Genomic DNA, 60,948 nt, shown 5'->3' on the forward strand with positions numbered 1-60,948 from the left:
ATATCAGGATCTGAAGATTACTACAGAACATAACTAAAATGTAAACAGCACAAGAGTGTCAGTGATGAGCTGTGCCAGGGTGCAAGTTTGACATGACAAGGGTAGAACCAACTTGTTCTGTTCTCCTTCATGATGTGGGGGTGAATAAAACAAATTTAATCTCTTGCAGTTATGAGAAGGATGAAAAGCAGCTGCAGAGTCACTCAGACAGGCACAGATCAGAAATCCCTGGGGATGCCACAACCCTTACCTCCAGGACCAGCAGGCTCTGCCCTGCCTCTGCTGCAGCCCCACTGGCTCCTGCAGCTCTCAGAAGGCAGGGCTGAGCTGATCGACATTACAGGATCCCAAAAGTTCCTGGTAGGAAGCTCACAACCCCCCACTAAAGTATCTCTTTTATTGCAGGCACTCAACCAGCACAGGCACAGCCTGGGAGCTGCTCAATTCCGCAGGACACAGCAAACCCACACAGAGATCATTCCTCACTGAAGTCACTGGGTTGGTTTGTTTTTCTGTAAGGTGAATCATTCTGCCCTTTGGGTTTAATACCTACATCCTTTTCTAGAAAAGATTCCTACCACCTCAGCTCTGTAAATTGCCTCATAACCTCATATCCCACTGATGTCAATAGAAACAAGTGTTGGTCACGTCTTCACCGTGCTCCAGAACACCACAAATCTGTCCCTTTGCAGCCACCTCCAGGTCTCACAGTTCAATGTTTGCTGCTCCCCAGTACATCTCTGCCATTAGCTCCCTCTCAAACACAACTCACATGAATTCTCTTCGGTATTCAATTAACCACAACAGATTTCCTGCAGGTGGGAGTTGTGATAGATCCTGTCTCATCAGAAATCTCAGTGTAGGAAAGCTTAGATCATCACTAAAACACAAAGTTGCCTTTTTAGGTTTTTTGGTGTTTGGCTCTTGTCTTTTTATCCCACTTCCCATTACTAGTTTCAGGGTCTGATGAAACTCAGAAAGGAAAGAAAAGAAAATTAAACACAGACATTAATGTGGGTGCCCAGTCCTCAGACACTTTCAATAAATTGCCCTATGCCTTGCTGTAATTTAGCTCAGGAAAGCAGCCATTTTGCAAAATTAAAGATATTAGAAGCCTTATGAGTAAAGTGATCCTAGGCTTTCCCCCCTAATTTATTAGCATTTTCATTTAATTTCTCTTATTTTACTCAGCCCTTCATTTCAGAACTGGTCAAGTTACAACCACATTGGTTCATTATCACATGGAAAAATCCACGTGCCAGGCCAGTGCCACAGACTGCAGCACACCTTGAGAGCAGTGACTCCAGCGGGAGGGAGCTGCACATCCCCAGCCCGGCCCTCCCCGCAGCCCGAATTGCCATGGCTACGAGCGATGCTCAGGGAGATGAGATTGCCATGGCACCGCGGCAAGAGAGGCCACCCGGGGCAGGCGACACACCCCCGATTCCAGATGCCATCGTTTTAATTAATAGGGGAATGTAATGTAGCCAATTACACACGGGTAATGCAGATTTCTGGGGCCATTCCTGTTGGACTAAATTTAGGAGAGGTTCTAATCCAGCTTTAAAAACAAGTGGCAAAACCGCACGAGTTTGTTAACAAAATAAATCACAAAGCATATTGGATTTCTATTGTTATAACAATAAAGTGGGGGTGATTAATATGGACTAAACATAAGTAAAAATTGAGGATGTGAGGATCCCTCACATCTACATGAACTCCATACTACTTTCTAAAGATGAAAGGTGGAGTCTTCCCTCCCAGGAGGCAGACACAGTGCAAGGAAAACCGAGCAGGCAGAATCTCCTCTGTACCAGGATTTTAATACCGGAAATTTGTCCACGACTGGGGGGGGTGTTCAAAACTCAGTCTGTGTGACTCACAGGCACTCCTAAGCAGGACCGTGTTATGGACTGCCCCCCTTGAATCAGATACCTTGCAGCACTGAGACACTCAGCTCACACATCTGAGCTGTGCCAAGGCACCATTCACACTCTGACTCGCCATTAACATCAGCTAATGATCTTCCGCCGTCGGCTTTCAAAGCGCTCCGAAGGATCCAAGGCTGCTGTAAGAAAACAGGGCAAGAGAAAAAAGGCTTCTAACTCTTGCAAGCAGTCAAATTAAGTTTAGCCTATGGCTTTTGCATGCCTCAGATAACCAGGAAACCAGAAAAATCAAATCCTAAATCCATTATTTTAATCATTTGGGGATCTGAGTTGTGAATTTTGAATTACAACTTGCTAGGAGTTGGTAGGAGCAATTAAACTTTAAAAAGCGGACATGACCACGGGTTCCCCTGTCTCCACCCGTTTCTCCCTCGAGTGTTAACAAGCCCTCTCTCTCTCTGCTTACATCCATAGCTGGGTCTCTCCTCCTTCCCTGGAAGCCCACAGCACAACCCCTGCACTTCTCAGCTGCTTTCTCATTTCGATCAGAACACAGAGATTTGAGCAGAGGTTCAGACAGGGGCACAGAAACTTCTTCCTGAACAAAGCTTTTGGGATCAGCATCCCAGGGCTGGGGCTGGGGCAAGCTCTGCTGCAGAGGCTGGCCAGCACTGCTGCTCTTCAGCATGGACAAGGTCAGGGAGACACAAAAATTCCAGCCAGTCTCTTCTCACCCCATTATTTTGCTCTGACTGAAACTGTTATCTTTGACCCTACTCTCCTCCTGGGATGCAATCACAGCACTTGTGAAATGCTGCTGCTTCTGCAACACTAAATCCTCAGTGGGGAAATCAGCCCTGTAGATCTGAGTCTGAGCAAGAGCTACAGACACTCAGGACCCAGCACGTTTGCAGGGCTGTGTGTCCCAGGCTCTGCACTGGTAACACTCAGTCCCTGTCCTTACCCTCGCAGGAAGGGAATGGGGGCACAGGGAGAGGAATGCCAAGGCTGCTGCAGGAAGCCAACAGAGCGATAAATGTCCAACCTCCACTGCAGCAACCAGATTGTTCTTACCCTCGGGTAGGTTTGTGTCAGATCTTATTTCAGCTGAACTTGATATTAGCCTTCAGAACAGGTAAAATAAAGAAATCCTTACATCTACGAAAAAACATATTGCAGGGAAATAAAAAAGGGATAAGAACCCCAAACCAACACATTTTGTTGAGGTTGGTGTGACATACCTGGGTGTGAGAAGTGGAGATTTCTGACTTGCACCCTTCATTCTGTCTCTGGACACGTCACTGGCTCCAGGACTGAGAGGAAAACACGACTGGGTCACTGCCCGGCAGGAAGACGACCTCCAGGGAGGTCAGGGGCTCTCCCCTACAGCAGGAAAGCTACAAAGGATGGATTCAGAGGAGATAAAGATTTTTTTATTTTGCTCTACTATTGTGAAATAGACAGTCAAAGTCTTTTCAAAATAAATAAAGTAGGACTGGGAAGATAATTCTTTACAATAATGAAAGGTATTGCTTTTTTCTTGATCCAAAATGTGAGGGAATCAGGTCAGAACCACGGGTCTTTGCTCTTGTGGGAGATTCCCAAATTCACAGGAAAACAAATGTCACTGCTGCTCACCAAGTCATCTTGCAGTCACCAAGTCATGCACGCAGCTGCTGTCATAACTGAGTCATTGAGAAGCTACAAACATTTCCCACAATTTTCCTGAACGGTTGTGGAGTTTTTTGGTCTAGTGACTGAAAAGAAATAACCAAGTCAGCTCCAGCACAAAAATTTAAAATTACATTTTAAATATTACTTAGATTATATTTAAATAGTATAAATGTCTATTGGCATCCTTCACACCTTCTGTCAGCTGAGTTTTCTTACACTGCAGTTTCAGGGAATAGCACACTCAGACTGTGCCCCAAGATGTTCATACAGCTGTCTTTTAAGGCTATCACATGGACCAGCAGAGAAACACCAGTAGAGATTTTTTTCTTTGAAACTACCAATACCAACATTTCAGTTCATTAGCCAAGGCAATAAAATAAATTCAAGTAAATGATCCAACCTCACACAGTGTGAGTTACTGATTCCCTCAGTGCTGCAGGAGCATTCACCCCCAGAGTGGCTGCAGTGACAAAGGGCTCTGTGACACTTGTTTGCTGATGCCCCCAGCACCCCACACTGGTTGGGGACCCCATGGCTAAGGTGGGTGACCTGTGCAGCTGCAGGGGAGCCAGGCTGCTCCAGCCCCCACCTCTGTAAACACCTCCAGAAGTGATGCCTGGTCACACCAAAAAACTGCAGACAGCTTGAGGTATAAACTCCAGAATAAAACAGATGTAGAGGAGGGATAATGAAGAGGATTAAAGTTTCAATATACTTCAGAAAAAAATTGACAAGACTTCTGTCAACTCAGTTAATACAGAAAGTCTTTTGCTGCAGCTAACACGTGCTTCTGATTTTAAAAATGATTTATAAATTAGGAGTAAGATACCAGATGTGGAGATGATGCAAGCATTTGAGATGCATCAATCTTTAAAGCTATTACTCTCTGAAAACTATGAGAAAGGTCTTGGCAGCAAAATCAAAAAGTATAAAAAAAGGGCGAAAGGATACTAATTGTTTATTAAGGGGAGCTGGGAAAAAAACCAAAGCAGGACTGTGGACCAGTGGAAGCTGGGTATTGTTTTCTGCAGCCTCTGCTGAAGGTTACCACAGTGTCCTTCACCGTATAAAGTCAGTGTTTAGGAGGAACGAGCTCAATTCATGGGCTGCCGTCAGGAGGAAAGGCTCCGTTCGCCCGGCGGGGTTTGTACGAGCCCTGCAGGGAAAGCGCGGCCGAACTGCGGGAGAGCGCTGGGGCAGGAGCACAGCCATGGCCAGCGCTCCTCGTGGCACTGCCAGCACTCCCACGGCACTGTCATCACTTCCCATGGCACTGCCAGCGCTCCTTGTGGTACCGCCAGCGCTCCCCATGGCACTGATGGCACTCCCATGGCACTGCCAGCGCTCCCCACGGCACTGCCAGCACTCCTCGTGGTAACGCCAGGGCTCCTCGTGGTACTGCCAGCACTCCCATGGCACTGCCAGCATTTCCATGGCACTGTCATCGCTTCCCGTGGCACTGCCAGCGCTCCCCATGGCACTGCCAATGCTCCTGTGGCACTGCCAACTCTCCCCGTGGTACTGCCAGTGTTCCCACAGCACTACCAGTGCTTCCCATGGCACTGCCAATGCACCCCATGGCACTGCCAATGCTTCTCATGGCGCTGCCAGTGCTCCCATGGCACTGCCAGTGATTCCCATGGCACTGCCAATGCTCCCATGACACCACCAACGCCCCCCTTGGCACTGCCAGCACTACCATGGCACTGCCAGTGCTCCCATGGCACTGTCAATGCTCCTGTGGCACTGCCAACTCTCCCCGTGGTACTGCCAGCACTCCCATGGCACTGCCAGCGCTTCCCATGGTACCCCCAGCGCTCCCCATGGCACTGATAGCACTCCCATGGCACTGCCATCGCTACCATGGCACTGCCAGCACTCCCATGGCACTGTCATCACTCCCATGGCACTGCCAGCACTCCCATGGCACTGTCATCACTCCCATGGCACCCCCAGCACTCCCTGTGGCACTGCCAATGCACCCATGACACCACCAATGCCCCCCTTGGCACTGCCAGTGCTCCCATGGCACTGCCAATGCTCCCCATGGTACTGCCAGTGCTCCTGTGGCACTGCCAGAGCTCCCATGGCACTGCCAGTGCTCCTGTGGCACTGCCAGAGCTCCCATGGCACTGCCAATGCTCCTGTGGCACTGCCAGAGCTCCCATGGCACTGCCAGTGCTCCTGTGGCACTGCCAGCACTCCGGCAGACAAGGGAATACCCAGAGGCTCACACAGATACAGGCAGAAGGGAGCGTGGAAGAGAAGGAACCAAACAATTCTCAAAAGAGGTCTTAAACAAAAATCTGCAAGAAGCCAGGGAGGTGGCTGTATTCTCAGCCCTAAGAGGGAAAGAAAATGTGAAATGGTGTCAGCATGTGCTCCTAAAGAGACTTTCTAAGGCTTTGTCACACTGAATCAGCACAGGATTCTTCAAACCACAATGGGCTAGAAATTTCTATCACAATAAAGCTGTTCTGAGTACTACTGGAGCTTTCTTGAAAAAGTAAATAAACAAAGACAAGCAGATGGAAATAATTAAAATTCAAATACTTGGAATTGTTGGAGTGCAGCTTTCAACTATTCCAAATTGGTCTGAGCCCTAAAAACCCATCCAAACTTTTTCTAGCTAAAGCTAGAAAAGAGAGAGAAAAAAAAAAAAAAAAAAAAAAAAAAAAAAAAAAAAAAAAAAAAAAAAAAAAAAAGAAAGAAATCACTTTGGCATAAACAGGTGGGAGGTTCCTTTCCTGGGCTCTGGCCCACTGCAGCACACAGTCCATGGAGCCCTGAGGGACAGCCTGGCACCCCGGGCACACCCCACCTTCAAGCAGGGACAAGCCCTGGGAACAGGACAGCCAGGGAATGGCCCAGCAGCTCAGGGGATTCACCAGGTATTTCTGTGCACACAAGGGCCAGGACCACGGTTCAGCTGCTGTCAGCAAAGGAGAGGGGCAGCCAGTGCTCCCAGCACAGAGGGGGAGGGAGAAGGGGTGAAGGGGCAGCATCCTGGCACCAGGAGTGCATCCTGTGGCATCACATGGCAATTCAAAACCCTGTTTAATATTAACTATGGGACATTTTATACTAATGGAAAAAGAAAGGTGTCAGGATAATGTAAATTTGTTTTTCTTTTCCTTTTCTTTTTTTTAATCAGGTTTTACATTTCCTCTTGAATTGGGGCTGCTACAGACCAGCAACACTGACTATTCACAAATCCTCAAGCCAAAGGCTGAGGACAGCAAATCTTTGCTTTCATGGCAGGCATTTCTCAAATGGAGTTCTTTCTCTCCACCAAATTGGCACACCCTTCCACCAGGACCACAAAGACAGGGTGGGCACTCACCTGCACAGTGCCCTGAGCACAGGCTGCTGCACGTGACACTTCACTGTTCCAGCATTTCAGAAAAAATCCTGTCTAGAAATCTCTGCCAGTCAAGACTTACAGAGAGCATCATGTCTCCTATGGAACCAATCAATTTTATCTACATCTTTTTGTAAATTCTGTCAAATAATAAAAAAAGACAAAACATCAGTTATGGAAAAAAAGCATACCAGAAAGATCTGGTCAGCCCATGGTATAATGAAAAGTTACTGGTAGAAAATAAAACTGATAGAAGGAAATGGAAAAATGGTTTAAAATCAAGTATCCCTTAGTAGCACTGGGAAAAATTCTGGGGAAAGTCCCAAATCTCATCTATTTATGAAAACATTAGGAACATTACTGCAAAATACACATTCCCATCAGCAACACACTGCCCTCAACCAGATCTGTCACCTGCCAGTCCTGGAAAACCTCAGACAATCCATTGCTAAGCACATGCAGGAATAACTACATTGGGGATACTTTCAAAAAAATATTTCAGAAGTTTATCAAGACTTCAAATAAAAATGAAAGAAATTTCTGAGAGTAGCTTTAGCACATTTTCCTTACAACATCCTTGGAGAGACATCAAACAGTTCAGCAGGAACCACCTCCCCCTAAAGCTCCATGGTGGTCTGCACCAGGAAGGGACAACCCAAAGCCTTTGGGCCCTAAATCTGCCCTGTTGTGGGTCAGCCACACGATGTTTGCCCGTGCCTGTCAGCCCGTGGGAGTGCAGAGGCACAGGCACATAGCCCACTGCAGCTGCACTCAACCAACAACTTATCAACCCCTTTTGATACAGAAATTACTCTTAGAAGTCTCCCTTTTTTGATTCTCCTATTGTTTTACAGCTCTTCTGCAACTTTGGCAAGAAAGGGAGGGAAGAGGATGTGATGCTGAACAGGCCAGATTGCTCATTGGCATTCTCAGCCTTCCTGCTAATTATGTTACACTGCTTTAGCTGGAACAGACCAAGTCCTGAATTGCAACAAAATGGAGCAAATTCACTTCATTTCCAAGAAACCTGGCAGAAATACCTAGTAAACGTGTGTGACATCCAGAGAACTGATGAAACATAAAATGCTTAATGAATTTCAGTAAATAGCTTCCTTACAGCTTGTTAAACACCCACAGCTTATCTTCCAACTACACTACATAACAGGAACGACACTTTCCAAATAATTTTCCAGCCTTGTAAGCTATATGCTTAAGATTTACAAATGTACCAAAAATAGAGTTTGCTGAAAAATTCTCGATACAAATCTGATTTCAAAAAAACTGAACTGCATCTGACCAGCATTATTAAGATAAATACAATGAATTTTATGGGAATTTGATAGTTTCTTTTGCTGTTAATAATTTCATATTTCAAAATTATGCTTCTTTCTCCCTTAACCTCTCTAGGAGCCTGAAGTAGCAGAAACTCAATGTAAATTTACTTTATGTAAGAAAACTCACTCAATATAAGAGTCTACATCAAAATCTCACCATTTCAGAGGAATAAAGGTCACCAGTCACCAGGCTCATTGCCAAATACTACTGCAATTGCACACCAATGGGAAGCTGTATAAACTTTTCCATTGAAGTTTAACTCTTAAATTCATAAAGTTGCCTCTCAATTATCTGCAAATAGTTACCAAAACAAAACCAAACAACCTATCCAACCTTGCTACCAATAGAAAGCATTATAGTTCCAGAGAAAGAAATAAACACACACTTGTAATAAAGTGGGAAAGGCTACAGTGGAATTCATGGAAATTCAGGGGCTAGGGATTCAAATATGGTAAGTGGTTTTTCCTGCTGTTGCACTTGGCAATGCTGAGTACCCCTGAAGTCTGATATAAAACATCTTTTCGAGATTTCATACATGACAGGCTGCCCTATCCTTTTGGGTATGTGTGCTCCCAGGAAACCTTCACACACAGAAATTCTACACACACATAAATAACAGGGTTTTAAAAATATTATTCCCAAGTATTACAATTGTTTTTTTAAAAATTACTCACTTTTTCAACTGTTCGGGTACCCCCTTAACCTGCTGTCACCCCTGGATTTTTGTAGACAGTAACAGCAACTCAGATTTACAATGTTTTTATTCGTATTTTTATTGTATCTATTTTGGACCCCCCCATGCCTCTCTAATGGCTACATTAACATATTTTCTGATATGGCTACATCTATCCTTCCTGAAATTAGCAGCTATAATAAATACCTATTATAATAGGTCTGAACTTGTTTATTTCTCTTTGCTAAAGAGGCCCCTAACAGCATTTTATTAGCTATAAATGTCTAACAAAAAAAACCAAAAAATTAAAGTGCATAATATTATCCTAAATGTTTTGAAATAAGTTTTCAGTCTTAACCCTCCCCCCCCCCCCCAGTATTTTTGAAAGAAAATAATAAACAACTACTTTGGATATAACTGCATCTAGAGGAAGCTGGAGCCTTCTCATAGCTGGTTAAGGGGATAAACAAAAATATCAGCTATACAGCAAGGAGGGTTTGACATTTTGTCAGCACTATGACCCTGGGCATTTGGGGAACCTGTAAATAGAGACACAAACAAGGGAAAAAGAGGCTTCTGTTGAGATGCCTCCAGGCTGGACTGTTACCAGCAATGATTTGTGAACTTGTAATCAAAACTTGAAATTGAAGTGCTAAATATCTCTTCAGAAGTCCACTTGCAAGCATCTAGTATCTGACCCTTCAACACACAAACTTAAGGAAAATTACACACTAAATACAAGTCCTAGCACACTTGGATAGGAAAAAAAAAAGTTATAAGCCTACAGCTTTACATCAGGTATTACCCACAGCCAGTGCTGTTAAAAGCAGGTAAATGGCAGATCATATGCAAATAAAAATTGACCAAACACTACTAATTTTCCTGCAGTGAAAATCCAGGCTAACCTGGTAATTCCTGCTCCTGCATTCAGTCCAAAATGGTCACACTTATCTGAAACATTTGACAATAATGAACACATTTCTATATTATCAACTCTGTACCACTGAAAAAACTGGATGTACAAGGCCCAATTTGTGAAATTAATTTTATTTTTGAAACATGATATCCAATTACAAATAAATAATTCATACAATATAACTCAATTAGGGTATACAATGTTCAGGCAGTTCATAGTAACAACCAAGATCACATTGAAAATGAGTTTACATTAAATAACCCATTACAACAATACACAATTGGTCATTCAATTAACGTTTCAGCCTGGTCCAAGGTGTAGGCAAGTTAAAAATTGTTCTTCTTACCAGTAAAGAAACAGATGTACATGATTTTATACCAAGTCCAAAGTAGTTGATACACCACAGTAATAAAAATTTAAAATGCTGCATTGCATCACCCAAATGTAGTTTTAGTACAGAATAAAAAGTTTGTGAATTTTAGCAGGACAAAGGTTATTGCAAAGGAGTTTTATGTCCTATAGCCATTTCTGCATAAACTTACCAGCTTTACAGGGTGTTCCTAATGTGTGGTTTGGATTCCATACCCTTCTCTGCATCCTGTCTGTAGAGCAGTGGGATGTAGGGACCTGTTATGTTCTTAGCCCCAGTCACACATTGCTTTTCACTGCCATTTCAGCAGAATCTTTCCCTGCTCAGCCACAGCTCCCCTTTGAGGTGCGCTCCTGCCTCTGTGAGATGTGCAGCAGCAAACTCAACACTGTCTTTTCTGACACGTAACTTCTGAATTTTTCACCTACCCCAGAAACCCTATGCTCTGCAAAGAACACTTACATCTAGATTGAATGATAGCCTACAGTCCTGAAAATTTTTTAAAGAATTGTGAAATTTAAAGGATATTCACAGCATCCCTGGAATTTCATGGTCAACCATTTTAATAATGAAATACATAGATTTTCACAAGTGAGTAAGTAGTTACAATTTTCAGTGATTCAGAGACCTGGTAAACTTTTATTTACAAAAGTTTTGTTAAAAATCCCCCTTTTTTGGGGGCCCTTCAGGTGAGGTATATGCCCCTTGCTCTTAGTTTGCACTCAGATTGTTTAAAATTGCAGCTCTTTCCATTACAAAATCCCCCATGTGACAGAGACCACACCTCTCAAACACACACTTCTCAGCTCCTGCACAGCTGCCCACAGCCCCTGGGACAGAGCAGTGCATTCCAGCAGGTACTTTTGTTCTTGTTACACAGGGCATGGGAAGACACAAAAAACCCGAAATCCAAGAAACAAAACAAACAAACAAACAAAAAACCACACCCAAACAAAACAAAAAAATAAAAAGGGCACTCCCAGCTGGCAAGCAGTGCATCTCTGTAGGGCTGGGATAAATCCCTGCAAAGCTGTTGTTGTGCTCAGCAATGCAGGAGCACGGGGTGGAGGCAGGAGGACCTGGCAGCCCAGAGGAGCAGGGGAGCCCCACACCTGAAGTGCAGCCTGACTGAACACCCCATCACAGCCCCCAGCACCTCCAGCACAGGTGGCCTCAATGGGACATGGAAGTACTCACAATCCAGCAGGAGTGGAGTCTGTCTTTTGCTATAAATTAAAAGAAAAAAACCCCACACGCATCACAAAGATTTTTAAGTCTTTCTATCTCCAGCACTGAGACTAAACTTGATGAACTGCTTTGTTTTCACATTCTGTAGAAGAAATAAATGTCCACAATGAATCTGATGCCTAATGAAAGAGGAACTATATATATCACATCCATTTTAAACATTAAAAAACCCCTGAACTGTAAAATCAAATGCAGAGTTAGACTGCAACCCCATCTTGTGACTGGATTAGAAAAAAGAAAATAAAACTACTATTTCCAAACCATTTTAAAAGTTTCCTTTATGCAATTTTTCAAAAGGGGATTTAAACCCTTAGCAGAACAAAATACTAACTTCAAATTTGTTTAACCAAAAGCAGATTTATTTTCTTAAATCTGCTGCACAATGCCCCAAGTGATATACATAGTACTTCAGCAATTTATTATTTTTCACTAAAAATCACAAAAATATTTGAACAATGTACAGTCTGTGCTGAATTCTATTTAAGAACCTGTTGATGGAGCACAGATACAAATTTAAGTGTTAGTAATGTCTAATACATGGGGTGACATTTCCCTACGGCCTTGGCAATTTTTCCATATTTGGATTCTTCGGTCATTTTTCAACATTTGTCTTATCTCTATTTGCCACAAGGTTTTCATTTATGATCTGGATATCTAAAGGCAGTAATCTCAAAAATATGGTTCTGATTTCTTTTTGTTGCTTCTATTTCCATTTGATTACTTACACCAGAATTTACCAGATGTTAACAGTTTGTCATGGACAGCAGCAGGGGAAATCCATAATTATCCCAAAGCACCTCATCATTTCATCAGGGAACCTGCTTGATAACCTTCAAACCCTATGAATCTGCTTTCTATAGTCAACAGAGAGCATTAATTTAAAAATATTTCAGAGGTTTATAAAATGAGAATTTGCACATCAAATACCTCCCAAAGTCTCATGTCACAAAGACAATCACCAGGAACTGCCTGTTCCAAACTAAGCTTCTGGCCTCCAGCATTGCTATGTGCTACCATAGCAGGGCACTAAGTAAGCATCAGGACCTTGAGTTTTAGTACTACAAGTAAATGATACACAGGAGAGTAATCTCCAAATTAAAGCCATTTTAGTATTTGCTTCATCACAAAGTTGACTGATGTATGCCTTTTCACATTCTCATGTAACCCTGAATATTCTTTCCAGAAGTATTTTGAAAATAAAATTCACATCTGAAACAAATCTGAATGCTCTCATTCAAGATGAAAGAGCCTCCATATTTTTTTCAAACAATATCCATGAATCTCTATGGAAACAGAAATTGAGACTCCTTCTCAAAGTAAGAGTTAGGTGTAACAAACCAAGCAACATAAATAACTCTGGCTGATAAATGCTTCAAATATCTATTTTTAAAGCAAAAAGTACTACACAAAAGAACAGACAATCAAAGGGAGATTTTTAATGGCACAAAGGGCAGCTAGGCACTGTGTGAGCTGAGAACATAACTGTCATTATGACTTTAAAAATCCCCCCCAGGAAGATCTGGGTTGCAGCTAGAGCAGAGCAGGAGTCTTGCCAAACCTTAATAAACAACGAAAGAAGAAATCCACTGTAATGTCCAAACCTAATGAGAAAAGACAAAGGTTGCTACAGTCCCTCTGTTAAAAGGACACAGTCAAGCTTGTAAAGTATAAGGTGAAATTAATGATGAGAGTTCATATTAGCACTACACAATTCAGCTCTGGATGAAATGGTCACGAGCTATTTCAAAAAAGAGTTTCTGTATCTGAGAGATTATTCTTAGGTTTAACTTCTGCTGTGTTAATAGCATCTTCTGTATTAAAGGAGCTTTAACTAACACCTGCAAGAGTACCTGCCTTGAGGCAGAGCTGTGCCATGACCATCCTTCCATTTTCAGATAAAAATAAAAGTAACCATTAGGCACATATTGAAGGTGCATTACACAAGCTGGAATGTCAAACATTTTCTCCCTCAGATTTACACAGAAAAATAGCACAGCAGCAAATAACCTGGTCCTCTGTTCAACAATTACCTTGTTACAAGCATTTTCAATGTACATAATGTCACAACATCAATACCTTCTTATCTTTAAATAATTAGGTAAAAAAAGGCCCCCAGTATAACCATTTCTTATATAGCCAAGTTCTCTCTATATACATCCAAATTTTAAAGATACAAATAAAACATTATACAGGATTTATAAATGTTTAAAAACTTGAGGCTTCAGAATCATGGTTTCCCAAAAAGACCCGGGAAAATCCACAGACTGACAAGGTAGCAGAGAAAACTGGAAAAAAGGAGACAGACACAAGTTTGCTGCCATAACATTTTACTAAACTTGCCAGTCATCATGGAGACGTCATTAGAAAGAACAGCTTAAGCTGGAAATGAGGAATGGTGGTTTTGAGTGTTGATCTCAAGTGTTGAGTTGAGACAGGCAATTCAAGTATTTTCTATTTGATCCAAGCTCACTGCAGCAGTGGTGCAGAGGAGGATTATTTGACATTTTTGCCGTACATTCGATCAATGTCCGTTTGATAGAACGCCGTCAGCTCCTTGCGCTTCAGTTTGAACGCGTCCGTCACCAGACCAGTCTCTGGGGTCCAAGGATCAGGGCTCAAACGGATCTTCACTGGGATTTCAAACTTCTCCAGGTTTGCTGTGAAAAGGGATTTTTAATACAGAACCTAAATGGAAGCATTTTCCTGAAGTTAAGCACAAAAAGAGAAATCATTCTCACGCACGTGACCCAAATGAAGAAGTGCTCCTCCAACCCCCATGGTTGGTTTCACAAGCCTTGGGGTCACAAGCAGAGTGACAGGATCTGCTAGTACCCGTTGTCCAGTTTCCACAGAAACACTGGAATGAAGCCCAGCTGTTCAGGTACCTCTGCAGCTCCCTAACTTCAAAAAAAGCCTCAGTGCATGGAAATTATATCCTCAAAGCAGACTCTGCTCTGTCAGCATCATGATACCCATCATCTGAAGAGAAAATCTTCAAATCCATACTACTTAGGTTAGAAAAAATGGGGGAGTTTGTTTTTTCCCCATAGTTCTAAATTCATCAAGGGAATTAAGTTCATATGGGAGCTCTTCCCTGTACTGAAAGAGAGCAGTGCTCTCCATGTTATACCTTCAGCACAAAACACTATCATTTGCAACAATTTCTGTTGTGGTTTCAGATATGAGAAAAAAATAACTAAGAAAGTAGCCAACAGATAGCAGTAATAAAATCCTCTCCTTTCAAGATGAATTTCAGTAATATACACAAATGTATATTTATCATGTGCAACCTGCCATTTTTAGATTTTTCTGCCCCTTTTTCTTCCTTTGGCATTAGATTACTAGGTTTGGGTTTTCAGGTTTTTTTTGCAATTTATCACTAAAACCCATAGTATTTAAAAGTAAAGCCTGTGATACCAAAGTGAAAACCAAAACTAAATATAAAATAACACCAAAATCATTGAATCAAATACTACTTTTCATCAATTTTTAAAAAGTATTTAATTCTCTTTAGAATAATGTAATTATTCTAATATTAATTAGAATAATTAATTCTCTTTAGAATTAATAATTTAATTCTCTTTAGAATAATTTTTGAAAATTTTTTCATTTTCAAAAAATGAAAGCAACTTTGTACATGCTCCCCATTACAGCAGCTTCTGAGAATGACTTTGGCCATGTGCTCCATATAGTGAAGAAAACCAGACTAGAGAGATGGGGAAAGAAAAGAGCAGCTGCAGTGTTGAGTTGCAGTCTACAAGATTGATACCACCTACCCAGCCACTCACCTGCCATGGCAGCCTCAGCCAGCACCTTCAGAACCTCTTTTTCCATCTCAGGACTGTTACAGATCTCTTCCCAAGTTCCTTTAAATCCTTTTTTTCGGGCTAGTTCTGCAAGCTCCTTTTGATTTGGCACAACAAATCCAATGACATAAGAATGGAAGCTGAGAAGCACAATACACTTGAGTATGAATCTGGCAAATTAAGCAACTCTTCAAAAATAGCATTTCAAGTTGGGGGGGTTTACACTTCCAACAGAGATATTGCTCTTAACAGCTGGCTTTTGTTCACCTGATAATCCTCCTGAAATAGTTCACAAGTTACCTCTGCCTGCTTAAAAGTAAGTAGAAAGAGAAGCTACTTACCTTACAGTAACTGGATTGCTTCAAGGTGTGCTGTCCATATGCATATTCCACTGTGTCTCATGCCCAAAGCTTTGGGAAGCAGCACCCACACGATGTCACTGCGCCCTGCCTCTGCTCATGCTCTGCAGCCCGGAATGGAGACTGGTGTGCGGCTTCCCTACCTCAGTTTCCTCTCAACTGCAGAGTCCAGTTACTGTAGAGGAGTAGAGGACTGCAGTGAAGAGGGGTTGGACAGCAGGTTGTGGAATGAGCATATGCACAACACATCTCAAAGGATGCCTGCTTCTGTAAGGGAAGTGACTTCTCTTTCTCTTTCAAGTGATTGTCCATACACTCACTCTACTGTTGGCACTTTTTTTGTCTGCTCCTGACATGCCCAGAACATAGGAAGCTGTGATCTCAAAGTCTTTGGGCCCTAAAGCACAATTCACTCTGAAACAGGTATTCAAAGCTTTTCAGATGGTGTAAAGTTTAGGTAAAATTTGCACAGAACCTCATGCAGCAGCTTGACATGTTCTAACAAAGCAGATCACAGAGCCAGAGTTGAAAGTGAGCTTTCAACTCTGAAGAGCTCCTAATCAATTCATCTGCCCTGAAGCAGGGTCAGATACATCTAACAGATGTTTGTCTACATCTTTCTTCAACATCAGCAAGCACTAATGCCAACGCTTCATCACTTGTAGCATGGATAAGCGGCTGCTGATGGCAACTCCTGACTCTTCCTCTTTGAAATTTACCTCACAATTGTCAGATGTCACTCTCTTTTCCACAGAAGCTATTTATGCATTCACAGATTTTCCTTGTCACCTTTTTAGTCTTGCTTCCTTTCTTAGGTTTATTTAGACATATCAGCAGTGCCCTTTCCTCCTAATTCATGCCATCACAGGTCTCTGCCCAGACATTGCCATTTTTTTCCTGGACTCTTTTCATGAGGTCCATCTCTTCAGATGTGCTACATGTGGAACTCAGACCCTTCAATAATTGTTAGAGCAAAGAGATCATTGTGCATTTGGTAGGCAATACATCTGATTATGCCCTTTACCGTCTTATAACAGCATGGCACTTGTGGACTCATGTCAGCTCCTACAGAATTGCTACCAACTGGTGGCTCTCACCCTTAATTTCTGCAGTTTGTTTAGCTGTAAGTATAATTTACAACTCCACTCTTTAAACTTACTGCCATTTTCAAGCAAATCTCCATCTAGCCAAGCTTGCTCTGAATTCTCATCCTGTCCTCCACACGGCTTTTGTTCCCTACCATCTTAACTATCTACAGATTTAGTAAATCTTTTCAACTCTCACCAGACAGACCATTAATACAAAATATGGAAACTTAGCCCTAGCATGCAGATTACTGTACTATATCCTTTAAGTTCTTCAAGATAATTTCAAGATACTACCTCTAAATATGCTATTGGTTACTGCACATTGCAATTTTCTCCTTTGTTACTGGCAGGAATCATAATGGGCATCTGACAGGAGTTGAGAAGACTGCACCAGAGTCCATTATAAACACAGACGTCCCTGGCAGCATCATCATAAGCTTCGCCTGCCAGCTCAAAATCATTCTCATTTTCCTCTTCCTGAAAATGTATTACAGGATGATTTCAGATTAGCTTCACTATCACTACACTGCTTGCATCTCACCTTCTGCCTTTGCCTCTGTCCCATTTTCCCCCATGCCCACTCATGCTGTACTCTGTACTGAACCCTTGTAACTTTGCTCCCTACTGTGCACATATTCTGTGTGAAGGCACCCGGGACACAAAGGACTCTGGAACTTCCATCTCTGGTTCCTGTAGTCTTTTGAATGCTCAAGATCATGTCCAGCAATATCACCAGTGCCTCCAGGGATAAACAGCACATAGAAGTAATCAGTTGGCTGGGTAAGCATCAAACTTTCTGTTCATCTAAAATTCAGCTCCTTCAGTAGAAGTGTACTTGTTCTGGACAATCAGGTTCATCCAAATGTTTTCTCTTCTTGGAAAGAACACCTTGCAGCTCTCAGTTCCTGGTACATGTAGTTTTTCATTCTGTGCTACAAAGTTAAATCTCCACTTGTTGCACTTCAAATGCTAAAGCACTGTTTTGTCTTGAGAGGTATCCCAAAGGTACATCTTCCCTCTCGAGCAGTTACTTCCCTGTCGCTGCTCCTTATGCCGATCCTTTGTATTTGGTACCTTTGTCTTGGAAGTGATTTTCAGTCGACATTTTCAGACTCTGGTCCTCAAGACCTCCTTAGTCATCTCTTCCACTATGAAAGATTTTGCCAAAATGTCTACCCTACACTAAGCAGCCTCATTCTCTTGGTGTGCTTACAATTCTACCCACGTACGGCTCTCAGACCTGTGGTCAGAAACACATTTAGTGGCACTACACATAGATACCACTGCTTCTATTCTGTAAAGTCTGGTCCTTATCTCCTTGAGATGACTGAGGACTCCCTCAAGATTTTTGCCATGTTTGCTCATTCCTCAGGTAACTGAGCTACTCATTTTCTCGATGAGATGCTTGAAACCCACTTAATGTGTCTTGGGCAAAGTGTTGAAAAAGCAGTAGGAGTCACCCCTAACAGAGCTCTAATCACCATTCCTTTCAGCAAATGTGTTTATTCCTTATCTCACTTATTTTGTCTGAAGTCAATACAGCTTTTGAGGTAGCAACATCATGCAAACAATTCTGATTACCTACTACGATGTTCAGAGGAGCTTTGCACCCTAAAATCTAAGGTCAAATCACATGTTAAACCCATTTGTAAAAGTCTGCCCTCCTTGTCCTTTTGCATGTGGGAGACAGAACAGCTACAACTAAAGGACTCCTCCTGCATACAAGATCACCCAGGCTAAGTATAAAGAGAGACAGGATCCAAGGAACATCACAGGCACAGTTACAAAACCTCTCTGAGCTCAGACTGTTGAGGTGAGCGCATGCCCACAATGAAATGTGCATATGGACAATCATTCAGGGACTCTATTACATGGCTACTCAGCCCACATCACACACATAACTGTATTAAGAAAGTACAGCAGCAACAGAAAAACCAATCTGGAATGTCTTATTTGTCCTTGGTCTGGACTCTTGTTTGTAAATTACCTTTAAAAATTGCTCATAGGTTTTCCTGTTTTTAAGTAATAGACACAACATGGCCTATCAGAGTCAAGTGTCTGCCTCGCAAGTGCATTTTAGCTTCCAATGTTATGTTGACCTGGCAAAATTAACACAAAAATTCAGTAGCACAAGTCCAATAGTGAAGTGCAATCCTGGAAGAGAAGAGATCACATGTAGGAAGCTCTTTCTCCACAGATTATAGACGGTGCTTAAAACAGTCCCAACTTCAGGCTGTCAAAGCGAGCAAATGTGAGACTCACACAGTGAGTCCAAACCACAAATAAAGCTTAAAAGAATGGAAATTTCCTCAGCAGTGGCAGGTCCAATGCATGCCAGCCTACTGATCCAAAACTGTCAAAACTGCAGTTACAGAATGACTACACAAACCCCTCCAAAACTACAGAGAACCAGGTGAACAAACCAAAAGTTAATTGTTTTATTTATTACCACTGAGCAATTCTCTGGTATGGTTATCCTGGCTTCTTTCAAAGTAAAATGGGGCTTTTTGGTACATAATGGGTGTCAGAATATTTCTGATCATTCAGAGGCTCCAAAATAACTTTCCAAACATCAATGTAGAATGTAAACAGGAAACAAAGACCACCTGAAGTATATTTGTATGTGTAAGAGCTAAGAAACTCTAGAAATAGAAACTTAAGACATGTTTGAGCCCTTATCGCCTCATTTATTAGTACACATATAAAGCAAATAGAAATTACATTAGATTGTCATTTACTGTATGTTTGCACACTGTTTAGAGTGTGTTTGTTCTCAAGCTTCAAGGTGGTGTACTGCAGGGGTAAAAAAAAAGTAAATTTAATTCACAAGCCAGCTACTGGGCCATTGGTGTTTTTTTCCCCATCTTCCTCTGAAGTACCACAATACTTCCCTTGAAGGACAAATCACAACTAAACACAGCAAGAAACAAGGTGTCCTAGGGCTTCTAAAAGTAACAATTCCAAAGTGTTTGAGTGTACAGATGCCTGTAATTAATGCAATAGAGCTCAGCTGCTTTTCAGATAGGGGAAGGGGGAATGTAAGACTCATCACTGGTATTTTCCAATAAATATTGACAACAAATGAGAAAGGAAAAATAAAAATGGATTTCTGATCTTTTAGTTTTGATAGAGAGTTATTCCATTGTATTGTAAGTAAAATCCTTTTTTTAACTGATTAAAAAAATTCTGCACGTTGAGTGGCAAAAAATTTTGCTTCAAGAGGACAAAGAACAGTGCAGTAACAAAGTATAAACTGCTCTTACCTGCTTGCATATGCACAAATATTATCCACCAGTGGGAGATTCTTCAGAGCTGCTTCTACTTTGCCAAGAGAAACATATTCTCCTGCCTGTAGTTTTACAAGATCCTTTTTGCGATCTATCGATGAAGAAAAGAATGTTAATTACACATCTAATTAAGTAAGTGTAAGTGTTAATTACAGAACAGAAAACTTGGAAACATTGATTTTACATTTTCCTGAAATGCTCATTTAAATATCCAAACCAGAAACCTTTAATGTTAGGTTTCCAGACTGCATTTTATCAATCTGTATATCCCAACAAAATGAGGGCTATTACAATGCCATGCATTTTCTGCCTTCAGAACAGCATTTCCTATATGACAGCACCATCATGTGCATGGAAGACAAGCAGAACTAGGCAAAAGCCACGGGTAGCCAAGAGCACACATTTTGTGCTGTCTGGCCCAGACCATTTGGTGACATTATGTTATTGATTTCAGGCTAAATCCATATTTAAAGAGCAACTGTTCACCTTCTACTTGAAAAACAACAATAGGAACCAAAAATTACGCCCAAATTACTTGAGGTTATTCAACACAACCATACAAAATTATACAATATCAGGCAGCTTATCTACTCAGCTTATATTTAACTCTCTAATTACTACCCAGTCTCAATAAATTAGGGAGTAAATGTTAAGAGTGTTTCAAAGTGAACCAAAAACTCAGCTTTTAAAACACACAGGCAAACTTACAGCAACATATCAGAACTTCCCTGGGATACACAGGAAGGCTTTAGATTGCATGACAAGATATGGAGGTTTTTTTCATTACTGTATTTCACAACCCTGAAAAATGTGTGTATATGAATATCTATACATATACATGTTACCTGAATTTCTTAACTCACCAATAATTTTTAGACATCCATCATGATGAAACTCTCCAATGTCTCCAGTATGGAGCCACCTCTGCCCATTCTCATCAACAGTGAAATCCTTTCTGGTTCGTGCTTCATTTTTGTAGTAGCCCACAGTCACATTCTGCCCTCCAATAAGGATCTCACCTCTAGGATATGGTTTATCAGTATTGTAATATCCACCTAGAAGCATGGGGAGTTTTATTACGTTTATGAGAATCAAAACATATTCCAAAGCAAAAATTTGTGCCATTCTTCTGGCAGAAGTAAGTAATGTGCTTTATCAATTTCACACAGGCTCAAATAAAACCAAATAATTTTGCCTCATAGTTTAAAAATGAAAAAATCCGTAAGGTTTTGCATTAGTCCAAAACCACACTTTAGAGTATTTCTACTCTACATAACATAAAAGCCTACAGTGAAAGGAAATACCCAAATGCATTTCAAAATGTATTATATGTATTTTATAAAGTATCCATTAAGCTTCTATTCTACATGCCAATTTTTAATGACGTTAAGAATATTATTATGAAGGTTATTTTAAAATAATATCTTAATGGCAACTGAAGGTATTGCGCATACTACCCAGTCAAAATGCCACTTGCATTGATAACTTCTGCGTGGATATTTCCCTGTTTTGAAACTACTGAGGAATTTATTTTTACATTTTTTCTTCCCAAGAGCAAACTTTTATAGGCAAAAGTAGCATTTAAAATGCTAACAGTCAAAATATAGTCTTTAATTACTGCTACTGAGCAAAGTCCAATAGAAAAACACAGTTCTTACAAACACATTACAATTGAATCATAAGCAAGAATTCTCACCTTCTTCCCAGTTCATTAACTTGATTTCACAACAGACCAAAGGTGCTCCCACTCTTCCTGTAGTGTAGTCCCAAACTAGAATTTAAATAAGTGCATTTTCAGAAAAACAAAAAAAAAAAAACATAGAAAAAAAAAGATCTTTTGTTGTCATGCATCCTCAGTGAAGATTAACTGCTATTTATTTCTGAACTTTAAGTCACAGAACCAAACCTCCAAGAAAACCCAACAAATTTATCAAGAGAACACAGATAAAATCCTTATCCCACTAGAAGAGTAGATGGCTTATTAACAGATCCCCTCAGTTACTAAAAGGCAACTGAAACCATTAGGCTCTGTTATATGAAATTAAAATCTGATGCAGGAAGATTTTAATTCCTGACACCTCAACATATTGAACAAAATTTGAAAAGAATTATTCAGTTCATGTGATAAGTACAACACCAAGATCCCACTGATGATAGAATGGGCTGCTCCACCACAAATGAGAACTTTCATTTGACACGTAGGTCACCTGCTTCAGCACAGTGCATCCAAATCAGCACTGCCACATTTTACACATTTTAGGGAACACCTGATTCCAGGATTCCCCGATGCCGTTGGTGGCACCAGCAAAGGAGCGGGTGGGCGGGGCTGAGCCGCGCGGGGCTGAGCGCGGGTGCCGGCGCCCCAGGGACGCGGTGCCACCCACCTTCGGTGATGGTGCCAGCCCCGGCGGACTCGGTGAGGCCGTAGCCCTGCCCCACAGGGCAGCAGAAGCAGATGTTCATGAAGCGCTGCGTGGCCGCCGAGAGCGGGGCGCCGCCGCACAGCAGCACGCGGATCTTCCCGCCCAGCAGCATCCGCACCTTGCGGAAGATAAGGCTGAAACGCAAAGGGAAAAGGACATCTTGATGCTTCAAAACAAAGCAACAGAGCACCTAGTTTGGGATCTGAACTGAGTTTCCACTGCCTTCAAATACACTCTCATGACTTCCAAGGAAAGCCTTGAAGGAACACATTGATGTTTTCAGAAGTACAGGCACAGATTGCTAAGATTGTTTCCATGTTCTAGTTTGAAGATAGATTAAATGTTTGAGAACACAGACTTAATGAGGCAGTAAAGGTGCATGATTTTCTCCTAAAAATACTTTAAGTTGTATAAATTTTGCAAATACTTTATCCTTTGCTCTCACAGAAGCCCAGAGTTAGACTCAATGATCCTGTGAGTTCTTTCCATTTTGAGGTATACCATTGCTCCCTTCTGTGAAAATGCGGAGTCTACATTTTTCTGTAGGAATAAACTTCTCACCTTACCCAGAAATTGTATAAATCTGTTATTAAACTCCTGATGAAAATGCAATAAATGTACATTTTCAATCAGTTTCAAGTTAAACAACACTCACTTAAATTGCATCAGTAAGTATTTAAATCCATCACACAAACTCCTGATTTGTTGTTTCAATTTACACTCAAGTATAGATTTGTTCATGTTCAAAGGGTCAACAATAAAATGAAGAAAAGCACAAGAAAACCAGATACTGCTCCCATGGTAAGACTTTGATTTCTTGGTGCCATTACAAATTAAGTTAACATTACCTGTCACAGAGTGGGGTAGTGTAACCTTTGGAAATCTGTTCCATTTTGTAGTTGTAGGCCAATATAAATAGATTCCTCTGGAAACTGGTCATTTCATTCACTTTATTCATGACGTTTTTGTAGATTCGATCCATAATTTCCTAGTTATGTAAAAAGATGAACTTTAACTCAAAGAAACATTTGAAATACTGACTTCAGTACAGCAAAAAGAAAACACAGTCTAGAAATTCAAGTGAGCTTCAGGTGACAACCCACTCCCAGGTTCTCTCCTCTTCCCTTGCTAAGAGACAGCAAGATGTTCATGGAAAGGACGAAAGCAAAATCTGGGCACAAGCAGAAGTTAACCCCCAGCTGCCAACTGTCTTTATTCCACTCTTTCACTGTACCAAACTAGAAATGACTAATTAAAATGGGAATTGAAAGTCTCTAGCTATCTTAACTTTGAAAAAGTTTGGTACTCATGTCATGATTGCTTATCCCCAACATACAAATAAGTACCACAATTATTATTTTAAAGCAGCTTAACATCAAAGATTCTACCTTTTCTATCTAAATGGTCATGGTATTAATTTTGTTGCTAAAAATTGAATTATAACTTATATTTTAAAAAAGGTTTTAAAAATTATTCATCCTTCAGTTACTTACCGGAACTGCTGCCATTAGAGTTGGCTTCAGTGTAGTAACATCCCCTTTGCTTCCTTTCTTTATCTTAGAAGACTAAAGTGAAGAACAAGTTTACTAGCAGACACATTCAAAATCTTTAACATCAGAAACAAAATTTTTACTGTTTTTAAAGAAATATTACAAATATCTAAGTAATTTTTTTTAATTTCTTTTTGTTTTACTCTAAGGACTTACACCTACAACATACCTGGTCAGCCAACGTCTGAGGGGAAGAGTAACCGATGCGGCACCCGTGAGACAGACACACAAGCTCAGCACTCAGCTCCAGAACATGGGCAAGGGGCAGGTACCCAATATAAATGTCTTTTTCCCTGCAAAGAATTTTTAAAATATAGGTTTATGCTGTATCACTAGAGTCCTCAGATGCATCACTAAGCCAAATGTATGCAAAATTTACTGCAGAAATGGAAAAAGTTGAAAATGCCTTTGAGCTTGAGAGCATATTTCAAATCATGTGGGTTTTGTTTCAAAAGTTGCACATTACACACTGTAGGTTTAAGGGATGAAAAAAGGGTGATGGTTACTCAACTCAAAACAATTAACCATGTTATGGCTGCAAAGGCAACTCAGTGGATGAGATTAAAAACTGCACCAAAGAGAAAGAAGCCACAGAATTTAAACATTAACCAAGGGAAGCACTGCTTAGGGAGGGTTTCAACCAATCTAGTGCAAGGTGGCCTCACAGGTTTTTGTGTCCTGGTCTTGCCCACATACCAAAGAGGAGAGAATACAGAGTACATGAAGTAGTATCATGTCATTTAGTACAGTGCTGGCAGATGCTCAGATGTCAGTGCATAGTATGATGTGTTACACCCATAGCAATATAAAACAGTCAATATTTTACACAGTAATTAATCTAAAATTAAATGCAATTACATGACTTTTTTACTAGCTGGTCAGAAACAGTTAGTACGTACCCCAGGTTTGGGATCCTCTCAGCCATTCCAGTTATCCCAGCAATTATGTTGCAATGGGAGATCATAACTCCTTTGGGAATTCCTGTGGATCCACTTGTGTACATGATCACTGCAATATCCGAGGGCACAGGCCTGGATGGCTGCTTGTTTCCTGCAAGTTGTTAAAAAATAGGATGTGTGATGTGCGGAGAGCCTCTCGGGCTAGGAGATCTGACACACACTGACACATTTCAGCAGTCACTGCAATACAGCACCACAGGACTCCTGCTATTACATTCTGCTTTTGCTTAAAAAAAGATTGTGGTCAAGCTTAAGTGCCTTCACAAAGAGTAGGAGCTTGGCATTAGCTGAGCAATACTTTGACTGATTGTCCTTATCCACTTTGACTGATTGTCCTTATCCACCACAACAGTTTTCCTATTATTTTTCCCCTTCTCCTGCAGTGGAGAGAAAAATAGGCAGAGCTTTGGCTCATCCAAAGCACCACTGAGCATCCCTGCCTCGGGAAGGTTCACTGCCCTGGTTCCACCCCTCTGTGCCTCATGTGCTCCCTGGCAGGGAACACACACTGCCTCATTTGCAACACCTGCAGCAAAGCACTGCTGAGCCAACCTGAGGTCCCATCTCCATAAATATTTAAAAGAAGTTCAACAGCTTTAATTGGATTAAAGTGCTTTTTAAATACTTGTGCTGAGAGCAAAAAAATACAAAAACTACTGTGCTTACTCAGAGGAAACTGCATCACACACAGTGCATGTGGCACAGCGCACACACTGAATAAGCATAAAAGCAACATTTAATCATTTTCCACTCACTGAATCCTGCCTATCCTGCACTGAGGAAAAGAAACATAAGCAATAGCTCATCTACTTAATAGTAATTGGACATGCTTTACCATAAACAATTCATGATAGCATTTCACAGTTTATGAATGGTTAACTTGACAAAGATAATGTCCCTTTATTGTAGTGCAGAGCATGTGATATTTAAAAGACTGAAGAAAAATTAAGTATCTTTTTACATAGCACATAGATTAAAAGATTTCAGGGAGCTAATGAATTTCAGCCAAAATTTTTCTCCTGGTGTTGTATTAAACTGTTTTAGTGGTACATAAAACTGGTACATCAAATAGGGAAAAGCATCTTCTAAAGAAATTGAGAGGTCATGATATTTGGAGCAAATCTGCCATTCCCCTGAACATCAAAATCAGATGGATTGAACACACCCCCCTACTCCTAAAATACAATCCAACATTCTTATGCCTGCAGTAGTTAAGGGATTCTGAAAACACAAAGAACAAAAGAAAGGAACTACTGAATATATTGAAATCTTAAAATACTGGGATGGACAGGTCTTCAGAGCCAAGAATAAAAATTTCGTAAGGTTACAATGAAAATAAGTACTAAAATTCTGAATTACAGTTCTAAAAATGGTACATAGACCAGAAATAGATTTCAGTGATTTTACACAGATCAAAGCTTTCAGAAATGCAATAAGTGACAAAGTTCTATCAGATTCAAATGACCAGTTTACATTTTGCTATCTGTGAATTTTACAAAACTTAATGACAACAAATTACGATTTCTTTTGTTATAAAATACACAATGATTTTCCTTCTGTGCCCTGAATAATCTGGTTTTAACAAGTCTGATCAAAAGAATGTTTTTTAAGTTTCTATCCTGAATTAATTGCTTATCCTAAAAACTATCCTTCAACCTGTGACACTTGATTGTGGAGTCAGTTTTTACTCTGTTGAAAAACAAAAAACAAACTTACACCCCAAAATCCAACCACCCACAACCAAAACAAAATGACAAAAAAAAAACACTCACAAATATTTTATTTACAGGAAAAGGAAATCAGAAAAGGTTAAATCTGCATTATTTTGAAATCTGCAGTTTCTTCAAGCTTACTCAACAGGGTCAAATTAGGGCACCAAAAGAGATGGTCTGAAGAGGAAGAACCTACCAGTGTCTGCCTTGGCCCCCATGGCTTGCACAGATGCCATGGTGTGAACAATGACACCCTTGGGGAACTCTGACCACGTTGTGGGTTTGCCATCCACTGTAATTATGTGTCGCAGTAGTGGAACTTGAGAAACAATTTCCTGTGAAAATGAAAAATCAGTCCAGAAATTCAAAATTCCTTTTATGCCAGGAAGTAAAAAAAAAAAACCAAAAACAAAACTAAGAACAAAAACCTCCATGCTATCTGCTGTATACTTTTTAAAAAGCACTAACATAAAACATCTCAGAGTTTTAAAGGATAAACCTCCCAAGCTCAAATAGCTGCAAAGCCTGAAGCTTACCAATTTTAAGTCAAAAAAATTCTCCAAACATTTACTGATTTGTATTTTATTTCATGAAAACCCCACAAATAAGACTGCAGTGATTTGCAGACATAATTGACTTTCCCTTCCCATAGAACACTGAGAGAAACTGGTGATACTGAGCTCACAATAATTCTTAGGTTACTCCTTGGTTATTATGCTATTTAAAATAAGCAACAGCTAGCAAAAATATTACAAATCACTCATTAAGCATTTCAAGCAAAACATGAGTTCAAAGACATTTATCAGTGTTCTCATGGAAGAAGAGAAGATTATCACCTATAGCAGAGCAAATACATTCTCTCACTGCAAGCTGAAATAAATATGCATGGCACAGATACTGTCACTGTAATAACTTCTTTTTAAAGTTTGGGAAATTCTCATTCAAATTTCCACAACAGCACAATTTTTCATTAAAACAATTGCCTTATCTGAAAGGTCCAGTTTCCCCAAAACACACAATGATGAGACTCATGCAGATTAGTTGTTCCACTTGGGTATTCCATCAGGGTCAGGAAGTCAAATAAGTTCTTTGACTGCACTAATGTTTAGCGAGCTTTTTCTCCCCCTGCATGGAAAAACAGCTCTAACTCTTTAAACACCCATCTTTAGACGTAAAAACCATTCTCTGCTGGGAAAACATCTGATAATAAGCCAGGAGCATGATCACAGTTAGCTCTTTATACATTTTTCTGTTCTTCCCATTGTTACATTTATAGGTACTAAATCCACCCCAAAACCACGGCAGTTTCTTGTAAAGGTGTTTTTCCAGGCAGCACTCCAGCTCTGCAATACTGCAAATTGCTCATTCTCCACTCACTCAGCAGCCTAAAACCCACTGAAAGCACACTACCACTTTCTGTAGATGAAGACAGATACATAAATTTTCTTCCAGAAGTGTCTGCCTTATGGAAAGGCAATAAATCATTGCTCTGTACAATGGAACCAGGCCATTTAACAATGGTGAACAGACACACTGGAAGAGATAGCCAAAGAACAATTTTCTGACCTTCAATTTTGTTTGCATCAGCTCTTTACTAGTAATGATGGTGGTCACTTCTGTTTCATTCAGCCCATGAACTATTGCTGGGCCCCCCAGCGTGGCGTACAGAGTAACAACTGAAACACAAAATGGGAAATGGTCAGTTTCTGGGTTACATTTTCAAGTATAATTTACAAAAAAGAACGGAGATTAATCTATTCTAACTTAGGCAACAGAGTAAAAATATTTGTCAACTCAAAGATGGGACAGTTTTTTATCTAAAAAGCCTCTTAACAGCTGAATTTAAATACAGTGTGATCTTCAGTTACTCCGAGAAGGCAGAATGAACAGCTATTCTCTATGTGACTGTTTACTCTTTTCCAAGGTCTAATTAGAGGTGCCAAAACCACATCACCTTATGAAATTCTCCTGGATCCACTCTCATACTGTCACTGCTTTTACCATTTGAAAAGTAGGCAAGCCTTCTCAGTTTAATCACAGTGTAACATTCCTCTTGCACACAGGAAAGAAGCAGCTTTCATCCAGGTGACTTCTCTTTCCAGAATTCACATACTCTGTTACTAACCTTTTACAATTGACTACTAATAACAAATTATTACAGCATGGTAAAATGTGTCATCAGCAGAGAATTCTCACACTCAGGAATAAATCTGTGACTAGCCTGTTCTGACATCTATTTAAAATAATGCAGTAAACACTCATTAGACCTTGAATTGACATGAGAATCATACAGAAAAGCAAGAAAGAAAATATTTAGAAAATTGACTATAAGAAAAATTGTTTCCTGTTTGTAAGGTCAGCTCATTAGTGAGTGTGTTACACAATTATTTCATATTAACACCTTTAAAATTATATTTAATTTCCTGGTATTATCAATGGAACTGAATGACAAGAGACCAAAAGAGACTAGGGAAGAAAAAGACAGCTCAAAATTGCAGAGAAGCATTGCTCTCAAAAAAAAAAAAAAAAAAAAAAAAAGTTCTATTTTACAAGCAGAACACTAAACAGGGACATCTTATAAAAGCTCTGAGATCAATCAACACAATCCATAATTATAATATCCTTGCTGGGAGTTTTGTCAAAACAGGTATCAGAATATATCCAGCTTTTCAGTCTGTATATAGCTGAATATTTAAAGAATGTAATTATGAAAATAAGACACCCCATTGTACATTAGAACTGTAATCACTGCAGCAAAGATTAAAAACTAAAATTAAATAAAGTTCTGTTGTATTCTAAGATTTTTATTTTAACATTTTAAATCCAAGGAGTTACTAACCCGAAACAATTCAAAAGCAGTCTTCTTACACAGAAAAGTAAATAGCTGACCTCTACTTATTTTTTTCTTGTTAAAACAGCCCATCATAGTTCAGAACTGTTGCAGGGCAAATGCACATGCACTGTGTTTTCTTTAATTTGGTGGGAGCAAAGTCCAGAAGAGTGCCTCTCCTCGTTCCCACGAGCTCTCTCTGCTTACTGCAGTGACCCCTGTTATATAAACATGTAGCAGAAATTCAGCTGCCCCGAGCCAACGAGCAGAACTGAGCTGACAACATCAGCCAGAAGGCAAAGCATCATCTCAGGAATAACCACAGGGGTACTTAATTACTCATCTACAAATAAGTATATTAAGACACTCAGAGCTATATGACAGAGCTAAAGGGAAAGAGAGACCATTTATATGATGGTGCACTGATGTCACAGAGAGAGCAAAACTGAGCAATGACTCATCTCTGAAATTCTGCCTTCTCCACACTGGCATCTAAAACTTTTTCAGGCAAATCCAAAAGTTTTGATAGTTTTTTTCTCTCCTCAGTCTCATAAGAACGTACTGAGAAGGGATTATTTTGTATTCACATTTATACGTGCAATAGTACAAGTGAGTCTTTGTTATCTGACCAAAGGCTTGATAAAACAAAAATCCCCAACACCACTAAATTTGCCAGCTCGTAGAAGACAAAACCTTACCCTAAAGAAACAAATAGAACTTTTACAATTTATTTCAAGGTAACTGGAATGTTGAACAGTATTTCACCATCCATCATACATCAAGAATAAAAAGCAAAATGAACTTCTAAAGGCTTCAGCCAAATTTAATTCTGACCAAACCACTTCTGCTCAAGCATGATTGAAAAATGAAACTTAAGCTCTCCTATTCCACCATTTGGCTATGCACTTTTGTGTTTTATCTGCCTACTCTGGTGAAGAGCTGTTCACACACATGAAGAGGTACTTAGGAAGAAAATCTGTTTTCATGTTAGTACTACTTCTGTCTCTGGTCTAGCAATCCCACTCTACCTCCTGCAAATATAAGACTTAGAGAACTTCAGAAAAAGTCACATTTAAAATCAAGCAAGTATTTCTGAGCAAAAAATAAATTGTTTGTGCAAGTGATCCATAACAAACATGACTTTCCTCATTTTAATTCTCTAGTGCAAAAGGCATTCTCTCCAACACTATGTATGAAGTAGATGAACCTGCTCTGTTGACACCAGCTCTGGGGCCACTCCATCAGACTGAACACATTTCACATTTGGAAAACATGTCCCAACACCCCCACAGCAGTTAGCTGGTATCAAACCTGCACACTGAAAAATGCTAGCATAAGCCATTTAGCAATGTCTTGCCACTATAACTGTTTCAACATCATCTGAATCTTCCAATTTGTCCTGCAAGCTGCCTGTGAACACTGCACAGCTCTCTCTTCATCTGCCAGCACAAGTCAGCCAAGCTCACAGAAGATGACACAGCTTAGATGATGAACACCACGTCAGAGTGTGTGCCGAGGCACGTCGCAGCAAGGGGATTTAAAGCACTAATCCAGCAAACCCAAAACACACATACCGTTCTGCTCACAACATCCAGCCCCTAGCTCAGATTTCTCCCCTCAAAATACACATTTCCCTAGGATTTGTAAATGTGCTTCAGTTCCAAAGGGAAAAAAATTTATGCAAGGCCTTGCATTTTATTCCCAGGATAGCCACTAGGAATGTGACAGATCCCAAAAGTGATAACAGGGAACCAGCACAGAGACATGCAGTTTAAAAGCAGCACAGGCATCTTATCTAAGAATAGTGTGTGCAGGTCTCTGCTCTGGTAGGCAGGTCAGCAGCATTTACTCACTGAAGAACCAACCAAAACCATCACCAATTCAGGTGGGAAGGCACCTGCAAAGAGCACCTGCACACACCATCCACTGCAGCAGAGTGGCCTGTCTGGGTTTTATGGATCTCCAAGGATGAAGATTTCACAACTGTTCTTTGTTCCTGCTCTGATACGGAACCACCCTCACAATGAAGATGCTTGCCCTAATATGTAATCAATTTTTCCTGCCATTGAACTTGTGATTGTGGCCTGCAGTGGTATCAAAGCACACCTCTGTGAGCAGAGCCTAGCTCCATCTCCTCTGCATGCTCCCACTGGGGAGTGTCAGACAGCAACAAGATCTGAACTCACTCATCTTAACTCTGAACAGACCCCTCTCTGTCAGCCTCTCCTCAGATGTCACGTTCTCCAACCCCTCCAGCATCGTGGCAGCCCTCCACTGGACTTGCTCCAGGATGTCAGCACCTTTTTGCCTAATAGGAAGTCCCAATGTAGGCACAGTAGTCCAGATGTGGTTCTAGCAGTGTCCAAACAGAGGAGAAGGATCATTTCCCTGAGCCTAGCTACTACACTCATGCTACCATCCAGGATGCTGCAGGCCTCCACTGCAAGAGGCTGCTGCAAAATCCTGGGTGACTCATGGCCCACCAGAACCCTGAGGTCCTTCCCTGCAAAGCTGCTCTCTCCAGCTGTCCCCTAGCCTATACTGGTGCATTCCAGCGTGCACAGAGGAAATTTTAAGTGCCTTTACTGAATTCCATGAGGTTCCAGACAACCCACTTTTCCAGCTGACAGGCTCCTCTGCACAACAGCCCCACCCTCGAGTGTACTGGCTGCTGCCCCCAACATGCCACCAGCTGGGACCTCCTGTGTTTGCACTCTGCCCCATCATCCAGGCCTTCAATAAAGAAATTAAGCAGTATTGGAGTCACTGTCAGCCACTGAAGGCTGCCCAGTAACTCTGCTCTATGGCTCACAACCCTTGCAGCCAATGGTCCCTCTTGCCCACCTTTATGTGAACAGTTTGGCTGTACAGGTACCACAGGAAGCCATGCCAAAGGCATTGCTACAGTCCCAGTACACAACATCCACCCTGTCCTTGCCCACAGAGCCAGCTGCCACACAAGGCAAGCAGGCTGACTCTGAAATGTTAAGGGCCAGAGCACCTTGGCACCTACTCCATCCTTAACACTGAGGGACCAACACAGCAAAAGGTACATGCAAAATAACCAGAGACAGGAGTAAAAACTTATGTAAATGGAAACTGCTACATACTCATCACCATGGTCTTCTCAAACTGAAATAGACTTGTGCTCAGAGCAAAGAGGAACTGTTCAAATATAAATCTTATTAGACTTGCTTCCAAAATCTGAAAAAAGTATAATTGATAGGCATCTTTAGTGTATCTAGGCAGGAAATCAGGAAATTCTGCACACCTGGCTTTTACAGCCCACGTCTTACTGAAGGAGGGTAAATGTGGCACAGGAGGGAAAAGGCCAAAGCCTGTGAGGAACAGCAGTTTCTGGCATGTCCTGAGGGACAAGATGTGCCCCCCTGAGAGCATCACAGAAGCCAGCCAGGCTGAGCTTAGTTAGGTAAAGCACATATTAAGGAGCAATGATGAAACAGACATTTAAACAGCTATAGCACACTGAGACCAGCATTCAGTACATTCCTGACCAAGAAAAAACGGCCAAACCAAAATCAAAATTGAAGAACTGACAAAATATCCAGATAAAACAAAACTTGCAGGCACAGATGAAGGTTTGACGTCAACTCCTGAAATTGAGTCAATGAATTCATGTGTGATTTTTGTTTGTTTGTTTCAGAAACTTGGGAATCTGTACTGATTTGAGATGAAAAAAAAAAATAAACCTCTCACAAATTCATTGAGCAAACTATAATTACTAAAACTATTCTCCCCATCTGCCAATAGCTACTGGTTTCTCTAGTCACTAAAGCAAAAGGCTACCAAGTGCACCGTTTCTACCTTATGCACTATTTTTTAATTTGAAAACTCTGATGTTCTATATAAAATCTAAATAAAGTTTTCTTAGTACATAAAGCAAAGCAAAAAAGAGTTTTGTTTTCAGACTCTGGGATCAAAAGCCATAAAAACTTCAGGGAAGACAGGTACTCACGCTGGTAGTTGCACATAAAGCAGGCCTGGGCTGCAATCATCCACTCAGCTCTGGTCTCACAGAAGATAGCAATGTTAGTCTTTGGCTGCTGACCCAAGACTGCTAAGCCATTTCCAAAATTAACAGCTTTAATGTACACATCTTCGTAAGAAAGCCAGGTGTACTTGCCAAGGATGACCTAACAAGAATAATAAAATCAATTTAGAAAATGAAAATCCTTAACACATGCCCTACTAGATCTTCAGCCATGTGAAGAATCCAGGGATGTTTGAGTAACATGTGCTTGAATTGTAACAGCAGTTTACTCAAGATAAAGATGATACTTTTTCTTGCCAAAAGCTACAGGGCCTGTGGAAGTTCCAACATAAATACCATATCACAATGCAATATCTCCATCCATGTTACCACCTCAGTTTCTATTTTCATAGAAGGGAAAGCATATGATTCCCACCATCTTTCATAGCTTCAGGAGCCCTCTGAAAGACTGTTTGGTTACCTGGCCCACATACCTCTACTTCTTAAACAAAGTTTGGTTTATGTAAAGGATGGGAAGCACTAGTTAGCACAGTACATTCTCTATATTTGCTTTCTTGGATATTTGGGCTACAATTCTACACAAACATGACACTCAGATGTTCATTTAAAAAAAAAAAACTAACAAATGGAAACTGGACTCCAGAAAGCAGTATATCCATGGGCCCTCAGTCAGAAATTGTGAAATACCTTTCCCTTTGTTCTGAAACAAATGTCAAGGGGATGAACAGTAATACTTTTGCCTTTTTTTTTACTGTTAAACAAGAGTGGGAGAGGAGACAGGATAGGAAATTACTGGCAAACTTCATTTTTGAGAAGTCATGTAGAATATATTATGCAATCTCACTTTTCCATATGGGAAAGCTGGTGCACAGTAAAACTGGATTTGAATTTACAGGTCACTACCCAGATTTCTGTGTGCACTTGCACCTTGCAGTACTACTTCCTTACTGAGTGACAGGATATTTCTTTGAGACCAACCTAGACACATTCATATGAAGATGTTTTATACTGAAAATCAATACTCTAAATTATCATATCCTAGCCATCTATTTATATAAGCACACTGACAATTCTGAAAAACTATGTTGCAATCAAGTATTTCAGACATGTTCTTTCCAAAGCATTAGTAATAACTGCAAACATTAAAAAAAACTAGAAAAAGCTACAACTACAAAAGCTCCTTCATTCTTTTTTCCGTATTTCATTCATCAATGGGAACTAAATTTCAAACTTTGGGCTGTTAAATCTAACAATTTTTGACATGTAACTACATTTCTAATGAGTCTGTATTTCCACATCTGCTTCTTCAATAAAATATATTTTAAAATATCTCTCAAACTCTAATCGAAAAATAAAATTTAGTAGATTTCCTTTGTCAAGACACTTTTACAAACTGTTTCATAGTTAAAATTAGTTGTAACAATGAGTTGTACCTACTACAGCTTTACTGCATATTGCTCATTAACCTATTTGTTCAGTAGGACAAACAGGTACATGTGCAGCTGCTTGGAATTTCATAAATGTCCTTATGGGAAAAGATCATTTAACAAGCCCAACAAACAACATTTGTCAATAACAGCAATATATAGCAATTCCACCAGAAAATACAGACTTCTCACACAAATATCTGCTCAGTTTTTCCTAGCTTATTTCCAGAAGCTCTGTTTCAGCAGCAAACAGGCTGCTTCAAACCTCAAAACCTTTCTGGAGCAGAAAGATCAGGCTGAAATGGCAGCATGTGGGGCAGGGGCTCACTGTCACACCCTCTGAGGAAGAGGGGGGCCCTGGGAGTCCCTTTTTGTTTCAACACAGCAAGATATTTCTGGTTTGGAAAACTCTCACTGCTTCCAAAAAAAATATTGCACCTCTTCCTGTCCATCGAAATTTTGGTAATTTGGAATTTAAATTCCAATTTGGGATTTTTTTTCCCCCGAAGGCAGTATTTATGGCAGACGGGGAAGTTCTTGACAGGCTCATCAGCTGAAAACAATTTATAGCAGTGACTTGGGTAATACCCTTTCCCTCATTATACTCTGCCTACAGTGTAGCCTCAGGAAAACTGCTCACAAATAATTAGGCCAAGAAATACACGCAGATTCTTGTTACTGTTTCTGGTAAGCTTGCCAATCCATAAGAGGTTTTAGCAATTTCCACCACTCTCACTGAACCGGGGAACATAAATCAGTAAATGGCCAAAAATTAATCTCTCCAAAGAATACTTGCGATTCTGCTTTTCTCCCCTTTTTTTATTATCTTAAATAATTCATCTTAAGCTTGTTGATATGTAGTGAAAGATCACCTCATTGGTGCTTTCTTTTCTTATAAAGGAAAAATCCTTTCTAAGGATGTGTAGACTGTTGGCTGTAGCTATTTGTATAAAAATACATTTCTGAAGAACATGGACATAAGAACTGCTAAGACCTTTTTCAATGCAGTAATTTTGAGTTTTACTTTCCTACTGCCTTCCATATATTCAAATTCCAGTGTTCCTTTCCCATGACCAGTGTTTCTTCTCTATTCCATCCCTATGACATTTATATTAGATACACATTAGTGAATAACAGACACTCGTATATACATATTACTAAACTGGCTCTAAGTCCCTTTCTCCTGCATTTCTCTATCAGCTTCTTCTGCAGGACACAGAGCAGGTTTATCTCATACTCCTCATGTTGGAGTGTGTCTCCAAACTCATTTCCCTTCTTGGCCTTGCCCTCAGTAGCTTTTGCTAACATTTTCCAATGTACAGTGCAAGAAAGACAAGGAGCTACTGGAGAGAGTCCAGTGGATGCCACAAAGATGATGAGGGGTCTGGAGCATCTCTCTTGCAAGGAGAGACTGCGGCATCTGGGCCTGGTTAGTCTGGAGAAGAGAAGAGAAGACTGGGGAGATCTCATTAATGCATACAAATATCTCAAAGGGGTGCCATGAGGATGGTGCCAGGCTCTTTTCAGTGTGCCCAGTGATGTGACAAGGAGCAAAGGCCATAAACTAAAACATAAGCAGTTCCATTTCAACACGAGGGAGAACTTCTTTGCATTGAGGGTGGAGAGCACTGGAACAGCTGCCCAGGGAAGGTGTGAACATTCCAAACCCACCTGGACATGTTCCTGTGCCACCTGCTCTGAGTGACCCTGCCTGGGCAGGGGGTAGGACTGGGTGATCTCCAGTGGTCCCTTCCAACCCTAACAGTTCTGTGATTCTGCTTCTGCTGCCAACAGGTGGTAAGACTGGCATTAGGCACCATAATCCTTTAAACACTCACACACATTTAATCCACAACTTTCAGTGCTTACTTCTGCTCGATAACTCATGGAAAGAAACTAACTGTTCAAGAGCTGGCAGAAGGGCTAAAGTGAGTTTGAGCACAGATGAGAGCAGCCAGCAGGGCCTGCAGCTCTGGGGTTTCACTGGAAACACAGCATTCCATAGGAAAACGCTGCCCTCTCGTGCTCCAGGCTTAAACTGCACGCTGAGGCACATTGTCACATGGAACAAAATACTAGGAATTATCCAGATTATCAATACTTGGGAATCCAGAAAAGCAAAAACTAAACACACAGCTAGTATTTCTTTTACCTGGATTTTAGAAACATATTAAAATTTTTAGTACAAAGGTGTAATAAAACCTTCTCGATGAAGCTGCAAGGCTCATGTAGAGTCATTAAACTACCTGATCTCAGTTACCTTTAAAGGTCTTCCTAAAAGTACCTTATAAGGTTTAAAGAACATTGACTATGACTTGGAAACCAGCAATCATGAATTAAATACATCTTCCTGTAAAAGTATATTAAAATAATACAAAGGAAGTTATTTGAAATGCCCACTTTTGGCCTTTTTCACATGAACACATGGATTGCAGTTCAATATATCTGAAAACCCTCACTCTAACACACCACTTACATAGCAATCTATGGTTTTCAACATCTTAGGTGACTCTCTTGCTGCTCAATGACTTGGCATGGCAAGAACCTTCCCGAACCTTCACTTTAAGCTTCAGTATCAGCAGTAATGAGTAAAGCTCTGAGTTGCAAGAATTGCCCATGTGCTTGCTGATGCACCCAAGTCTCTCTAGCTTTAGATGCATCACCTTTCCCAACAAAGCTGTGTTTTCCTCTCCCCACTATGTCTTATTTATTATGTTCCCAGTAATTCTGTTCTTGGTTACCAACCCTTTTTAAAGCTGAGGAAGACAAACAAACAACCCCCAAAACAAACAGACATCTCTCTCTCAAAATAAACCAACGGAAGAACACACACACAAAGCCAAATCGACATACCAACATAGATCAAAGCAAGCACCTGATATAACCTGATATAACCTAAAACTGAGACGACACAAAATAATGAAGCTCATCTTTCGGGCATCATAAAATTTCAGCTGTGGTTAAATTAAGTCCCTTTTCCAATTAATTATACCTTTAATCTCAGAGGTATTTTCAACATTATTTTATACTGACTTAAATACATGGTTTATGAAATTAATATTAGGTATGCATGATATTGGAGAAGGAAATTGGAGAGTACATGACAGAAAGCACTAACCATTTATGAATTATTATGAAATGCAACAAGTGCATAAACAAGTATTTGTATTTTATTTACATCCATTAATTTCTGCTACTTTGGAATCTCCAAAAAACCAAATATTTTTGCAACAGTACATTACCATAAAAATTCAAGAAATTACAGATTTTCTGAGATATCATTGTTTTCTCAATAAATTTATGGGAGTATCTGATCTTAAAGATGTTATGAAGTTCTAAATAATTTTAGCTACAAGTGCGAGCACACTTAGTTTTCCCAATAATCAAAAGGTGAGTATTTTACTTTTTATATATATATATACACATATATAGACGCATCTATATAAATAATTATAAAATATATTGCAGCTCCTGTCAAGTATAGAAATAAGACGGATTATACCTAAGAATTAAGCTTGTTGTACACTTTTTGAAGGACTGCACCAAACCTCAGCAAGCTAGCTTTGTGCTAAAGGGAACCAGGCAATAAAAGGTGCCTGGAATGAAAGAAATCTAAGGAAGGGAACCCTGACATTTAGAATCAACAAAGTATCTTGTGAAATGTTCTGATTTTCCTCACTTGCTAACACATGCTATGAGGTCTTAAGAAACACTGTATTCCATTACAGAAAAAAAATTTAAAGGTGGACTTGTGTGATAATGCCACAACCTGGAACAAAGTAACAGGAGGGTAAGTGTGGCAATTGACCACAATGAACCCTTGTGTCAAGCTTAGACAAAAATTACCTAACTTGGGTAGTTTCTAAGCCTAAATACTCACAAACAAGTAATTTAAGTGGATCAACACAAACATCCTTCGTCTTTCAAATATTCACAACGTTTTGCTTGCATAATGGAAAAGACTAAAACTCCTAAGTTCTTAAGTCTTACATTCACAAACATGATTAAAAAACAGGGCACATGTTTTTATGTAAAAAACAGCGCAGCCAAAATTCTGATCTGTGCTCAGAAGCCGTTCTTCATACAACATGAACTTTGTTTCTTTATAGGGTAATGAGGCAGCAAAATGTGCATCAAGCAAGAGTACATGTAACCATTCATCCCAGCATTTCCTTCATTCTGCAAAACCACCTCCACAGCTAAAGGGAAGTTTCACTAAAAATAAAGTTTGTATAAAGATTTAACAGAACTGAACTTTGCCATATATTGTGACATTAACCAAATTAGATTTTAAACATACTCCTCCTATCAGAATTAAAACTAGCAGCATGAAGAGAAATGTTTTCCATCTGCACAGAAACTAATCTTAACAAAAAACTATCTATTGTGGATTTAACAATTTCTAATACAGAAATGCAGAACTTCAACACACAGAGATGCATAAATATAAACATTCTGTTGCAGTATTCTGCCCTTCTTCAGGCAAAAGTGCATTTCTCAATGTGTCTGAAAAAATACAAAGCAGCAAATGACAATACAGGCTTGAACATAATACACTATAAAAAGTCAGTCCCTTGAAACAACAGAGCTGTTTTCAGATACTGAAATCACACCTCCCACACACATCAGGATTACAGATTAGCAGAGTAGTTCACCTTAAAGGAGACTCAAAGCAAAAAAAGACTCTTCCAATAAAATCTGAGCAATCCTTTTCCTAACAAAAAATTCATTTAAGTCCTGAATTGCCTGGACAGAACAGAAAATCCTTAAATCACAACTAAGACTGCTGGAAAGGCACATCTGAGTACTGGTGTCTAGTAATTTTTGTATATTTATCTGATGACAGTTTAGAATAAAACAAAGGGAGTCTTTTTAAAATTCATTTTAAAAAGAAACCTTTAAAGCCGCTTACATCACCAGCTGAATATTAAAAACAAATACCTAAAACATACTTGTGTTTTTTCTTTGACTGAAACCATAAATAGGATATCTATTCAAGAGTACAAAAACATTTAGATTTGGTTTAAATGCCAAGTACTGAAAGATTGGGAATTAGATCATTTAATTATTTTCACAGCTACTGAATCTAAGCAGAGAAATTTATTTTTTCCCCAGCTTTGCTTTACTGGACTACAAGTGCTGCATAAGAAAGTAAACATACTTTGGAAAAAAAAGTCTTGAAGGCAGACCGCAAAAAGACTTACCTTTTTAAAAACTTTTCCTGACGGCTGGATTTCATCTTCCTCTTTCAGAATTTCACGTGTTCCCAAGAGTTTTTTGTCCTTATATTTAGTTTTAGCATATTTAAAGACTTTGTCGAGTGTATCACACCCAGGATACAAAACTGAAGCTAAGCAATGCAGACTGTTCACAGATCTGTATGCACCCCCAGGCTTGTTATTCACAGGTCTGGCTTTAACCTGCTTGGCTTTTGCTATAGCCTGCTTTGATCCTGAAAGTATGTACCATGGAATGTACGTTACAAGGGAGTACACCAGGACTATGAAGTTTATAAACTGTAAAAGAACAGGGTTGATGTTATGCTTCAACTTCATTTTGGCCGCTTGAGAATGTTACAAGAGACAGTTTGGAAACATGGATCAGCTAGACAGGGGTCCAAAAAGATCTGAAAAGAGAAAATAAAAGGTTTGTAGTAAACTATCGCTGTTGGCAGGGGGGCATTTTTAAACATGATATTACAATCCATATCCCAGTAGGGGTCTTTATGCAGGAGTTAACAGTCTGAACCCCACCCACAAATGAAAGCAGACACATGAGGTGGAACTGTTCCATTCCCCTTTAGCAGACTGCAGTACAATGACATGCGCATCACAGGTATTTATCTGAAAACATTTTGTGATTATACAACTTAAAAGATCCTCATCAACACCAGAGCACCTCCATGAGCACCTTGACTAGGAATCTCTGTGACCTCTGACTGTGAATCATCAGCCTCCAAACAAGCCCTAGGAACACAGGCAATGTCATCACTCTGCACATGGGAACCCCGACCATTAAGGATGTTGAAAGGTTTCCCAAGTGTTGGACACACTGGGACACCCACCTGAGAGAAGGAAATATGTGTATGTGACAGAACTTTGCTGGTTTATTCCTTGGAACTTCCCATTAGTCTTATGATTTCAGTCTCAGAACCAGTATCCAATGAGCCCACTTGTATCAATAAACATGAGCTAAGTAATATTGGGTAAATACCAGAAAAGAGCTTATAAATATCCCCAAATTCTTAACAGCACAATGAAGAGACGTGTAACTTTTTCCAGAGTCCTTAATGATGCCAGGATATTCACTTTGTCTTTTTTAAAAGCATAATTTACAATATCCAGTGACCACAATGATGATACAACTTTCTAATATAGTCTACTGTTGAGTCATGAAATTATGCAATCTGTCTAAAAGATTAAAAAGGTAAATCAACAAAATAACTAAAATCCCTATGGAAATCAGGGATGGTTGCCATAATGGCTAAAGATGAATTTCTGCAACAGTCAGTGAGTCACTAGCTGAAAAACAGTGTTTTGTACGTAATAAACTACAAATGCACTTCACTCAGTTAACCTTTCAAACATACTGATACAACTTACTAAAAGCAGCATCATAAATCAAGCACCGAATAATGTACACGTAAGATGCACAGCTTTTAACAATTCAAAATTAAGTTTTATTCATGAGATGTATTATTCTTTGCTGATGTCTTACTCTCTTTGACTTTTCCTACATTAACTCTCTGAAAACCCTAAAGAACAGAAATTTGAGTTGAAAAAAGTAATGTTTAAATCATGTAAGTTCCTTCAGTAGTAATGGAAAGAAACCTTGTTTCATTAATCCTAGATCTGCAGTCATTTTGGGAATGGATCACTCCAGCATCCTTCATTTCTAGGATGAGATTCATTCCATCTTTCCCTGAAACATAAAACTTCCTAAAACTCCAAGCAAAAATATTTTATGACCATCTTTTTTTTTTTTCCCTAACAAGCTGCTGTCATCTCACTGTTAACACTGCATCATTACAGGCAGTTTGAAGGAACCAAGCAACACTGAAGTCTGTTCTGCAGAGCACCCTGAGAAACATACTCAAATGGACCATAGGAGCTCTTCACAGTAGAAACATACTGCAACAAGCAGCAGTGGAGGAAAGATTTAAAATATAAAAAAAATTAAATGGAAGTGCATATATTTTAATTTTTAGATCAAAGGCAAAAAGCAGTGACAAACAGAAAACAAACTTAAATAGGCTAAAGGGCAAATCAGTAATCGCTTGAAGAGACTTATGTTCTTAGACTGTCACTCAAGGATACTTAATGAAAATAATCATGAGCCAGCCAATCAGCTACTGCAGGCCAGAAAAAATATACTGGTGTTGATAGCAGCACAGAACAAGATGTTTATAAGCTGAATCCAGAGTTCACACAACAAGAGTTTACTCATTTTTTACCAAGTTTTATGTTGCACTATTATTTTGCCTGGCACAGTTCAGGAGATGAACATCTTTTTTCTCCTTATAAAGCTGGAAAATTTCTCTCTGCCTAAAAAGTAGAAATAGGATTTAACCAGACACTGCTACATAAGAAAATTAAAGTAACTTATTTAATAGCTTTAGGCAAACTGTTCTCCAAAGAAATTCCCTACTGACAAATAGTCAAGGCTGTTAAAATAATATTCTCTCTAGTTTTCATAACTTTCCTTGGTTAGAGAGGCACTGAACCCTTCCAGAACAGCAGCCTCCCATTTCATTTTGCAGTTAGTTATCCCAACAGATTTATTCTTTCCTCAGAAGGAGAGAGGAACCTTTTCCACTATTTCTATAACCATGCCAAAGCTTCACATCAAGCCGTCTCCTCTGGCTTACCCTTGCATAATAATCCCCAAACCTGGAAATCTTTGCTTTGAATTGCAAACATAAATTGTGCTTTGCTCACCATTTCATAAAAGGCTGCATTGCAAGAAAAGGTCTAAGGAACACTCCAAGAGGACAGATTAAAGGGAAATGTCTTGGACTATTCCCTGGCTCAGAAAAGCAAGGAACGTGCTCTAGAAATCTGCTCTGATGTACATCTAATAAATTACTAATTATTTCAGTTGCTCTTTCATAAAAGTGAGGCTATTACAAGTCATCTATAGAAAACAGTTTATTTTAAGAATTAAAACCATTTTTTTCACTCAAAATTTAATGTTTTTAAGATTAAAAGTTATCTTTTGTAAATAAAGTTTCTTGTCTTACAGGCCGAGTAAGACTCCATTTTTTTCCTTCAAAATCTTGTAATTAGGAGATAGCAAAGTTTAGCAAGAGAGGGAACTCAGGTGCCAGTGTCTTAGCCATGGATTTCAGACTGTGATATTTACAGAGTATCTATGCTTGGAACTAATTGTAATTACCATTGTAATTGGACATGGGAAAAGTGCAATGCCTTTTGGAACAAGAAATAAAAATACATTCCACTAGTTTCATTAGAAGAATAGGCTCCAGGATCTTTGTAGGGCGATGGTTCTAAGGAGAGCTGAGCCATGACACAGAGTTCCTTGGTGGCAATATAAAGGCTCCCTCTCTTTTCTTGTGTAACTGAAGAATAGAAGTTGCATTTTAATGCATCATTTTGTTTATTTGTTTGCTATATTGTTGGAGAGGTAAATACCAGCTAAGCAAAGGAGATGCAGTTTAAAATGCCTTTGTGCCCAACAGATTTATAACTGCCATTCTCAGGAGTACATCAAAGCCAGCTAAATGGATCACTAAACATTCAATTAAAAAATCATTTTGATGACAATGTAGAAGCAAAACTCTACCCTGACTTGAGGCTGGAGTGCTAGATGTAAGGCAATTATGTTTTACAGCATGCAAAACCAATGCAGCTGAACTTGACAGTACATTTTCTATTGTTTTTTTTTTCCTTATAAAAAAGCTCATTCAACCTCCATTAAGAAAACCACTTTTAATGACAATGTAAAAGAACAACATTGTTTTCATTAAAATATAATGCTCGTTCATGCATTCTTCTCTATAACAATTACTATTTCAAACCTTTAATGTATGCTATTTTAAAAACTCAAAATTAAAATACATTATTAAAAATCAACTTGCAGAACTAATCTAAAAATTAGAAGTTTTAGTGAAATTTTCAAGGTTATATCAGATCTGGAAGGTTTAAAAGGGAAGCAGTGTTTGCTGTTTAACATTCTGCCTTAAAAAAAATAGTACCCCAAAAAACCAAAACTTTGAAAGGTTTAGTGAAATACTATACATGGTTTGAACATGTAATTGAAGTACAATATGTTGTATTTTTTAATTTTGGAAGTAGATGACTGCTTCTGACCATGAAAAGAGTGTAAGCAAACCCATCATTTTGGGGTAGGGAACAGAAAGCAGAGGACATGATCCTAAGCAGTTTTTGCAAGTATGAGACTATGGCACAGTGACAAAGTTCACTGCACTTTCAGCACTGGAATTTTGTTCTTAGGTAGCTCCTGTTTAATCACTGACAAATAAAAACACATGACATGTGGTAATATTCTAACTCAGTGGTTTGGTCTGCAGATTAGCTGTAAACACTCAGGTTCTTACAGAACATACATCCATCCTGGTTTCACATAATCCTGCTGGGGTTTTTGAGGATTCAGTGCTCAGACCCTGACTAGTGATACAGGAAAGGCTGGGAGGTGAAATCCTGGACGAAAGAGCTGCTAATTTGTACAGAATTACAACTTATAGAAAAATCTGCTCAAGCAAAGGGTTCTGGACATGCATAAGAGCTGTTCAAGTTACATGTAATTCATGTTTAGTCTGGCAGTCACCAAATGGGAAAGAGCAAGACCATAAATTAAGTTTGACACACTTTTTCAACAGCAGAAAGAAGCAACAACCAGAGCACTCATTCATGAGTCTGGAGAAGTAAATCAGTACTTTTCAGGACTGATCCTTCTTAATATATAATCAGTGATTTGGCCTGATATACTACTTATACTAATACTGTTAAACCCTTTAGTTTCAGAAGAAAACTTTTGTTAGATGAGAAAGAAAAAAATCCTTCAAGGAATGTGTTTACTAATTGACCTGCTTATAACAATTACATTACAATAAAAGCATGAATTAACAAGAAAAAATGAACCTTATGCAACTTCTCATCGTGGCAGGTACAGGTACAAGAGCTGATACAAGATGTTCCAGTCTCAGTTTACTCAACAGGAGATGTCACAGGCAACTGCATGAAACCAAAAAATGGAAAACTCCCATTAAATATGGCAATTATAAAACACATCCTCCATTTTTTTTTCACTCATATTTTGAAATAAATAAAAACTTTTTCTCATCTGATACTGCACTGTATCACCTCAGAGAGCCTAGGCCCACTGCAAGTTAACACACAGCCACTGCCTGGACTTCAGTCCTCTACAATCAAGGTTGTTGCAACAGCTTTGGTTAAACGCAGGAGCTCGTGGTACTTTGTCTCCCTGACAAATCCTAACTGCCCAGCACCTTTTAGTGTACACTGCTTCTACCACTGGGGGTAGGAAAAAATAGACCTATCTTTGTGTATCCACCCACAGAGAAAATGCAATTCAGCCTGAGTAATAAAATATTCTTGAACACCTTACAAAAAGACTTAATAGTAATCATTATAGCTATTGATTTTGCTCTACTATACATTAAAGTTTTATTTATTGTCCTTTGCAGAAAGAAGTCTTGAAAACCTGTGCCAGCAAATCACATTTAAAATAGGCAAATGTAAACATTTTGTACCTATTACCTTTCTGCAAACATAACTATTTACACAGTTCTTAAAGATAATCTTTTCCAGTTTCAGTGGATTAACTATTTGCTGCTTGAGGTGAGCATCCAGGGTGCTCACTGCCCCATTTTTTGACTTCCATGACTTCACACCTACTAACCAAACTCCAACCCAGAGATTCCAAGATACTCTTGCAAAAAAACATTTTGGTCAACAATTTATAGTTGTAGAAATACATATTAAATTTCTCTTATCGGTGAATCTTGCAAAAAAAATCCCCTGATTTAACATTCACTGAAAGGATAAAAAGGTTATTCACTGGGTTAGGCTTTAATGGACAAAATAACCAAGTAGCTTCATGTACTGCCCAGTCTCTTCATTACAGAACAATAGGAGTTCTTGAGACAATGTAACAAAGTCCTTAATACAGACTCTACCAAACTGTACCAAAAAATAGCCTCTATTAGTTTACATCTGGACTTAAAAAGTAACATTAACAACCCTGAAGAGGCAGACTTTTACATCTGGAATTCAATCAAGAGCTATTTGCTAGCATTCTGCAAGTAAGCCTTTCTTTTACAAAAAGAAGAGACCAAAAAGAAAGAAATCCCCATTACTGATTTACAAATACTCATGTAGTCATCTATATAGAAATAAGAAGGCACCCAAATGTGCACAGACACGACAGGCAATGCTTCACAAGCCAGCTCCATAGACTGTGAAGCAAGGAGGGCCTGAGGCAGTGAACGGTGCAGAGGAGAATCCCAACCATGTACCTATCCAAGGGGAAGGTCTCTTTTGCAATATGGATTTAAGGGACAGCTATATTTGAAAACAGATGTTCTTCACAGGTACAGCACAAGTGTTTTCACATATTTCTTGAAACAGAGAGGCTAGAAATCCCAGCAAGCCCTAATGAATGCTGGAAATGGATGCTTCGGGTCCCTGGAGAGGGCTGCTGCTCAGCACATCCTCCCAAATTGGAAGAAACAGCAGAGTGGGCACAAGGACACACCTCACCTCCCCAACTCGCCCTTCACTGCTTCCCACAAGCCTCTCCTCCCACCGGCTCCTGCACTCCCTGAGCACTGCTGCTGCCCTGGCACTGCTTGTGGGAGCTGTGTGCTCTCCAGGGCCCAGCACCCTCCAGGCCATCCCGGCAGGCCCCGTGGTTTCCACACAAGTGCACACACTGTCCTTGTCCCCTGCTTGCTGATTTTCCAGCCTCCCCCAAGTCACCCTTTTCCAGACTGCTGCCTGAGTCTCAGCATCACTTCTAGCACAAGGGAGACCTTCCATGAGCCTCCCAAACATCCCCAAAACCCTTCTCCAGGCAGACCCAAACCCTGTCACAAACAGGAGTGCCTCTCTGCAGTCAAGCTGGGAACAGGTCCATGGCTCTGTCCCAAAGGACATTTTCAGCAGGGAGGAAAAGCACTGCTCAGCACACTGACCCCCAGGAACCACCCCAGCAGGACCTCCCTCAACAGCCCCACATGACCACGCTGGGCTTGTCACAGGCATTGAACAGCCTCTGCTACAGAAAGATCTAGAAGAGGATTGCATGGGTGTAACACGGGTGCACACTCAGCCACAGGTTCTTCTGAAACACTCTCAAGCCAGCACACCAGAATGAAACTAACTCCCACATCAACTCCAGTCCCTGACATCTCAGTCCCAGTCCTGAACAGGAGACAACCTGTCTCTCCCTGGACCTTGCCCTCCCTGCTGCTCCACATTCTGTGAACTGCTGTGGTCTCACACAGAAAGAGGGATGGTGGGAGACCACACTTGTTATTGATAACATCTCTGCTCTCAAAAGGAAGCAGATCTTCAGGGCATTGAGAGAATAAACACACTCTGACAGGACACGTAGGTTAATTCTGAGCTACCTTATTCAGATCATCTGTAGCTTCCAGCTGTGACCCACCTCTAGCACAACCCTAGGTGAATCCTAATGCTCTTTAAATGCTTCCCCTCACTCTGCCAGGGAACACAACCCTGGCAGATGGCCAGAGCCAACGCAGCACTCCCATTCCTGCTTCCACAACTCGACCCACTCAACGCTTCAGCTTAAGCAAATCTACAACTCAGCTCCAGTCCCGAGGGAAGCTCAGGCACTGCTCTGCAGGAGCGTGGCTCTGAAAAGCACAGCAGGGCACACAGACCGGCAGGGAAGAGGCATCATGACCTGGAACAAACCACTTTCCAGGTAGGAGTTTAACAGACCGCTGGGGCAGCAAAGGTTGTGCATGAACTGCACAGCCTGAGGCTCTGATTTCAGTTCGGCTCAGGCAGATTTAACGCTGGGCTGCTAATAAAAACAGACTGCTCATCTCCAAAAGGTAATTCCACTCTTGCCCTCCATTGTACCAACACACGAGCGCCTGTGTGGCTAGGAAGGAGTCAGATTAGCTTGTTGATCCAGTTTAAACCCTCTCCTTCTCAGGGTGGGATGGTGGATTTTCCTTTGTATCAACTTCGATATCATTTGAGCCTACCATGAGTCGCTGCAACCACCTAAATCAACAGAAAATTAGCACTACAAAAGATGTTATCCTTCTGCTATTGCAAACTGACTAACCTAACCATGACAGGAGTGACTGACAAGGCAAAACCGGAGGAGGAGAGGGAAGGAGCCTGGCACTGGAGCTGCAAATGAAAGCCCACTGGGCTGTGGAAGAAGCGGGCTCAGCACAGGGACAGCAGGACACCCTGTGACACGGGGGTCACAGCACACTGCGGGATCAGGGCAGAGCTGCGGACAGGGATTAACCTGCTGCTCTCCTACGAATGATCTCACTACTTACTTTTGTAGGAGCTCAGCCTTGGGGGTTTCAAGTGCTACAAGCTTAAATACCTTTAAACTTTGGGTATAGGTTAATACACATCCTATAAATATAAAGGAGTTTAATACATGTCCTTCACATGTCAATGCTACGTTTGTAAAATGATCCTCCCATTTCCTTAGAAGGCAGCCAGAAGGCATATTATTAGGATAAATAAATTATTATTGCCCTTGTTAAATACCAAAATACTACAAAAGTAGGAATTACATGAATCAAAGAAGTCCTTCTACGCTAGAAAGACACTCTCTATGGTATTAACTAAATTTTGATACAAAGGAAAAAGTTTTATTATCTAGAAAAGATTCCTTTTCCTCTTAGTAGGTTTATTTACATCAACTGGAAAAAATCACACCTTGTGTTGGCAGACAATAGGAAGACAAACACAGTAGCACAGAACTAAACTAGATAGAAGGAACTGACATTTCTCAAGGGCACAGAACTGTGCTTTCTCTAAAATAGAGCCTTAGTATATCCAGTTATTCTAAAAAGGTAATGGTAAGTGGGTATTAAAAACTTCTATTTGACATCAACATCTTTTAGGTACACTCAAGCCCCACTGTCTGAAATATCACTGCACACTGCAGGATAGCAAGGGCCCAGGTTCGTACATCCCTCCTCTGCTTCCTCATGAAACAGAGTGACATTTATAAGAAACTGAAAGCTGAAGTGACATCACAAAGCAGACAAACAGATTTATTTCCCCCACAAAAAAGTTACCGGAATCCAATGCACAGTCTGACTGCACGGGCTACAAACTTAAGTTTAAACCTTTGTTCCAGGTGAAAAATAAAACTAAATCAAAGCGAGTTCAACACTAACAAGCTCCAGGAACAATAATTAAACACTCCTAAAGCTACCTTGACCCACAACATGAACACCCTTCCAATAAAATCAACTAAAAATGCACACCTCATTGTAATACTGCATCTTAGATTTTTTTTCTATTTAAAACATTTTAAAACTTATTTTCTTTAAATAAGGGGGGGGTTTAACTTATGCAAGACAGTTTAGATATTTAGTGGATTGACAAATACACCTTTATTAATAAGAACAATAAAACACAGCTCTAATGTGACAACTTTGTCAGCAAAACTGAAAGCACTTCCCAAAAAGAACCGTGCTAAAAACACATCCTTAAAATCATGTAACAAAGTAATAGCTATGCCAGAACACAATCCAGTGCTGCTCCATCTTTCATCTCCTTCCCCTCCCACTACATACATGCCACTTCATGGCAAACAAGTGTCTTAACTCTTTTCAGGCACTTTACCAGATACTGTCAATACACTGCTTCCATTCATTTTCACAAGCAATTATTAGAGCACTTAAAAAATGCATTTAGTGCCAAACTAAATTAAATGTTTTCATGTTTGTGACCGATATAAAAAGAAACTAATGGGTAGAGTACCCTGCTAGTGGAGAAGGCATCAGAAGAACTTTAATATCTGCCAATTCACTGCTAGAGAGAGATGAAACCACCAACTTCCCCAGCATACTGCTAGATTTTCAAACCACAGACACAAATTAAACATGGAAGAGTACATAAACAAGAACATCAACACCACGTATGAAAAAAGTCTGCATAAAAATAAGCCAGAAGCTTCACCAGTAACCTTTGCCTGCTGAAGAAGTTGTGTAACACCCCGAGCTTATCACTCCAAATTCCTACAGTCATTTTCCACTCGTTTAAGTCAATTGCCCTAAGTGCTTCCACTGGGAGGCAGACTGCTCCCCATCCCAATCCAAGGGACTCACCAGAACTGCTTCATGTGCTGTTTTCTACTACAAAACACAGCCTAAGATCAGCTTTCCAATTTCTGGGAAATCTGAAATGCTAAGGCATGAACAGTTATGGCTTGTTTGTTTCTTAGAAAACAGAACAAAAATAGATGGTCTACTGCCATACATTCAATGTGGTTTGTACTGTATCCTAGTCATGTATTCATTAGATCAGAACAACAACAAAAAAAAATTAACAAAACAATCTCACATATTTTAACTGTAAAGGTGCTTTGGGATTTTTTTCTCCAGCAGAAGCTATACATGCATAAAATTGTTCTTATTTACTTTTAGATGAATTTAGTTCATGTAATGACACAGTAAAAAAATTATAACCCATTATCCTATATGCATTTTTCAATTAATTTTGGCCAGGTCCAAAATCTGGTAAGCCTGTATATTTACGTTGTCTTTGCCTTCTTTCTTTAATGTTTCTTCTCTGTTTGATGGGATTTTGTTAGGGATAACTGTTGGCCCTGATGCTGGCTCATTCCCTGGTGTGCAGTATCAATTCACACACTAAGATGAGATATTTGATTTCTTTATTCTAGTTTTCACAAAGTAGGGATCTAGGTGTAACCCCACAAAGTCAGCAAAATTTTACACTAGCTATACATTTTACCAAGGGCATCAGTGTTCCCTGGTTACAAATACACAGCCTTCTCACTGACTAGTAGTCAAACCCCTGTTCATTAGTCACCCTTCTCACTACTCCTTGCTAATTAGTCCACATGCAGAGCCCTTCTCTGCACTGCAGTCAGGGTCTGCTTTGAGTAGGGGGTCAATGGGTGCTGGCCATGAACCCCCCTGCCAGAATCACCTTTCCCCAGTTACTGCTCTGTCCTGCTGACTTCACTCCCAGAGGCTCTTCTCCAGACAGCCCTTTCATCTTGGGATTGTGTTCCCCTTCCCCCAAAACAGAAGATTAGCCAAGCCTACAAGTCTCTACAGGTTTCACAATGCAATTGCTTAATCATAACTGCCTACCTATAGCTACTAATTAACATCAAAACAACTGCACAGTTTGGTTCAAATCTTGAGGGACCTGATAACCTTACACCAGAAGCTCCTGAAAAACAAGAAGCAGATGAATACTCAGGTAACAAAACAAATCTGAGAGAATAAAATGAAGATACAGACTTCACAAGAAAAGGTGTGAAAATTATAAGTCTTTAGACAAATTTCTCATGAGAACAATATCAACCAGATGAACAATACTTATAAGAGGAATTTTACAACACATTTCAAAGCAAGAAGGATATCCACAGCATGATGTTAGCTATCAAAATGATAAAGTGGGATGTTTCACCATTTAATTTGAAAGGCTAAGCTGGTGACATTTTTAATACACTTTCTCTTTTGAAGGATAAATACATTCTCAGGTTCCAGTTATTTGGGGTTTTGCTAGATTTGGTTTGGTTGGTTATCTTTTTTAAACATCATCATTTTGTCCAGTCATCTACAGTGATTTACTGCCAAAATAAATGGAATTAAGTAGATCCCACAAGAATATCTACTTTTCTTACACCTCATGCTTTCCACTGTAGTGCCTCAAACTCCAGAATAGGAACAACCCCTCTCCTCTGGCCTGCAATGGAAGTCACAAATCCTTCAGAAAGGATCACTGCCTTATTAAGAAAAGACTGCTGCTCCCAACCCATGTGCATGGCTCAGATCGTGTTATCCAACATTCACTCTCTATACAATGAGGAGATCCCCTCAAGCCACACAGCAGAAAAACAACAGGAATGCAATTTATAAAAATCACAGCCCTAGTAAGTCTTGCCTCAAACCAATACTCACACAAGATTCATTGGGAATTCAGAGTTTGCAGACTGAATCTCTCTGTAAGGACTAAGCAAGACATCTCAAAAGCAGTGTTTCACTCCAGCAGCAATATAAATGCAAAAAAATAACCAGTGGAACTTTTCCTGAGCACAAAACCAAAGAGAGAAATGAAATTTGCCCTAAGTTCTGGGAATATGTAATTTTCACTTTTGGTAACTTTACCTCTGCCACAGGTTATAAAACCATTCTCAAAACCAGAGTCATCTGTTTCTTAGATTGCTCACAGTGGTGTCTGTGAAACCCCACATCCTAACCACCCAGGTTTACAGATGATTAAGCCTGACTCTTAAGCCGGTTTAACAGAAGTACTATGCTTAAGATTTGGAGTATCTGTCCAAATGCAACTATTGTCCTGCAATGGCCAGAAACTGCCTCCCTCCTAGTATTTTTTAGGACCTAATGCTAAAAAATTACTTCACTTTTTAACTTCAGATTTCAAAAAACTAAACCAAACCAATTTATAAAACACCAGAAATGCTGCACATACAATCAGCAGAAATGGGACTTCAACAAGTATTTCCTATGGATACAAGCATAGCACCATAAACACCGAATTGCCAAAAGGAACTGGAAAGCCTGGAAACCATGGCCAAACCATTGACCAATCAAGCACTTGATGAAATCTGGGGAAGACTACCAGAAAAGATGATTTTGGCTGTTAATGCTTCGGCCTCACTCCTCCATCTATTTATGGGCAGACAGCACATTTTGCATTCAACAAGTTGTGGGGTGACCGATGGGAAGTCACAAAAGGCTGAGCTACAGAAAGACAGGTAGGGCTGTTTCTCTGTAAACTGCTTTGTATGGTTTTTATTTCTCTTGGCTGCTCTAAAGTTCTGGGGACAGTGGGGGATATGGTATTACAAAAGAAAGAAACAGCCAAGGAAAAAGAAAATACTTCAAATTCACTGTTTTCCTAAAGAGCTACTTGATCTAGATTTTATATCTATACTGCTTGGGGAAAAATTACTCTTTTGTTCAAAATCCAGCACTATAATTTATTTAAACATGACATAAAGAAGCCTACCCTGATTATTTGAGTCATCATTCTATTTTCTAGCTTTAGAAATAACAGAATATCAGGACAACCTCTCTCCATCACACTGGAACAAATATCCTTTTCTCTCTTTTTATCACTCTTCCTTTTGTAAGCAAAGGAAGGCAGGATCAGTCATGAACATGCTCAACAATTGCATAACTCGAAGCAAACACGGAACAAGGTCTCATTAAATTAGAAGCCATTTTATTCTCTGAGAAGAAGCATTACACAAGTGTTGCGCTCAGCTCCAAGTCCTTATGTGTCACCCTTAAAAATAAAACTTCCAAACACAGGTGGTGACCATCAGAGGACAATATCCAGCGCCCACAGATATGTTCGGAATGGGATGAAGGTGAGGAAGGAACTACACCCTCCCAGGAGATCACTCAGGTCAGTGGCTCAGAATCAGTACACAAATATTGCGTAGGTAGAGGGAGGTTTGGGTAGAAGAGAATCCTGTTTTTCTCTTCAGGGAAATCAAACACACCCTTAGACTCTGATTATGTAAACATGACCAAAATTGAGGTACGTGGCTGGGTAGAGCCTTCACTGCTAAGTTTCAAGAACATTGACCTTTTTTTAAAAAGAAAGGTGCCAGAATAGCAACGCCATTTGTAGCAATTTTGTGAATATTCTCAGGAAAAATTATTTTGCCTGTCTCATACAGATGTCAGCATTAGATTAATACAATCTGACAAGTTGGACATCCTGAACAGACTATTAAATATTTCTAGAAGAAGAATATAAATATTTCACATTTCATGAGCTGCTAGCATTTCAAACAAGCGAAATACATCTTGCTTTAAAAAAAAAAATACCCCAAAGAATCATGAAATATTAAGCTCATGATGTAATTAAAATATATGCAGTTTCAACTACCGTACTCTTAGAATCTGTTACCTTAGATATATACACATTTACAGATGCACAAAAAAACAAGTCAGGATAGCAGATGAGTCGGTCTTTTCACAAGCTGGACTTGGCCCAACTGCATTTGTGACTGTGTAACACAGGATTTGGGCAGAAGACTATTTTTTTCTTAACTATAACTGATTTTATTACTAAATTATAGATTTAAACTTTTTGAGTGTCTGTTTTACCTAGCTTTCCTGATCAAAAACCCTCACCCCACCTTCCCACACCCACTAACAACCTTGGCTTGGTGGCCTGGACATCCACACATGAGCACATAGCCCTGCTGGAAAGTGGATTTGTACCTTGTTCTTGAAAGCACTGGATGTTACCAGGTTAAGCCTTCTGTGCAGGTTGTAAGAAAAGCAGGTAAGAATCTCCATAAGCATCTTCCCCCTCAAGAAAGGTGAAAAAAAAAAAAAAACTACACAGTTTTCAGCACTGCAGAATTGGAAAATGTTTTTCTGTGCATCTCAAAGTTACCATTAGGAAAAGCATTTCTCTAGAATGATAGAGAGCAGCAATACTTCATCAGGACAATTTAACTGCAGCTGTAAATGCCTGGAAAGTTCTGTTACCAGGGCTTTACAAGTCATTTGTGGACTTAGTGCTGGAACAGACCAAACCCAGTTTGCCACAAAGATCACTAAGCTCCCTGCCTGAGCACTCCTGGAACAGCTGTCTCCTGCCTGCTGCCTTTACCTCCCTTCAGCACTCACAAACAAAAACCCTGACAGAATCTGCAGACACAAAAAGGCAGATGTTTCTCTAGACAACCACTTAAATCCTCCTGCAAGCCATCACCTCCTGCTTCTGCTGTTCTCTTCTGCCTTTCTCCGTACCCATATAGTCAAAACCAGTAACAGATACCTCTTTACCAAACACAAATTACCAACTCATCTAAATCCTAAGTTAACCGCAGATGCTCCACTTTCCAGTTTTGCATGGGTTCTCACAGAATGAGCTCATAAACATTGATTTTATTAATGGTTTGGTGAAACTACTGCAGACCACACTCAAGTTTCACAGACTATCTTCTCATACTGTCTCAAAACTTTGGTTGGTAGAAATTTTATTGTATGTCTGATCCAACAGACCTTACATCACCAGGCACATTGATGTATGACACTGCACTAATTGCTCAAGAAGCACAGCACCCATGCAAAACCTTCCTGAGGATGGCCAAGACTTCTCACGTGTCTGAGCAGCCACCCTGAACAAAATGAGGGATGTTCCATACCCTGTCCTAGAGAGCAGTAAGGCAAAGGCAGAAGTCTTGCCTCTAAAGATGCAGAAAAAGCATTTTTACACAGTTTTCAGGGCACAGTACCCATATGAAGTTATCTCAGGAGAGAACGCTCTACACACAGGAATGTAACACAGCAAATAGATGGGGACTGAACATGGCAGTACTGTCCTAAGTGCCACTCTGCTGCTTCAGCTTCAGTAAGTCACTTCTAATTTCAATATCTCTTTTCCCCTTCCAGGTCTCATACTGGTTTCATCTAACAGATACAAGCATTTCAAGGTAAGGATATTTATGCAGCTCTAAAAAGCAAAGCACTTGATTTTCAGTTTTATAGTGCAATGGGAGGAGGTTTGCACTTTGTTCTTGCTATTTTCACTATCAACAGTGAAAATCCACAAGCCAGTAACTTCAATAATCTTATCTTCCCTGCTTTTCAGGAAACTCATTGGACTGAGAAGCCAACTTGTCCCATTTCAGATATTGTAATTAACTAGCACATTTTTGTAATTAACAAGGCTCACGAACACTGACGGAAAGTTGATGTCCCAACGCACAGGTGGTGACAAATTGCCACCTCCTCCTCCGGGATTACAGACACCTTAAGTCAGCACCTTGACTTCCCATGAGCTGCAGGCTCACTTAAAGAACGAGAGGACGCGTGGGTGAGGATTCCTTCCCAAGGATCAGTAAAAGACTCTTGCAAGTTTTGAATCAAGTTGATTCAAACCATTTTGAATTGTGAACAACTTTCCTCTAATTGATTCAGAAGGTAATAGAGAATAAGATCTGAAATTCCTTCAGAGTTGCACTCCCCACCCCCCACCCCATATTTTGGACTAGCCGTTCAGGAGGTGTGCTTAGGATATGGCCTTGTACACATTTCAGATTCATTAGATCCCAAACTTGCAGCTGAGTACTGAATCCTTTGAGAGCCCCTCAGGCTTTACTACATGGCAAATCCTGATGTAGACCAGGCCCTCAGGATGAAGAGCAGGTTCTTCAAACTCTAACTGCATAATTAAACAAATAAAGTCCTTCCATTTGAGAGCTGCCTAGGACTGGCTTGAGTGCTTGCTATACTGCTCCAAGTCTGACACGTAAACCTGCACTGCCAGACCACATGCAGCCCTAAATAAGCTGGCTCACAACCTTCCACTGCAACTGCTCTGTTGGCAAATGCTAGATAGAGCCATGGGATAAATCAGGGGGATTCTGGTACAACCTCAAGCTCAAAGCAGAGTCAGCTGTGAAATCACACCTGTATTCTCAGGGTTTTATCCAGCTGGATTTTGAAAACTTACACAGAAGGAGTCTGGGCTACCAAGACCCATCACTTGACACACCTCAGGGTGAAAAATGCCTTATAAACACAGACCTCTGTGACTTCAATTCACACCTGCTGTCTCTTGTCTTCTTACCATGCACCACTGTGAAGAACTTGGCTTCACTCTCTTGAAAACCTTCACACAGGTGCTGGAAAGGCCCCCCAAACCTTTTCTTCTCCAGATTCAACAACAGGCACAGCTCCTCTACTTCTCCTCACAAATCAAAAGCTCACAACTCCAGCCAATCTTGGCAGCTCTCCACTGAACTCACTCCAGTTTATCGACATTTCCTTTGTGCCAAGGAGGGGAGCACAACTGGATGCTGGATGTGGTCTTACAAGTGCCAAATGGAATGGGATAATCTCACTTGACCTATGGGCTCTGCTCCTCGGGCTGCCCTGTGTTCAGCTTGATGGCCACCATGACCCTCAGAGCCTTCTTAGCTGGGCTGCCCCCAGAACAGGCTGTGCTGGTGCAGGGGTCACTCCTGACAGGGAGAGAGCCAGGAAGCCCCCACCCTTAAGGAGCTGCTTAAATGGTAAATTTGCTTAGTAATCGGCAGCAGATGAAACGGATAGAAATTGAAGCCAAGTCCTCTTAGTGTTAATACACCTTACTTAGTAGTACTAAGTCGCCTCTTAGGGCCATATTCAGATGGCCTAAATTCCACATAAATCCTTCTGCCTCCTATTTCTTATTAGCTGGCTTTCAGGCAGCTCCCCACTCAGTGTCTTATGTAAATTCTCTGAATTGCTTTTCAGAACTACCTAGAATTCTCCATTGACTGGGAAAAAGGGCTTCAGTGGAATTCAGGCCACCTGAGCCTGGTTTTTAAGGTCCAGTAACACTGCAGCATCAGACTGCATTATTTTTTGGTTTTGCCACCATGGCAGTAAGTAGCAGTTGGCTGTCAGGACAGGTTTAGTTACTCTCCCACGGAAACAAGTATTTTAAAAGAAAATGTAGACGGCTAAACAATTCAGGACTCAGTTCTTCTTGCTACTTTCTGGAAATTTAATCCATAGCTGGATCTCCTTTAACAAGAACCCTTTATCCATAGTTCTTTTGAATTTTGTCCTGAGCCATGTCCGATGTTTGTTCCAGAAGTCTTGACAATCCATTCAAAAAAAATTGGGTCTTTAGTATGACTCAATGGCTCAAACCATTCACTGGTCTACAGAAAGGAAGAATAAAAGCCCTACAATCAGCACTGAATGGGGGCTGGGGAAATCAGTGGCTTAAATGCTCACCAGTTCCGCAAAAGCACACCATGCTGTAAGTCAAATATGAAGACAACACCCCTAGTTCTTCAGAGATTAACAGTTTTCCAAAAATACCACTCTGATTTTCTGAGGTTTCTGGCTAAACCACATCTTGTGATTTGAGAAGTTATTTCTTAGAGGCATTATGGTTTTGGAAGCGTCATAAGTGAGAAGTTACACCAGCATATTCAGCTCAACAAGCCCTACTCAGTGTTCTTACATACTCAGGATTCTCCAAGCAAAAGAGATGGAGCAGGGGAGATGGCAACCACCTACAAACCCTTCTGAAAAGTGGAACCAGACTGTACACACCACAGTCCTCACACCTCTTTTTAGGCCATTAACAGTGCTTTTGTCAAAGCCCCACAGCACTCAGGTACACAGGTATGGAGAGTCTACCCCTTGCCCACAGCTGTAAGCCAGAGCTCTCTCAAAACATCCCACTTCTGTGAAATAAAAAGAACAAAACTGAGGCTGGAATTTATTACCTGCATCCTTACTTGAGTGGAATAGGACATTTGAAGACAGCACAAACATTCAGAACCAAGTGCCAGCTTACTGCACGTCAAACAGACTACTGTAGAATTAAGTCAGTAAGTCTGCACCCCTCTGAGGGATTCTGTATCCATGAGCAAGCAGCCTGCTTTCCTGACCAGTCAAGAGGGACCAGATCCATACCACAGACTGACTTCATTACAAGTTTCAAAAATTTTCACCACACAGAGCAGCAGCTCCCTGAGACTGACTCAAGTTTGTCAGCTAGCCATCAACACTGAACAAACAAATGTTAAACCTGAACATACCTCCCGTTTCTATGGACCAATAATAACAAATGCTGAACAACTACAAAGAAAAACAGGTCTGTAAGTCAAAATGCTTAGTTTCAGCCATTCCTGAGACATAAATCTACAGGTCAGGGAGGAATTACCAACCTTAAAAATGTCTTTCCTTAACTTTTCAAAGCACATAGAGCAAATAGTATGAGAAGTGCTGCAGATAGTAATGAATATAAAGTCTTATGAATGCACGCAGATGATTACCTTCCTTTTAGGATACAGTTAAGACCTGATAACACATCTATTATTTCATGCTTCTGTTTTTTTAGCCCCAGGAAATGAAAGTCATAAGCCACAGTGAATTTTTGCACAATAAGATGACAATCCACTCTGGAGAAAGACTGTATCAAGAGCAGAATGTAACCAGTCAAAAACACATTAAGGCTTTTGGTTTCATTTTATGTTTTTCTTTAGATGATGCTTAAAACAGTAACAAAACAAAACAAAAAAAGAAACGGAACAAATTTCACGTGAACTCAAATTTTGTATTTTGAGTAAAAATGACTGCCCTTACCCTTAAAGGACTTTTTAAAGTAACCAAAATCTTTTATCATTGGTATTACTCTTTTCCATTAATTCTGTACTGATAACAACACTTTAAAACTGAGGCTATGTAAATACAAGAATTTCACATCTGGTGTTATCAAACCCACTTCACAGGCCAAAAAAAAGCGCTAAACTATAGAATCTGATACCCCTAAACAAAATGCAGTAGTCTTTTCCAATAAGTAATATTACGTACATGTACAGCTACTGTACATAATAATTAAATGTTTGGGGGGGAGGGCTTGTTTGTTCAGTAAGGTAAAAAAAAAATGGAGTGGTCATAAACTACTTTACAAGTATTTTTATTCTGTTACTGCCCTAATTTTTCTGGAGTTTATTGTTTTCCCATTTCCCAGGGATTCTGTATAAGTCCCAAACACCGAACTTCATGCTATTTATGGAATTATCTGTATCAGTATTTTAAGGCTTGCTGCACTCCCTACAGAGTGAAAGGGGTTCCTGTGCTGTCCTTCCCGGGCGAGTCCTGGAAGGGAACGCACCTCAGCATTAAATCCCGCATCAACCCCCTGGAAAAGAGATCGGCAATCCTGAAACGAGACTGGAAACCCCGGCCCGCTCCTCCTGCGGCCACGCTGGCTTCGCATCACCCGCGCTCACCGACCACGAGCCGCGGTCGGTCCCGGAGCCCGCGGCGGGGACAGGGCACGCGGCGGGGACACGGCACACGGCGGGGACACGGCACACGGCGGGGACAGGGCACACGGCGGGGACACGGCACACGGCGGGGACACGGCACACGGCGTGTCGCCACCCCCGCGGCACCGGGCACCTGCCTCACGCTCGCGCTCCCCGCGAACGCCGGAGCCCAAACACAAAGCAGAGCAGAGAGAAAAAACGCGCCTGTTACCGATTATTATCTCGCTAATTATCCGGAGCGCCGCTCCCGCGGGGGCGGCGCCGGTGCGCAGCCGCCGGCCCCGCCGGCAGCCGGGCCCGCGGCAGCCCCGCCGCACCGCTTCAGCACCCCCGCGGCCCGGATGGCCGCCGCACTCGCCCCCGCGGAGGCGGCGGGACGCCCGGCGGGGCCCCGCAGCTCCGCACGGTCGGGCGGACGCGCTCCTGGCGGCACGGGGCCCCGCGGCCCTCCCCGGCCCGCGGCCCCGCACTCACCGGCCCCGGCCCGGGGACGCCGCGGCGGCACCGCCCGCTCCGCGCACCGCCCGAGTGCGCGCCCGCGCTCACCCGCGGCCGGGCCGCCCGCCGCCGCCGCCGCGCGCGCTCATTCCGTATGCGCCACGGCGCCTCCTGGTTGGCCCGCGCCGGGTGGCGCGCGGGGCCGGGCTCCTGCGGAACGGGGTTACTACAGGTCACCGGCGCAGGGGGGCGGGGGCCTGTGCCCGGGACCAATCGCTGGCGAGGGGCGGGGCCGCGTCAGCAGCGCGTCGTTCCGCGCCGCGGCCCCGGCGCCTCCGCGCCTGGCGGTGAGCGGCCGGGGCCGGGCCGGGGCCTCCCTCACGGAGCCTCCTCGGGGCCCCGGGCCTGCCACTCACCGCCCCGGCCCACGCGCGTTCCCGCGGCCCCGGAACCGCGCGATGCTCCGTGTGCCGCCGGGGCGCGTTAGAGAATGCTTTTGCCGTGCGTCCCGGTCAGCGAGTGACCCGGCAGAGGGATGAGCGTGCCC

General features: G+C 40.8%; 1 protein-coding gene across 4 annotated transcripts; it reads right to left on the bottom strand.

Annotated features, from left to right (window-relative positions):
- Positions 1-9,963: 9,963 nt before the first annotated feature.
- ACSL3 (acyl-CoA synthetase long chain family member 3) lies at positions 9,964-60,515 on the bottom strand. Of its 4 annotated transcripts, XM_053951985.1 has the most exons (17): positions 60,175-60,231; positions 45,041-45,133; positions 42,373-42,463; positions 40,124-40,545; positions 33,457-33,634; positions 28,217-28,326; positions 26,847-26,985; positions 24,879-25,029; positions 24,149-24,272; positions 23,923-23,994; positions 23,278-23,417; positions 22,391-22,563; positions 21,703-21,777; positions 20,870-21,061; positions 19,983-20,097; positions 15,255-15,412; positions 9,964-14,123 (listed from the first exon to the last, which is right to left on the bottom strand). In XM_053951985.1, the coding sequence occupies exons 4-17, from the start codon at positions 40,472-40,474 to the stop codon at positions 13,960-13,962; spliced, it is 2,142 nt and encodes a 713-aa protein (XP_053807960.1). In that variant the 5' UTR covers positions 40,475-40,545; positions 42,373-42,463; positions 45,041-45,133; positions 60,175-60,231; the 3' UTR covers positions 9,964-13,959. The 4 variants fall into 4 exon arrangements, 3 of the variants coding, with proteins under 3 accessions (XP_053807960.1, XP_053807959.1, XP_053807958.1); XM_053951984.1 differs by lacking the exons at positions 42,373-42,463; positions 60,175-60,231 and adding an exon at positions 60,438-60,515; XM_053951983.1 differs by lacking the exon at positions 42,373-42,463 and having other exon boundaries at positions 60,175-60,230.
- Positions 60,516-60,948: the final 433 nt, after the last annotated feature.

Source organism: Vidua chalybeata, chromosome 10, assembly GCF_026979565.1.
Source record: "Vidua chalybeata isolate OUT-0048 chromosome 10, bVidCha1 merged haplotype, whole genome shotgun sequence".
In the NCBI taxonomy this organism is placed as follows: Eukaryota; Metazoa; Chordata; class Aves; order Passeriformes; family Viduidae; genus Vidua; species Vidua chalybeata.

Excerpts from the sequence above, each read along its gene's own strand:
- ACSL3 (XM_053951984.1), bottom strand. The coding sequence starts at position 40,474 with ATGAAGTTGAAGCATAACATCAACCCTGTTCTTTTACAGTTTATAAAC. Across the intron at positions 28,327-33,456 it reads CTTTATGTGCAACTACCAGC|TTGTTACTCTGTACGCCACG; the intron begins GTGAGTACCTGT and ends TTTGTGTTTCAG. Across the intron at positions 25,030-26,846 it reads GGGGGCCAAGGCAGACACTG|GAAACAAGCAGCCATCCAGG; the intron begins GTAGGTTCTTCC and ends AACAACTTGCAG.